At 34.8% G+C, this 60,948-nt stretch overlaps 2 protein-coding genes and 2 non-coding genes across 4 annotated transcripts; 2 read left to right on the top strand and 2 right to left on the bottom strand.

The window, feature by feature from the left end:
* Positions 1-30,161: 30,161 nt before the first annotated feature.
* LOC139888126 (uncharacterized mitochondrial protein AtMg00810-like) lies at positions 30,162-31,550 on the top strand. Its single transcript, XM_071871159.1, has 2 exons — positions 30,162-30,479; positions 30,570-31,550. The coding sequence occupies exons 1-2, from the start codon at positions 30,162-30,164 to the stop codon at positions 31,548-31,550; spliced, it is 1,299 nt and encodes a 432-aa protein (XP_071727260.1).
* Positions 31,551-39,768: 8,218 nt separating this feature from the next.
* On the bottom strand, positions 39,769-50,210 carry LOC139894364 (DNA mismatch repair protein MSH5-like). The gene is made up of 34 exons (XM_071877609.1): positions 50,184-50,210; positions 49,379-49,410; positions 49,047-49,141; positions 48,719-48,799; positions 48,576-48,648; positions 47,941-48,004; positions 47,220-47,374; positions 47,046-47,147; positions 46,896-46,923; positions 46,788-46,819; positions 46,638-46,695; positions 46,470-46,556; positions 46,042-46,098; positions 45,616-45,717; positions 45,459-45,503; positions 45,185-45,262; positions 45,006-45,056; positions 44,820-44,901; positions 43,527-43,600; positions 43,329-43,428; positions 43,028-43,124; positions 42,842-42,931; positions 42,692-42,756; positions 42,525-42,583; positions 42,336-42,412; positions 42,157-42,243; positions 42,022-42,043; positions 41,850-41,933; positions 40,969-41,022; positions 40,795-40,880; positions 40,661-40,692; positions 40,538-40,561; positions 40,168-40,283; positions 39,769-40,077 (listed from the first exon to the last, which is right to left on the bottom strand). The coding sequence occupies exons 2-34, from the start codon at positions 49,402-49,404 to the stop codon at positions 39,991-39,993; spliced, it is 2,370 nt and encodes a 789-aa protein (XP_071733710.1). The 5' UTR covers positions 49,405-49,410; positions 50,184-50,210; the 3' UTR covers positions 39,769-39,990.
* On the top strand, positions 41,377-41,571 carry LOC139895444 (U2 spliceosomal RNA). The gene has a single exon (XR_011775891.1). It is a non-coding gene; the product is annotated as a U2 spliceosomal RNA (small nuclear RNA).
* Positions 44,219-44,416, bottom strand: LOC139895452 (U2 spliceosomal RNA). Its single transcript, XR_011775899.1, has one exon. It is a non-coding gene; the product is annotated as a U2 spliceosomal RNA (small nuclear RNA).
* Positions 50,211-60,948: the final 10,738 nt, after the last annotated feature.

Consider the following 60,948-nt stretch of genomic DNA (forward strand, 5'->3'; position numbering starts at 1 on the left):
TGTTGCGTACATAAAGTACCGGTGTTGTCAAATGACGTGTTGCGTACAATCATGGGATCTTATGATTAATCTTCTCGTATTGTTTACGGGTGATCCTGAACCATATAAAATTAAATTATGAGTACATATATATAAAATATCATGTTATTTTAAAAAGATGTGATTTATTTAATTTTCTCCAATTATTTTCGTAGCTAAACTAGTCTTAGATATCCGATCTCGTTTTGGTCATAGTTTCTTCGTTACAACTCCGTTTTCGTTGATTTAACTTGGCACTTCCTTGGATCGAGTCCCTCTTTAAGACTATGAACTGTAAATACCTTAGTTTGTATTCGAAATCACAGGTCATAGGTCAAACTTTAGTGAAACTTATGAAGTTGATCATTTTCCATCATGTAAACAACCTTAAATGATTATTTTTCTAAAAATACTTATACTTTGAGTTAAATCATGAAATTTTTATGTGTTAACATATTCATAGTAAATATCAATTTTCCAGAAAATAAGCCTCCAATTCAAAGTTCAAAATAGTTTTTAATTATCCAACCCAAAACAGCCCCCGGTTGCACTCCGACGTCGTAAATTCAGTTTTTAAGGTGTTCTTTGAAAAACCAAGTTTTACCTTGTTAAGTTAGCATATATTTATGATATATTACAGGTCTTGAAGTATTTTAAAAGTTAAGTTAGAAGGATCTATTTAGTTTGCAAACAAGTTTGAAAACATTCAAACTATGTTCTTGTTGTTAAAATTTTATACCATAAAATAAGATAGCTATACATATATGAATCGAATAAGGTTATGAACATAGTTACTACCTCAAGTTACTTGGACAAGATTGCTGTAAAAGAGGAGTAAAGACCTAGAACCAAAAGAGTGATGGAATTGGATGAAAGATTGGAAGTAAACTTGTGTTCTTGAAAGGATTCTTGAAGTGTTTTTGTAAGGTTTTTCTTATGGTGTTTAAGTGATGTTTTTATGGCTAGATCTTCATGGATACTAGCTGAATGGTTATGGAGTTTCTTAAGAGTGTGTTTTAGTTAAAGGAAATGTGTAGTAAAATGAAAATGGAATGGAGTATAAATGGTGGTGTAAAAGGTGTATAAGTTTGTAATTTTGTGAAAAAATCTTTTAATCATGTGAAATTGTCATACTAGATAACAAAAGTAGTTACCTTATACATAAGGCATTGAACAAGGGCTGGTTGGTGGTGATTTGATGTGTATATACCAATAGTAAATACGTATAGAGGTTAGGTATGATACGAGTACATGTACTCTAGATATACGTATAGAAATCTTGTGAAAAATGGAATGAGAATTCAAATATAGCTATCTTTTGTGAATATACTTATATTGTTTTATGTATTTAAGTCCTTAAAAGTGATTAAATACATTACTTATACGATATATGTATAAACATTATAGGTCATAAGTATTTATGTCAAATAACGTTACGTATGGTTATCGTTTTGAAAACTTAGGTTAGTAGTTTCAAAATATACTTGTAACTTATTGTTATTAATACAAAATGAGGTATTAAAACATTCTTAGATCATGTTAAATATGTATATATACATATATATACACAAACGTATAATTATCATATGTTATATAGTTCGTGATATCATCGGTCAAACTAGACGGTCAAACGTTGTGTAAAACTCTTTTCGAAGGCATAAGTCTCAACAATTTGGATTGCTTGTCATGTTGGTAAGGTTTAATTTATGTAAATATTAATCTTATAAGTATAGAATGATCGAAAAAGTGCGGGTCATTACAAGAAAGATGATCAGCGGCGAGATTTTCTGCTCCTCTTTTATCTCGGATTTCAATATCAAACTCTTGTAAGAGTAAGATCCAACGGATTAATCTTGGTTTAGCATCTTGTTTTGAAAATAGGTATCTAAGAGCAGAATGGTCGGTATAGACCACCGTTTTTGCTAGAACGAGATATGATCGAAATTTGTCAAAAGCAAAGACAATAGCAAGGAGTTCTTTTTCAGTAGTTGTATAGTTCGTTTGTGCTCCTTGTAACGTCTTACTAGCATAATATATAGGTTGAAATCGTTTTTCAATCCTTTGTCCTAAAACGGCTCCCATTGCAAAATCACTTGCATCGCACATTAGTTCAAATGGTAGATTCCAATTTGGTGTTATCATGATTGGTGCATTAGTGAGTTTCTCTTTAAAAATATTAAAAGATTTGATACACTCGTCTGAAAAGATGAATGGCGCATCCTTTTCTAGGAGTTTATTCATAGGAGTGGCAATTTTAGAAAAATCTTTTATGAAAAGTCCAAATGGCATGCGTTTGTAAGCAAAAGTACCATAAGGGCACGTGAATGTGGTTTTCTCTTGATCTTCGGGTGCTATTGGAATTTGAAAATATCCGAAAAATCCATCTAGAAAACAATAGTAACTATTTCCGGCTAATCTTTCCAACATTTGATCTATGAAAGGTAAGGGAAAGTGATCTTTTCTGGTGGCGTCATTTAATTTTCTATAATCAATACATACACGCCATCCTGTTACAGTTCTAGTAGGAATAAGCTCATTTTTCTCATTTGTAATGACAGTCATGCCACCCTTCTTAGGCACGCATTGAACTGGGCTTACCCATGGACTATCAGAAATTGGATAAATTAAACCTGCATCTAGCAGTTTAATAATCTCTTTCTTAACTACATCTTGCATATTAGGATTTAGTCTTCGTTGGCGTTGCACATACGTTTTATGACCTTCTTCCATAAGGATTTTATGTGTGCAATACGAAGGACTTATTCCTTTAATATCATGAATCTTCCATGCAATGGCTGGTTTATGAGCTTTCAACACAGAAATGAGTTGTGATTTCTTATTTTCAGTAAGAGAAGACGATATTATTACAGGTAATTCAGATTCACCATGTAAATAAGCGTATTCCAAATGGTTTGGAAGTGGCTTTAACTCTAATTTCGGAGGTTCTTCTATCGATGATTTATATCGATATCTGTCTTCTTCTTTTAGCATTTGAATTTCTTCTGTTGTTGGTTCATATCCATTAGCTATAAGTGTAGCTAACATTTCAGCTTCATCAATTGGTTCATTACTTTCTCCTAAAGAACATTCTCCTGTTCCTTGTAATTCTGGAAATTCTTCTAATAATTCTGCATGTGCATCTATAGTTTGAATATAATAACATGTATCATCTGCAGATTGTGGTTGTTGCATTGCTCTATCAACTGAAAAGGTAACACTCTCATCCTCTATACTTAGGGTCAATTTCTTACCGAACACGTCTATCATTGCTTTAGCCGTGTTTAAGAATGGTCTTCCTAATATGAGAGGAACTTGAGAATCTTCTTCCATGTCCAAAACAACAAAATCTACTGGAAATACTAAAGTACCAACTTTAACTAGCATGTTCTCCATTATCCCTCTAGGATATTTTATTGATCTATCGGCTAGTTGTATGCTTATTCTGGTTGGTTTCAATTCTCCAAGGTCTAGTTTAGCGTATAGTGAATACGGCATTAGATTTATACTAGCACCTAAGTCTGCCAATGCTTCTATTGAACTAAGACTACCCAGAAAACATGGAATTGTGAAACTTCCTGGATCAGATAATTTTTCTGGTATCTTATTTAACAGCACTGCTGAACAATTAGCATTCATGGTAACAGCTGAGAGTTCTTCCATTTTCTTTCTATTTGAGATTAGATCTTTCAAGAATTTAGCATATCTAGGCATTCCTGAAATCACATCAATGAAAGGAAGATTTACATTTATCTGTTTAAACATATCCAAGAATTTGGATTGCTCGGCTTCAAGTTTCTCTTTCTTCATTTTACTCGGGTAAGGAAGTGGTGGTTGGTATGGTTTAACATAAGGTTTACCCTTAGCTGTGTTATCTTCATTAACCTTTTCAACTACCGGTTCTTTTTCCTTATCTTGATCAGGTTGTGGTTCTTGTGGAGTAGGAATAGCTTCATCAGAAGTTACAGGTATTTCAGGTGGTTTAAGTGTTGTACCACTTCTTGTGGTAATGGCTTTAGCTGTTTCATTTCGGGGATTAGCATTTGTATCACTAGGTAGACTTCCTGGTTTTCTTTCACCTATTAACCTTGCTAGGTTACTTACTTCTTGTTCCAAATTTTGAATAGAAGCTTGTTGATTTCTAAATGCTTGAGCATTTTGTTCATTGGTTTGTTTCTGAGATGTGAAAAACTGCGTTTGAGTTTCAACTAGCTTCGTCATCATATCTTCTAAATTCGGCTTTTTATCATCGGTTTGTTGTGGTGGTTTGTTTAGAAAATTAGGTCTTTGCTGATTGTAAGTATTATTGGATACTTGTTGATTGCTAGGACCTTGTTGGTTGTTGTATGGAATATTTCGGTTATAATTCTGGTTTTGATTGTAAATCGGTCTTGGCGGTTGATAATTATTCTGATAATTATTTCCAGGCCTTTGGTTTATGTATGAAATATTCTCTCTTTGTTCCATTGTTAATTCAATACTTAGACAATCTTTTGTCAAATGTGGTCCTCCACACTGCTCACAACTAATTCGTATTGAGTGAATATCTTTAGTCATCTTTTCCATTCGTCTCTCCACAGCATCTATCTTTGCGGAAATGGAATCTAAGTCATGGCTAGAATCGGCTCTAGCTGCTTTAGATGATCTAACGATATCTTTTTCTTGGTGCCACTCATGTGAGTGGGAATCAGTGTTATCAATAATTTTGTAAGCATCAGTTTCGGTTTTCTTCATAATAGAACCACCAGCTGCTATATCTATGTCTTTCCTTGTAGTGATGTCGCATCCTTGGTAGAATATTTGTACTATTTGACAGGTGTCTAAACCATGTTGCGGACATCCTCTTAATAACTTTCCATATCTTGTCCACGCCTCATATAGAGTTTCATTTGGCTTCTGTGTGAACGTAACAATTTCTGCTTGAAGTCTTACGGCTTTAGATGCAGGAAAGAATTGTTTAAGAAATTTTTCAGCTAAAACGTCCCATGTATCGATCGCCCCTTCAGGTAACGATTCCAACCAATCTTTGGCTTCTCCCTTTAAAGTCCAGGGAAATAACATGAGATATATCTGTTCATCCTCCACTTCTCGGATTTTAAATAGTGTGCAGATCCTATTAAAGGTACGTAGATGTTCATTTGGATCTTCCTTCGGCGCACCACTAAATTGGCATTGATTAGTCACCATGTGTAGAATTTGTCCTTTGATTTCATAATCTGGCGCATTAATGTCTGGATGAGTAATTGCGTGACCTTGGCCAGTGCGTTTAGCTCTCATTCGGTCTTCCATACTTAAAGGTTCCAGATTCTCCATAATTGAATTTATTGAATCGGAATCACTAGAGGATTCTGATTTAATGGTTCGTTCCTCAACAATCTCTGTTTGAATGATTGGTGGTTCCAGAGGAAAGTTTAGTGGTTCAGGATCTACGAATCGTTCCTGAATATTCTCCGGATTCTCAATTGTGAGGTCGGGTTCAAAAAATGGATTATCGGAAATTTGAACTGAAGTACTTGGTCGACTGGATGACGATTCTAAAGAAAAATCAACGGCAGTAATATTTGCTAAATGTCTTGATCTAGTTACAGGTGGTGAACGTAAAAAAGGTGGTGAACGTCTTGCTCGGTGCATTCACTGAATATCCTATTAGTTTTTAAAAGGAAAGAAAAATTATAATAAGTTATCCAATCAATAGACTTTTCTGATTTTGCCCACATTTTGAATAGCCAAAAGATGCAGCAGAGGGGCAGGATTCGTTTGGTCTCAATATAATTGAGGACTGTTTGGCTCCAATAACCCGGTCCACGTACAAATCCAACTATTACTACGAACCAGAAAATTTTGATGTCTATTAATTTAACTACTTAAAATAAATTTTCGTAATTTTAAGAAATTTAGATAAGAAGTAGAATAAAAATCTATGTCCTAAAACTAGAATAGCAAGAAATAAGAAAGAAAAAGAGTTCGTCGGAAAAAGGTCGAAAAAGAAAAATGGTTGAAAAATAAAAGGTGACGGAAAAATTAAAAGGAACTTATAAAACTTAAAAACACTTGACTAACCTAACCTTATTACTACAACTAACTTAAAATTATAATCGCAAATTGAGATTACTAATTGGAATGATAATTGATACATAGGTAAAAGGCGTTTAAAAATATTAAAGCTTACAAGTAAAACTATATCCCAAATGGAAATAACTTAAAAAGAAACTAAAACTTAAAAAGGCGTCGCAAAACTCTAAAGCACCTAAATCTTAGTCTAAAGAAAAAGCACTTAAGGAATTCTACGGCAAGGCCTAAAAATCTAGAAGTAAAAATAACTATGGCAAAAACTAAGTTTAAAACTAAATATGAGCTAAAAATACAATTTTTACGCTAAAACGATTATAAAAAAAACAAAATATAAAAATATACAAAAAGTTGTAAAAAGTACAATTTTTATAAAAATATTATTTTTATATTATTTATTTATTAAAACTATTAATTTTATAATTTAATTAAACTAATTTAACTAAATAAAACAAATTAAATAAAAAGTAAAACTTAAAATAAAACTAATTATAATAATAATAATAATTAGGGTTAAATAATAATAATAATAATTAATTACCCGTAATTAATTGCAGTTAGGGTTTCTGTCGGTGTCAGAGTTACTCCGCGAGTCGCGGTATTCCAAGCAACAAACCCCGCGAGTCGCGGGGTTCCAGTTTTCAACTCTGGAACAGTTTAAAACTTTACGCGTTTTTTTTTTATGTAGCGTTGCGCTTCCGGCTTTTAAGAGAGTTCCCCGGCAGCGGCGCCAAAAATACCTGATGTTTGCAGCGGGGTATACGAAATACTATTAAATTTAGCAGGAAAATACTATTAAATACGATACAATTTTACACAAGATATTTATTTATTTAGAGAATGGATATACTTAAACCTTGCTACAACACTTATAGGCAGTGTACCTAATCGTACAGTAGTGTAGTTTTTAGTAAGTCCGGTTCGTTCCACAGGGAATCTTTTTAAACAAAGCTTAACGCTATATTAGTTTACTTTTATAAAAATACAAATATATATATATAAGTAATATTATTATTATAAAGGGGGGTTTTTACCGTTTAATGACCGGTTTGTCGATTTTAAAACTTTAGTCGCAGTTAAAACCAAATGTAAAATAATAAATATAAATACAAGACTTAAATTAAAGCGTAAAGTAAATAACAATAATGAAATTGCGAATAATAAAAGTGCGATAAAATAAACTTGCGATAATTAAAAAATATGATAATTAAAAGTGCAATTAAATACAATAACAATAAAAATGCGATAATTAGAAGTGCAATTAAATATAAAATAAAGGAAATTAAATATGAAATAAAAGAATTATGCTTATTTAAACTTCCGTAATCATGATGTTTGACGTGTTGATTTTAGTTTTATGCCCATGGGTTAATTGTCCTTTGTCCTGGATTATTTAATATGTCCATACGGATTTGTCCATAATAGTCCATCAGTCATAAATATAAAGTGCGAGTGTCCTCGTCAAATTATTCTTATACCCGAAGTCAAATATTCCAACTAATTGGGGATTCGAATTGTAACAAGGTTTTAATACTTTGTTTAATGAATACACCAGGTTATCGACTGCGTGTAAACCAAGGTTTTACTACTTTGTTAACAATTACACCAATTACCCTTGAATGTAATTCACCCCTGTTTCAACAAGTCTATTAACTATTAATCCAGTTCCGTGTCCGGTAAAATGAATAATTATTGGTATTTATAGATATCCCGCCCACCGTACCCAGTCAAGCGTATGTGGTTATATATAAATACGTCGAATTATAAGTTTGTATATTAAATTAACAAGGTATTGTTTAATTAATATAAAACCCATTAATAACCCATAGTCTAATTTCCACAAGTGTCGTTCTTTTATCCAAACCCCAATTATGGTACAAAGCCCAATTACCCAATTTTAGTAATTAGCCCAACATCATGATTACTTCGGATTAAATAAGCATAATAATAACTTAGCTACGAGACATTAAATTAAAAAGGTTGAACATAACTTACAATGATTAAAAATAGCGTAGCGTTACACGGACAGAATTTCGACTTACACCCTTACAACATTTGTTAACATACCCTTATTATTAGGATTAAAATTAAAATTAAAATTAAAATATAAATTATAAATATAAATATTACGATATAGATAGAGAGATGGATGATATATGTTATGAAAAATGATCAGAATTCGGTTGGCTTTATAGGGACTTTCAAAACTTGGGGCTCCGCGACTCGCGGCCCATTTTGCCTTCAAACTCCGCGAGTCGCGGAGTTTGCTTTTACAGCTCACACGAGTTTGGCTCTTTGTTTACCGACGGTTTTAAATATTTATATAATATATAAATAATTATAAGAATTATTTAAATATTATATTATATTTATGTGCATAGTTGACTTGTAATTTTTAGTCCGTTGCGTCGAGCGTTGAGAGTTGACTCTGATCCCGGTTCTGGATTTTCGAACGTCCTTGCGTACAATTTAATATCTTGTACTTTGCGTTTTGAATCTTGTACTCTTGTAATTTCGAGACGTTTCTTATCAATAATTGGAACCTCTTTGATTGTATTTTGTACTTTTGAGCTTTTTGGTCGTTTGCGTCTTCAATTCGTCGAATCTGTCTTTTGTCTTCACCTTTTATTATTTAAACGAATATCACTTGTAAATAGAACAATTGCAACTAAAAGCTTGTCTTTCTTGAGGAATAATGCTATGAAATATATGTTCGTTTTTAGCATTATCAGGCCCCACATAATAATTCACACACATTATTGATACAATAATTGACGATAATTTTTACTCACGTGACCCACATATAATGACTTTTATTTTACACCGTCTAATTTTTAGAAATGTGATCTCCACCACGCTTCGCTATGCGAAGACTCTGTAATTTGCAAGACTATATTATTATGCTAGCTCATGTATTATGTTTGTCGTGTTTAGTCCATTATAGTTTGTTGTTTGTTGGGTTTAGTCCATTATAGTTTGCTAGGGTATTTGACTATATATAGCCTCACTTTATGTACTACTCAAGGGATTATCAATATCAATATATCACGTATATGTTTAACATGGTATTAAGCGCCTCTCTAACCATAATATCAAAACTAACGGCTGTGTTTCTTTTTCTTCAATAACGTATTCAACCATCCATTTTCTTGTTTTCTTTTTTCAGCATACAAATCAATTGATTGGTGTTGATAGAAAAAAAAATAAAAAAAAAAGACTTGTTTAATAGCATAAGACAACACAAATAAAATTAATTGTGTGTGATAATCCCTTAGCCGCAATACACTTCTTTTTCAATCGCTTATGACACCTCCCAGATCAATTAATTAATTTTAATTGATTCTTTATATTGATCAATTACCTATATTCTTCAGCATCGCCTCACAATCAATTAATTTAATTGATTCATTTAGTTGATGCCATACACTTCTTTTTATTTTATTTGCACCATAGCCTCATATAGTTGCCCGTTACCTCACGAAGAGAAAAACAAAAAATAAAAAATAAAACAAAAATAACCCGCCTCATGCACACCTCTTTTTTGTTAAGTATTAGTCACATATCTTCAATTAGTTTATTCTTTGTAATTCATCTTGTAGTGGATTCTTGCAAATTGTCAACCGACACAATACTTTATCATCTTGGAAGCCACAACATCATATCATCATAGATTCTAGAGGTTATATTTTTGTGGGTTGTTCGTGTAACTTGCAACAACCATCGTATTATCTTAGAAGCTAAACGTCAATTTTAATTATGGAATATCTTCAGGCGCAACGCGTAACCAATGTTCAAAAGGTTTCCCATGGAGAGAGAGAGAGAGTGAGTGAGAGAAACTTCAACGGAGTTGCACCCAAAGGGGTTGAGGAAGCTTCACGCACTGCAGGGATCAAGATCAGGGAAAGAAATTCAGATGGTAACTACTCGCACCCGCACACGGGTACAAACGGCAGCATCAAATCCTTCTTCTTTTTCAATTTCCCGGAGGATTGGAATATCACGGACCTGTGGAAGTTCTTCAAGAGCTATGGTACACTTAAGGAAGTCTTTTTTCCTCCAAAGAAAAGAATGAAGGGCGGGAAAAGATTCGATTTTGTAAGATACGAAGGAGTAAGAGATCAAGATATGGAAGGTTTTGTAAGAAAGTTAAGCTCACCATTTGCTGGAGATCTTAACTTGAAGGCATTCATCGCCTGGGAAAGAGGATACAACCAACAACAATCTACGGGCATGAAAAACTACCATCACAATGACAACCTCAAGCATCCTAAGGTTATCGATAACACGTATGTTGATGGCAGAAGCTACAGAAAGGTGGTAGATGCGAGAGAAATAATATAAGGGAGAAGAAAGGCGAAAGAAGATAAAGAGATAAGAATGGTTCATGCTTCTATGGATCTTGATGACTGCAAACTTTTAGAGTGCAATAATCGGCAGTGTTAAAAAATATGATTACATTGAACAATTTGGTGATATTTGCGCATCAGAGGGTTTGCAGGAAGGATTTAATATTAAGTATCTTGGGGGCTATGATATTATGCTCACTTTTGATACACCTCATGTGGCTAATCAGATTATCAAAGACAAGAAACACTTTCTTCACACTTGGCTAAAAAATGTTAGAATCTGGGACCGACAGCAGCAGTTATCAGGTAGATTCACATGGCTAAGTATCACAGGGGTCCCGGTGTCAGTTTGGAATATTAAAACTTCCATGGATATTGCCAACTGGTGGGGTAATCCTATTGACACTATTAACTGTAAGATTGTGGGTCACCAAAGTCTTATCATCGGTAAAGTTCTCATATACACGTTGAATTCTGAAGTGGTGAGAGGTAGAGTTTATCTGATTGTCGATTCTAAACAAGTTCCTGTATACGTTACGGAAGAGCTTAGTGATATTGAGGATGCAGAGATTGATGAAACGTACAAAAATAGGTGGGATGATGAGAACTCAAATGAGGAGCATTCTGATGGTGAATCATTCATGAATGAAGTTAGGAATGTGTTTAATCCGGATGATAATGTATGTGACATCGATCGTAGGTCTAATGATGAGGAGGACGATGACGTTGTTTGCAAATCAGTAGAAGTTCATTTGAATTATTCAAAAGATGGTGAGGACCACCGGAATGTTTCCGGTAAGAAGATGAGGAGACAACAATCAGGCGGAGAGAGAGATAGCCGCCTAGAGTCTGGGAATTCGAAACGTTTTGGAACTCAGGAAAAGTTCTCTGACAATAATAATGGTGCCCCATTTTCCAAAAATATGGGTGATAATATTCTCGGTAACCTAGGTAACCCCCAGATACCCACTCCTGGTAACCCTAACAATCCCAGTGGGCCCAATCACACTTTTGGGCTGATGCCAGCTAATAAACCCATGAACTTAACTAGCCCACCTTCTCCTAAAATGTCCAACTCTAAGATGCACACCCCCATAAATACTCACACTCATTCCCCTACAGCCCAACCCGATATTATTTTAACCCCAGCCCAGCATCACTCTTCAGCCCAAGCATCTGAAACTATAAACTACCAGAAGTTCGATTCATCGATCTCACCTTCATCCCCACCCACACCCACATCAAATCAGCGAAAATCACCTTAACCAATACAAACCCTTAGCCCTAATCGTTCGATCCCAACATCCACTCTTACACCCTCCCCTATTCTCGATACTTTCGAAATTGATGAGACCCAAGACGATGGAACAGACTCACCTTTGGCAGATAACCCTTTTCACATCGACGATATTAGTTCTAATCCACAGATTGTTTCACAGCTCAATGGTAGCATCAAAATGAGTGGTGTTAGGGAAGATGTTTCAAATATGCCCAAATTTAAAAGGGTAGCTCGAAAAACCTCGGTCACTTCAAAAACCCATCAAGAGGATAATGGTAAATCAAAGAAGAATGATCACATGACAAATTGGACAGGTACGTCTAAATTCCTTCACATCAAACATCTGGCGAGAAGTGCTCAAAAAGGTAATCTTTCGCAATTCAAGATCAAGAGAAGCAAATCCACAACGGTGAAAAGTGTTAGCAAGAAATCCAGATCAAAAGATTCATCTAAGGTTAACAATTCATCAACTAGTGTCGAAATTAAAGAATTGGGGGAAATAATTGGAGTTCGCTGGCAGGCCAGACAATAGGCTGGTTACTCCAATTCGTTTATTTATTTCTTAATGATTGTTATGTCACTGAATGTTCGAGGAGTGGGGCAAGACGGTAAGCTCAATTGGTTACGAAATTTATTTGGAAAGGAAAAACCTATTGTGTTATGTCTACAGGAAACAAAATGTGGATAAATTGAGGATCACTGGATTGAAGGATTTTGGGGATCGGATAATTTCAAATACATTCAAAAGTTTGCTCAAGGCTTCTCTGGAGGTATGCTTATGGACTTATGGTTTGGGACCATTCTATTTTCAAAGCTAACCAAGCAATTGAAGGCGAATTCGACCTTGCGGCTAAAGGTCTAGTCGAAGGTATTGACTCGGAGGTTGCCATAGTCAATGTCTACGAACCCCATACTACGGCTAAAAAGACTCGATTCTTAAGCGAGCTTGAAAAGTTGCTGCAATTTAAAGACATGCCATGGATTTTGTGTGGAGATTTCAACGAGGTTAGGAGTCAAGGGGAACGTTTGAACACTGTTTTCAACCAAAATCGGGTAGACATTTTCAACCTTTTCATCAACAACAATCGACTTATTGAAGTCCCACTAGGAGGTAAAAAGTTTACTCGTATCTGTGATAATGGAATTAAATTTAGCAAGTTAGACAGGTTTTTGGTATCCGAGGAATTATGCCAATTATGGCCCAATCTTTCAGCCACCACGCTTGATAAGCATATTTCTGATCACTGCCCCATAATACTTCGTAATGGTTTCAAGGATTTCGGCCCCAAACCCACCCGAGTTTTTAACAAATGGTTGTTTCTTGATGGGGCAGAGGATGTTGTTACTAATGCATGGAATTTGCCTGTCTCGGGATCTAGGCCTGACTGCATTCTCCGTAATAAAATGAAGAATGTAAGGGCTGAACTGAAATAACATAGCCAGTCTCTAAACAATCTCAGCGAGAAAATCCTAAACCATTCGAAAGCAGTAGATAATTGGGAATTAATTGCTGAATCGAGGGATCTATCTGAGCAAGAACGACATTTGTTGATGTATGATGTTCGGTTCGTGGAATTCTTGTGAATTTCGCAAAGTACGAATGATGTTATCTGAAAAGTTTCGGGTACATCGATGATGAAAGTGTAAAATCAAATATATACTTGATTTATTATGAATTGGAATTTGTTGAATTGCGACAGAGATTGTAGTTAACGCTGGTTAAGTTGCGGCCGAAGGACGTACATTATTGCATATTTGTAATATGAATTAACCGAGTAGTTAAGATTCACACACAATAGTTTAGTACGGAAAGATTTATTTCAAAATATATATATATATATATATATATATATATATATATATATATATATATATATATATAAAATATACATATAATTTCTTGAGAGGGAATGAGTTAATTCTTCATAACTCGTTGATATAATATACACGTTATTGATTCGTAATGATGTCCACAGTGATTCTTGAACTGACGGAGTTTGTGATGTTATCGGTGTTGTTAATTCGGATGTTGACTGTACTGACGATGCTGGTAACTCTGACGGTACTGCTGATGCTGTTGGTAAAGAAAGTTTAGCTTGTTAATCACACATCATTTTTGTCAGGGTTTCTACTCTTCCTTCTATCATTTTTGGTTCGTTTAACTGATTTATGGTTAGGGCTAGATTAGATAATCTCTAAGACTTTAGAGATTACATAATCGCCGCAGAATGTTTCTCCAATGAAGTTATGAATTAATACTTCGTCAGTTATTGTTGTTGGTACTCCTTGGTATCTACGGTGCGTATGACGTTGATGCTCGTGGGACAGATTGTGAAGTTAAGGTTTACGACGCGGTTGTGGTTGGAGGTGGTAATGGTACTGTTGGCGTTGATGATGGTGGTACTGGTTATGCTGCTGATGCTGCTGCTGGTGTTTGTAATCTCTGCACCATATTCTCCAAAGCCACTACCCGAGCGCGAAGCTCGTTGACTTCTTCTATTACACCGGGGTGATTGTCGGTTCGGACGAGCGAATAAATAAAATCTAAAATTTGATGTAATATATAATCGTGACGAGATACTCTGGAAATGAGCGAGAACATGGTGTTTCGGACAGGTTCGCCGGTAAGTGCTTCAGGTTCTTCGTCAAGAGGGCAATGTGGTGAATGGAAGGGATCACCTTCTTCTTGTCTCCAGTGATTGAGGAGGCTACGAACCCATCCCCAATTCATCCAGAATAGGTGATGACTGATTGGTTGATCTATTCCGGTCACACTGCTTTCGGAGCTTGAATGGGATTCCATTTCGGAATCTGAGTGACTTGAACTGATGACGAATTCCATTTCGTACGATTGGATAAAGAATTTTTTTTTTTTTTTTATGAAATGATTTTGGCTAACGGATGGTATTCTAATTACATAGAATATATATATATATATATATATATATATATATATATATATATATATATATATATATATATATATATATATATATATATATATATATATATATATATATATATATATATATATATATATATATATATATATATATATATATATATATATATATATATATATATATATATATATATATATAGATCAAAAGATTTCGTAGATTACGGAGGACTTTGTGGGATATGTCAGGCAAAGTTTAAAGTAACAGATACGATAAGATATGATTTAGCAGATATGCTAAGATATGAATTTTTGTCTATACACTATTCATGCAATCAATGCAGCAAGACGTGTCTTAGACTAAAAATGATAAGAAGGTAATTTCCTGAGGATGATAAGTAATTAATTTTTGACACAAAATGATAAGCAAAACTTTTGACATGCAGACACGGTCGAAGGCCAGACTCACTAATGCATCCTATCGACTTATCAGTTAGACACACTAATGCAGACCTGGTTCGCTAAGACCACCGCTCTGATACCAACAGAAAGGACCCGTTCATATACATTATAAACGATTCATAATAGTTGATTACATTGCGAGGTATTTGACCTCTATATGATACATTTTACAAACATTGCATTCGTTTTTAAAAGACAATCTTTCTTTACATCGAAAATTGACAGGCATGCATACCATTTCATAATATCCACTATCCAACTATAAATTGATTTAATAATAATCTTTGATGAACTCAATGACTCGAATGCAACGTTCTTCGAAATATGCTATGAAAGACTCCAAGTAATATCTTTAAAATGAGCAAATGCACAGCGGAAGATTTCTTTAACACCTGAGAATAAACATGCTTTAAAGTGTCAACCAAAAGGTTGGTGAGTTCATTAGTTTATCATAATCATTTATTTCCATCATTTTAATAGACCACAAGAATTTCATTTCCAGTTCTCATAAATATACGTCCCATGCATAGAGACAAAAATAATCATTCATATGGTGAACACCTGGTAACCGACATTAACTAGATACATATAAGAATATCCCCTATCATTCCGGGATCCTCCTTCGGACATGATATAAATTTCGAAGTACTAAAGCATCCGGTACTTTGGATGGGGTTTGTTAGGCCCAATAGATCTATCTTTAGGATTCGCATCAATTAGGGTGTCTGTTCCCTAATTCTTAGATTACCAGACTTTAATAAAAAGGGACATATTCGATTTCGATAATTCAACCATAGAATGTAGTTTCAATTACTTGTGTCTATTTCATCAAACATTTATAAAAGCGCATGTATTCTCAGTCCCAAAAATATAAAGGGTAAAAAGGCAAATGAAACTCACCATACTGTATTTCGTAGTAAAAATACATATAACGTCATTGAACAAGTGCAAGGTTGGCCTCGGATTCACGAACCTAAATTAATTATATATATTTATGTGTTGGTCAATATTTGTCTAACAAATTAGGTCAAGTCATAGTGTACCACAATCCTAATGCTCGAGACTAATATGCAAAAGTCAACAAAAGTAAATTTGACTCAAAATAATTTCCAAAAATCTATACATGATTAATATATAGTTTAAATATCGTTGTTTTATATTTTTAAATATTTTTAAAAGATTTATTGGAGTAAATAATATAATTTATTTATTAATAAATAAAATTTTATATTAAATTTATATAATAAAATATACTTTTATATATATTAAGTAATAAAATTTATAGGGTTCATTTAATATCATAAAGATAATATGATAGGTATTATTAAAGTAAGTTATTACACGTAGTAAAATATGTTTGTATCACATATTTATTTGATAAAATAATATCTATAATGATAGTAAGTAAAAGTTGTATTATTTTGTAATAATAATTATTATTATAAAAATATCAATATTTATAATTACTAAGATGACATTAGATAAAACGATAATTCTAATTATGATAACTTTAATATTTACGATAATTTTTAATATTATCTTTAAAATAATAATTCTATTTAAAATAATAATAATAATGATATTTTATAGTAACAATGACATTTATATTAAAATGATAATTTTTGTTAAAATGATAGTTTTAATACTAACGATACTTTTAATAATAATAGTAATGATAAAAATAATAAGAACGATAATTTTATCTAAATCAATATCTTATAATATTTTAATTTCATCATGATACTCTTACCCATTATTTCCTAATCGTTTCGTTTAATAGCTTTTAATCGTCTTTTATATTGTGTTCATAATAATGATAATAATAGTAATCAAAATAATTAGGTGTTACAAATATTTGTTTTAATTACACTAATATTAATAATGATAGTTACTATAACATTATTAACGATAATACTAATAATTATCTTAATGAAAATATAGTAATAATAATAATAACAATAACAATAACCATTTTTAAATAATGATATATATATTAATAATGATAATAATAATAATAATAATACCAATAATAATAATAATAATAATTGGATAATAATAATAATACTAATTATAACTTTAACGATAATAACTATAGTAATAATAAAAAAAAATAATTTTTAATGATAAATCCCTTTTATTGATAAAGATAATAATAAAGATAATAATAAGATAAAACTAGAACGACGATAAAAACGACGATAATAATAATCATTTTTTATAAAAATATCGAAAATTCAATTGATTATAACTTCTAATCCGTTCATCGAAACCATTCGATATCTAAAGGAAAAGTTCTTAATTTTTCGCTAGCTTTCCAAGGACATGCATATCTTATACCTTATCTCAACCGCAAGTGTAACTAATTCAACATTCAACCTAACCTGTCTAAGGGCAATATCAAAAGTACAAGCATGCATAATCCTAAATACTCGAGCACTAGTAAGGGATACACTATTAGTATGTAAAAGTTAAATTATGAGTACTCACGTATCAATATTGAGATTCAATATTGCAGAAAAGGTATGTAGACGCAACAGAAATGATAAACACTATATTGACCTCACGAGCATACCCATGAACCATACTCAATCACCTCCATAGCTATAACCCATAATTTCCTTAATCCTATCCCACTCGAAAAATAATTTCGAAATCACTCGAACAGCACTCCGTCGTAATATTTTATGTATATTAATAATATCTTGAAATAATACGGTGTAAATATATATATATGTAAATCGATTGAGAGAGTTTAGAGAAAAATATTTTCAAGTTTCTATGAAATAATGAAACCTATTGAATTCTATTTATAATAGATTTTTGAATTATTAAAGTGAATTATTAAAGTATGAATTATTAAAGTGAATTATTAAAGTATGAATTATTAAAGTGAATTATTAAAGTATGAATTATTAAAGTGAATTATTAAAGTATGAATTATTAAAGTGAATTATTAAAGTATGAATTATTAAAGTGAATTATTAAAGTTAAAGTAAAGTAAAAATAAAGTAAAGGTAAAGTTTAAGTATAGTAAAAGTATAAAACTATGTACGTATAATACGCGTATAAATATATATAATATTAATTTAAATCGTTATATATATAAAATAAAATATAAATATCGTTATCTTTATCATACTAGTTAAGTAATGAGTTGTCAAAAGTGGTTTTAGATATTTATAAAAGTTATATACGTTTTAATAATAAAGTTCTTTTTAAACTGAAAACGTTTTTGTACGTTTGAAACTAAATAGATCAATCGAGTCTTTGTGAGATTCAATCTTCCACTATCCTTTGTCTAGTTCTCAATGATTGACAACTTGTTTTTATTTATAAATCACTTTACCATTTTCCGAATATTGTTAAAATGGAAAGATTTCTCAAATCAACGTGGGCCTTTCAACAGAGACTTGTAATCATAATTCAATATATCTGATAATTCAATCATTTGATCTTATCTTCTAATTCCATTGATAAACATTTTGAAACAGATACAATCATATAAAGTATTTAATCTAATATTTTGTTTACGTTTCAAGTTATAATATATATACACATATACATATATAATCATATTCGTTTAATGGTTCGTGAATCGTTGGAACTTGGTCGAGGTTGAATGAATGTATGAACATAGTTTAAAATTCTTGAAATTTAACTTAACAAATATTGCTTATCGTGTCGGAAACATATAAAGATTAAAGTTTAAATTTGGTTGGAAATTTCCGGGTTGTCACAGTACCTACCCGTTAAAGAAATTTCGTCCCGAAATTTGAGTGGAAAGGTCGTGAATGATAATAAGTATGTTTTCATGATGCAAACGGGCTAAAAATTAGAGTTTTATCATCAGCGAATAATTTGGATAAACAATCCATTTATATGAAGAGTACGAATGAAGCTAACATAGAAGAGTGAAATGAGTAAGTGTAGATTCATCTTATCATTTGACGTAGATATGATTGATTCCCATATTTCAAGGGATTTGAAGAAAATCTTCTTAATAAGATTTGACTCTCCGGTAATCAAGGGAATTAGGATCCGCTTTAAATGCGATCGTCCATTTTAATTGTTCTGTCGGAGATTTTCTTATAAATTCACCTCCTTCGTTTCCTTACAACTCACACCTCCTGTTGATGCATTTTATGCAAGTCCTTAGACATCTACCCACGTCCATTGCAGGTACAACAGTTTACAGGCCACCATGATTGCTCGTTATTATCCTATACGTGTTTGTATGTGGTTACAGGAACTGCAGGAACGAGATTTAGATGTTTGACTATGTTAGACTTAGTTAGACGTACGAGTGAAGCCTCACTAGTACGGCTGACAGGCTCATACGCACGGTTGATGCTGAGCTAAGTCACAATTACAACCTAAATGAGAAGACACGAGTGAGTGATCACCCGTACGGCTGATGAAGCCAACTCGTACGTGTGATGAATGAATCGTATGGGTGAGTCAACATCAGGGGTATATAAAGTCTTATGTTCTTCATTTTAGGTTAAGCCTCTTATTTGTTACACACACTCAGATCTAGTGAGCTCCTCCAATTTTCTCTCAGTCCAAATCACCCAGGTGGTGAATAATAGCTCTAGGTGTTGATCTAATCACACTTGATTTAGTTGTGGTTTGACTAAATTAATCAAAAAAAATTAACCTATTCACTAGAGGGTTTGATTCACTTATTCCGCCATTGTGTGAGTTAAATCTGTTGATTTCTAAGTTCCTAGTCATGTTTCATCACCTTCTATTCTTTCCCCCTCAACTCATATTTTAAAGTATTCATCAATATGCTCCATCCAGTTCTGATTCTCGATATACTTCTAACTTTCATATCGGTCATTCTTCTTTTTCATCTACCGCCGGAAGAATCTATTTACTTCTACTATACACCTGTTTCTAGTTCTCCCGTGTCTTTATATTGCTATATGCATCGATATATATGGTTTATAATTTCTGGTTTATCGTTGGGCTTTATATGTTCCCTTATATTTCAAAGTCTCTGCTTCTGTCTTCTATAATCATTATCATTAACAGTTAATGCTCTCTTTTATTTGCTGCAATTTATACCCCAATTTTTATTTCGGAGTTTTGTCCTTTTGTTTCTTCTTCTTGCGATTAAGCACCGCTTGTAATGGTCCAGAATTCACAGATATGAATTTCAGAATGAACATTGTTAATGTTCTAGGAAGGAAATTGTGATGGCACGATCTTAACTTGTCAAATTACTAGAATACCTTGGAAAAGGCCGAATCATCAAGAAATATTTTCTTGATATTTTAGAGGTTAAATAGAATACAAGAGTCGTATAACATGGCACATGATGATATTATGATCTGTGAATCATCACGTTCCATTTAGAAACTCAGCATGACTTACTGTAATATAATCACATTGATCAAGTGTCATTATATTATACTAATTCATGCTTCAGTTCCCAACACTACTTCAAAATATTCCTATTTTAAACTTGAATGTTTCAGAATTTAGAAACTAAAATACTTTCTTTTATGATGTAATACAGATAGTGCGAAGAGGTAAATGATTTCAAATAAGAAAAATTAAGAAAATATCTTCAGAAATATGGAGGATATTTATAATGAAAGATACGATGATATTTTAGAATTTATAATATCAGAGGATGATGAAGAATATTGTTCGCAGGGGTTTAGAGTCAGGAGCAAGGTATTCGTTAATGACTTCAGCAGGTACTGAATCATTTGGGTCCTTTGAAGTCAGGTTCAGTCTTTGTAATTTGTCCAAAGCCTCCTTCCTACTTTGCTCAATCCGTTTACCAGTTCCAAAACTTCTCTTTTTCTGCGCTTTGCCAGCACACTTCATCATTATCATTCAGCTTTTACCGTTTAAAGTCGTTTTTAGTTTTTGTTGCTTCATCAGTATTTTTTCCATTTTCGGAGAACCAATTCTTAGTTCGGAGTGTTTTTCAGAAACTTCACATTCAAAATAAGTCCAGAAGATAGACGTTATATATACACATATAACTGTTGGCGTAGACATGCTGCGAGATTTCAAAATACTGATTGCTAATTCCCAATGATTCGTATGGCAATTCTCATTACAAGATGCGAATGAGTAAATGATGGGGTTTCAATAAATAATTATAATGACTTTTTGGAGAGGCTAAAGTCAAAGGGTAATGAAGTTGTTGGTACATCTGCTAATAATGTGGTGGAATGTAAAAGGTTCCCTGGTAACGATGGTGTATATCTCAAGGTTATAATAAGGTTAGTCTGACTGAAAAGTCGAAGTTGACTTGCTGGAGCTGTGACAAAACTGGCTACTTTGAATAGGAGTCGCAAAGTTATTTTTGCTAATAAATGCCAAAGAATCTGACGCGGATACATTGTTTAAACTTTTACTTTGGTTTCAAGAGTTTTTCGGGTACATAACTGTGGGTAACATGTGGTTGGATCATCATCTCAATTGCTCATCATTCGAAGTGTCTTCAGAAATTTTCGAAGGGTTTGAACACAGATTGTAATCGTTAACATACATTTGATGTTCTAACACAGTTTTGAAGTCAAAATATAGCTTGTGAAAGATGTAAGGATCTAAGAGTGATGATTTTGGTCATATCTCGAGTTGAATTTTGAGATTTCAAAATCAGAATATGTAATTAAATTTTGAATGAGTATGGTTGTTTTGATTTCTATAAAAGAATGTATATTGTTGTGAAAGTAGAGAGTATAATGGATAATTTGCTAAATCAGATTCGAAGAATGTAATATATTATTTGTGAATTTATATATCTCTCGGGTATTACCTACCCGTTAAAAAAAAATTTCACAATTAATATTTTGTACAAAAGAATTTTATTACAGTCTTTATGAAAATATATATATGTATATTTTCTTCAGATGTAACATAGATTTAATGAGTTAATGTTAAATTAAACTCATTTGATTTACGGTTGAAACTAGAATTTAATAATCCCTAAAGGCTTTAAAAAGTACATAACTTTTACGCAATATTTCTTTAATGACATTGAAATTATGAATCAATACTTCGTTATTTGTTGATGTATGATGTTCGGTTCGTGGAATTCTTGTGAATTTCGCAAAGTACGAATGATTATCTGAAAAGTTTCGGGTACATCGATGATGAAAGTGTAAAATCAAATATATACTTGATTTATTATGAATTGGAATTTGTTGAATTGCGACAGAGATTGTAGTTAACGCTGGTTAAGTTGCGGCCGAAGGACGTACATTATTGCATATTTGTAATATGAATTAACCGAGTAGTTAAGATTCACACACAATAGTTTAGTACAGAAAGATTTATTTCGAAATATATATATATATATATATATATATATATATATATATATATATATATATATATATATATATATATATATATATATATATAAAATATACATATAATTTCTTGAGAGGGAATGAGTTAATTCTTCATAACTCGTTGATATAATATACACGTTATTGATTCGTAATGATGTCCACAGTGATTCTTGAACTGACGGAGTTTGTGATGTTATCGGTGTTGTTGATTCGGATGTTGACTGTACTGACGATGCTGGTAACTCTGACGGTACTGCTGATGCTGTTGGTAAAGCAAGTTTAGCTTGTTAATCACACATCATTTTTGTCAGGGTTTCTACTCTTCCTTCTATCATTTTTGGTTCGCTTAACTGATTTATGGTTAGGGCTAGATTAGATAATCTCTAAGAATTTAGAGATTACATAATCGCCGCAGAATGTTTCTCCAATGAAGTTATGAATTAATACTTCGTCAGTTATTGTTGTTGGTACTCCTTGGTATCTATGGTGCGTATGACGTTGATGCTCGTGGGACAGATTGTGAAGTTGAGGTTTACGACGCGGTTGTGGTTGGAGGTGGTAATGGTACTGTTGGCGTTGATGATGGTGGTACTGGTTATGCTGTTGATGCTGTTGCTGGTGTTTGTAATCTCTGCACCATATTCTCCAAAGCCACTACCCGAGCGCGAAGCTCGTTGACTTCTTCTATTACACCGGGGTGATTGTCGGTTCGGACGAGCGGATAAATAAAATCTAAAATTTGATGTAATATATAATCGTGACGAGATACTCTGGAAATGAGAGAGAACATGGTGTTTCGGACAGGTTCGCCGGTAAGTGCTTCAGGTTCTTCGTCAAGAGGGCAATGTGGTGAATGGAAGGGATCACCTTCTTCTTGTCTCCAATGATTGAGGAGGCTACGAACCCATCCCCAATTCATCCAGAATAGGTGATGACTGATTGGTTGATCTATTCCGGTCACACTGCTTTCGGAGCTTGAATGGGATTCCATTTCGGAATCTGAGTGACTTGAACTGATGACGAATTCCATTTCGTACGATTGGATAAAGAATTTTTTTTTTTTTTATGAAATGATTTTGGCTAACGGATGGTATTCTAATTACATAGAATATATATATATATATATATATATATATAGATCAAAAGATTTCGTAGATTACGGAGGACTTTGTGGGATATGTCAGGCAAAGTTTAAAGTAACAGATACGATAAGATATGATTTAGCAGATATGCTAAGATATGAATTTTTGTCTATACACTATTCATGTAATCAATGCAGCAAGACGTGTCTTAGACTAAAAATGATAAGCAGGTAATTTCCTGAGGATGATAAGTAATTAATTTTCGACACAAAATGATAAGCAAAACTTTTGACATGCAGACACGGTCGAAGTCCAGACTCACTAATGCATCCTATCGACTTATCAGTTAGACACACTAATGCAGACCTGGTTCGCTAAGACCACCGTTCTGATAACAACTGAAAGGACCCGTTCATATACATTATAAACGATTCACAATAGTTGATTACATTGCGAGGTATTTGACCTCTATATGATACATTTTACAAACATTGCATTCGTTTTTAAAAGACAATCTTTCTTTACATCGAAAATTGACAGGCATGCATACCATTTCATAATATCCACTATCCAACTATAAATTGATTTAATAATAATCTTTGATGAACTCAATGACTCGAATGCAACGTTCTTCGAAATATGCTATGAAAGACTCCAAGTAATATCTTTAAAATGAGCAAATGTACAGCGGAAGATTTCTTTAACACCTGAGAATAAACATGCTTTAAAGTGTCAACCAAAATGTTGGTGAGTTCATTAGTTTATCATAATCATTTATTTCCATCATTTTAATAGACCACAAGAATTTCATTTCCAGTTCTCATAAATATACGTCCCATGCATAGAGACAAAAATAATCATTCATATGGTGAACACCTGGTAACCGACATTAACTAGATACATATAAGAATATCCACTATCATTCCGGGATCCTCCTTCGGACATGATATAAATTTCGAAGTACTAAAGCATCCGGTACTTTGGATGGGGTTTGTTAGGCCCAATAGATCTATCTTTAGGATTCGCGTCAATTAGGGTGTCTGTTCCCTAATTCTTAGATTACCAGACTTTAATAAAAAGGGACATATTCGATTTCGATAATTCAACCATAGAATGTAGTTTCAATTACTTGTGTCTATTTCGTCAAACATTTATAAAAGCGCATGTATTCTCAGTCCCAAAAATATAAAGGGTAAAAAGGCAAATGAAACTCACCATACTGTATTTCGTAGTAAAAATACATATAACGTCATTGAACAAGTGCAAGGTTGGCCTCGGATTCACGAACCTAAATTAATTATATATATTTATGTGTTGGTCAATATTTGTCTAACAAATTAGGTCAAGTCATAGTGTACCACAATCCTAATGCTCGAGACTAATATGCAAAAGTCAACAAAAGTAAATTTGACTCAAAATAATTTCCAAAAATCTATACATGATTAATATATAGTTTAAATATCGTTGTTTTATATTTTTAAATATTTTTAAAAGATTTATTGGAGTAAATAATATAATTTATTTATTAATAAATAAAATTTTATATTAAATTTATATAATAAAATATACTTTTATATATATTAAGTAATAAAATTTATAGGGTTCATTTAATATCATAAAGATAATATGATAGGTATTATTAAAGTAAGTTATTACACGTAGTAAAATATGTTTGTATCACATATTTATTTGATAAAATAATATCTATAATGATAGTAAGTAAAAGTTGTATTATTTTGTAATAATAATTATTATTATAAAAATATCAATATTTATAATTACTAAGATGACATTAGATAAAACGATAATTCTAATTATGATAACTTTAATATTTACGATAATTTTTAATATTATCTTTAAAATAATAATTCTATTTAAAATAATAATAATAATGATATTTTATAGTAACAATGACATTTCTATTAAAATGATAATTTTTGTTAAAATGATAGTTTTAATACTAACGATACTTTTAATAATAATAGTAATGATAAAAATAATAAGAACGATAATTTTATCTAAATCAATATCTTATAATATTTTAATTTCATCATGATACTCTTACCCATTATTTCCTAATCGTTTCGTTTAATAGCTTTTAATCGTCTTTTATATCGTGTTCACAATAATGATAATAATAGTAATCAAAATAATTAGGTGTTACAAATATTTGTTTTAATTACACTAATATTAATAATGATAGTTACTATAACATTATTAATGATAATACTAATAATTATCTTAATGATAATATAGTAATAATAGTAATAACAATAACAATAACCATTTTTAAATAATGATATATATATTAATAATGATAATAATAATAATAATACCAATAATAATAATAATAATAATTGGATAATAATAATAATACTAATTATAACTTTAACGATAATAACTATAGTAATAATAAAAAAATAATAATTTTTAATGATAAATCCCTTTTATTGATAAAGATAATAATAATGATAATAATAAGATAAAACTAGAACGACGATAAAAACGACGATAATAATAATCATTTTTAATAAAAATATCGAAAATTCAATTGATTATAACTTCTAATCCGTTCATCGAAACCATTCGATATCTAAAGGAAAAGTTCTTAATTTTTCGCTAGCTTTCCAAGGACATGCATATCTTATACCTTATCTCAACCGCAAGTGTAACTAATTCAACATTCAACCTAACCTGTCTAAGGGCAATATCAAAAGTACAAGCATGCATAATCCTAAATACTCGAGCACTAGTCAGGGATACACTATTAGTATGTAAAAGTTAAATTATGAGTACTCACGTATCAATATTGAGATTCAATATTGCAGGAAAGGTACGTAGACGCAACGGAAATGATAAACACTATATTGACCTCACGAGCATACCCATGAACCATACTCAATCACCTCCATAGCTATAACCCATAATTTCCTTAATCCTATCCCACTCGAAAAACAATTTCGAAATCACTCGAACAGCACTCCGTCGTAATATTTTATGTATATTAATAATATCTTGAAATAATACGGAGTAAATATATATATATGTAAATCGATTGAGAGAGTTTAGAGAAAAATATTTTCAAGTTTCTATGAAATAATGAAACCTATTGAATTCTATTTATAATAGATTTTTGAATTATTAAAGTGAATTATTAAAGTATGAATTATTAAAGTGAATTATTAAAGTATGAATTATTAAAGTGAATTATTAAAGTATGAATTATTAAAGTAAATTATTAAAGTATGAATTATTAAAGTGAATTATTAAAGTATGAATTATTAAAGTGAATTATTAAAGTTAAAGTAAAGTAAAAATAAAGTAAAGGTAAAGTTTAAGTATAGTAAAAGTATAAAACTATGTACGTATAATACGCGTATAAATATATATAATATTAATTTAAATCGTTATATATATAAAATAAAATATAAATATCGTTATCTTTATCATACTAGTTAAGTAATGAGTTGTCAAAAGTGGTTCTAGATATTTATAAAAGTTATATACGTTTTAATAATAAAGTTCTTTTTAAACTGAAAACGTTTTTGTACGTTTGAAACTAAATAGATCAATCGAGTCTTTGTGAGATTCAATCTTCCACTATCCTTTGTCTAGTTCTCAATGATTGACAATTTGTTTTTATTTATAAATCACTTTACCATTTTCCGAATATTGTTAAAATGGAAAGATTTCTCAAATCAACGTGGGCCTTTCAACAGAGACTTGTAATCATAATTCAATATATCTGATAATTCAATCATTTGATCTTATCTTCTAATTCCATTGATAAACATTTTGAAACAGATACAATCATATAAAGTATTTAATCTAATATTTTGTTTACGTTTCAAGTTATAATATATATACACATATACATATATAATCATATTCGTTTAATGGTTCGTGAATCGTTGGAACTTGGTCGAGGTTGAATGAATGTATGAACATAGTTTAAAATTCTTGAAATTTAACTTAACAAATATTGCTTATCGTGTCGGAAACATATAAAGATTAAATTTTAAATTTGGTTGGAAATTTCCGGGTTGTCACACATATTGGCATCAATCTCAGTCCTTGTAAACGGCTCTCCAACGCGAGAATTCAAGCCTGAAAGAGGTGTGAGGCAGGGAGATCCAATCTCCCCGTTTCTATACATTATAGCCGCTGAGGGACTCAACATACTAACTCAAAAGGCAGTGGAGAACGGATTCATAAGAGGAGTAAAAGTTGGCCGAGAAAATGTTACTTTTTCACACCTTCAATATGCAGACGATATGATCTTTTTTGGCGAGTGGAGTAGGAGCAATATTTCAAACATAATGAAGCTCCTAAGCTGTTTTGAAAGCCTCTCGGGACTAAAAGTGAATTATCAGAAAAGTATGCTTTTTGGAATTGGGGTTGGAAAAGATGAGCTTGACTTGATGGCTGCACGATTTAATTGTTCCTCAGGCATCTTCCCTATGACCTACCTTGGTATACCATTGGGAATAAAGATGAACAAAGTTAGTTCTGGGTACCAGGTCTTAGAAAAATTCAAGAAGAGACTCTCGGAATGGAAAGCAAAAGCAATCTCCTTTGGTGGTCGGTTGACTCTTGTGAAATCGGTGCTTAGTAGTTTGCCATTATATTTCTTTTCCCTGTTTCGAGCTCCAGCAAGTGTGATCAAGCTACTTGAATCCATAAGGTGCAATTTTTTTTGGGGCGGGTCGGGTTCCGGGAGGAAACTCTCATGGGTTAAATGGGATAGGGTTCTTCTTCCCTATGAGTCGGGGGGTCTAAATATTGGGTCACTTACTTCAAAAAATCTCGCTTTACTTGGCAAATGGTGGTGGCGATTTAAAACAAATCCTAACTCGTTTTGGGTCAAAGTTATTTCTAGTATTTATGGTTCGGGTGGGGGGTTGGGTGACACTAATGGTTCACGTTGTTTCTATGGAGGTACTACTTGGGCCAACATAATTAAAGCAGGTTACGCCATCGATGGACTGGGGATTGCTTTTACTTCTTCTTTCGTTAAAGATATTGGGAACGGTGGCTCTACAAAATTCTGGACGGACACATGGTTCGGGGGTCTGCCCTTCATGGTGACTTTCAACAGGTTATTTGCGTTAGAAAGGAATAAAGAAGCATCGGTGCAAGACAGAGTTAGAATGGAAAATGGAGGGGCTCTATTACAATGGCAATGGGTTCGAGAGTTAAGGGGTAGAGCAACCAATGATCTAACCGAGCTCTCAAACCTGTTATATACTATCCAACTACAGTCCAACTCGAGTGATAAATGGAGATGGTTGCTTGGTGATGATGATTTATTCACTACGAAGCAGCTTACAACAATCATTGACAAAAAGCGGCTAGAAAGTTTAGCAGGAGTAGAAACAAATCGAAATTCGTCCATTCCGCAAAAGGTGGCAATTTTTGTATGGCGAGCAAAACAAAAAAGGATCCCGGTACGCACCGAACTTGATAAGCGAGGTATGGATCTAGATTCTATTTTGTGTCCCTTATGTGATGAAGAAGTGGAGACGGTAGAACATTCATTGGTAAAGTGCAGTAGAGTAAAGGAGTTTTGGAAAAGCTTTCTTATGTGGTGGAACATCCCGGGTAATAGTTTAAACATACTTGATCCGTTGGGAAATGACTCGATATTTACCTCCTTCTCTAAGTTCGGAAATAAAATATAGGAGGCAGTTAAGTGGGTTGGTTGTTATATGCTATGGAAAGCTAGGAACAATAAAATTTTCAGGAAAAAGGAGTGGAATGGTATGCATATACTAACCGAGGTGCAAACGGTTAGTTTCGGGTGGATCTCAAAGAGGTTGAAGATGTCCTCCCTGGAGTGGCACCAATGGATGCTCAATCCGGGTTTCTACGTCGCTAGAACAGGTGTTGGCTAGGATTATATTCTCTTTATGTATATAGTCGATCAATCCTTGTTAGCTTTGTTCCCAGAGCATTTACTTGTATAGTTTGTTTTTTCGCACCGAGGCAACTTCTCATTTTGGTTCTCGGGTTGTATTGTTTTGTTTGTATATATAAAACTTGCTTGCTTTTAAAAAAAAAATCTTCAGGCGCAACTTTCCTGTCTCAAATTATGTAAATTTTATTTTGAGATGTCTCAGAGTCACATATAAATCTTTCTTTGTCATATGTTGTCGTATTATGTAAAAGCATGTGCGTAAATTTTTTTGTACATAATTATTAGTTAGCCGTTCTGTCAATACAGTTCCACCAACTCATACGAACACTCTCACTTCTCCTATAGCCCAAACACCAATCACAGGCTCCTCTACTTCTTCTCCCACATCTACGGCCCACCAGGCCCAACCATCCATTACACCTAAATCTCCTATTCTGTCAACTTCTATTTCATCCCATACATACCCCATGCCAACATCCACTGTTACTCCACCACCTTTCTCTCCTAATCACACTCACTCCTCATCTCAGCCTCCTGTGCATACTACTACGACACCTACACCTTCCCACTCACCACCTATATCCCCCCAGGCTACTGTCACACCACCACCACCACCACCACCGCCTACCCGTACCATCCACACTCGTGCCATTTCAGGTATTCGCAAACCCAACCCGAAATACAACTTATCTGCCACATCCTCTACATCTCCCTCTCCTATTCCACGAAATCCATTCGAGGCTCTTAATGATCCTCACTGAAAGCGTGCCATGACAGAAGAGTTTCGTGCTCTTATTAAAAACGGGACTTGGGAATTAGTCCCTCGTACACCTGACATGAATATTATTCGTTCTATGTGGATTTTTAAACATAAATTTCGTGCTAACGGTTTATTTGAGCGATATAAAGCTCGTTTGGTTGGTGATGGCAGGTCAAAACAGGTTGGTATTGATTGCACGGAGACATTTAGCCCGGTTGTCAAACCGGCTACGATACGCACGGTTCTCAGTTTAGCACTTCAGAACTCTTGGTCCATTCATCAATTAGATGTCAAGAATGCCTTTTTACATGGCACACTATCTGAGACAGTTTACATGCACCAGCCCGTGGGTTTCCGTGACCCACAATATCCGAATCATGTGTGTTATTTGAAGAAATAACTTTATGGCTTGAAACAGGCTCCTCGAGCTTGGTATCAACGTTTTACCGAATACGTTTCTCGGCTCGGATTCATTCACAGCAAATGCGATCATTCTTTATTTATCTACAAACATGGTACTGACACGGCATATATTGTGTTATACGTGGACGATATCATATTAACAGCCTCTTCTAAGTCCCTAAAAGACATGATCATGCGACATCTAGACGCTGAATTTTCTATGATGGATCTCGGACAACTTAGTTCTTTTCTCGGTATATCTGTCACGCACACGCCTACTGGACTGTTTCTTAATCAGGCTACTTACGCTCGTGACATCCTTGAACGAGCTGACATGTTACATTGTAAACCAGCGAAAACACCGGTTGATACAAAATCCAAGCTCAGTGCACGCGCCGGTCCTGTGTTCCATGACCCGTCATTTTTTCGTAGCATGGCCGGTGCACTACAGTATTTAACATTTACTCGTCCCGATATCTCTTACGCGGTGCAACAAATTTGCCTTCACATGCACGCGCCACACGACGGACACATGGGTGCCTTGAAACGCATCTTGCGATACATTCACGGGACAATTGATCATGGTATTTATCTTAGCAAATCTCCTTCACGTAGTCTTGTTGCATATACGGATGCCGATTGGGCTGGATGCCCCGATACACGACGTTCTACATCCGGCTATTGTGTATATTTAGGTGACAACTTGATCTCTTGGTCGTCCAAACGACAACCCACTCTCTCCCGCTCCAGCGCCGAAGCCGAATATCGTGGAGTCGCGAATGTTGTTTCCGAATCATGTTGGCTACGTAACCTTTTATTAGAACTACATCAACCGGTCCGCAAAGCCACAATTGTTTATTGTGATAATGTTAGTGCCATCTTTCTCTCGAGTAACCCCGTGCAACATCAACGCACTAAACACATTGAGCTCGATATTCACTTTGTCCGAGAGTATGTTGCCCGTGGTCAAGTTCGCGTGTTTCATGTCCCATCTTGATATCAAATAGCCGACATTTTTACCAAAGGACTTCCGCCAGTTCTGTTCAATGATTTTAGGGACACTCTCAACGTTCGTCCACCTCCCGCTTCGAGTGCGGGGGCGTATTAGTTAGCCGTATATGTTATATGTTAGTCAACAGATAAATATGTAGTTGACCTTGTATTTAGGAAAAGCATGTGTAGTCCTAGTTTACAGCATAGTTGGTTAGTCACTTTGGATATATATACAGCAGTATACACGATGTAAAACACACAGAGAAATTATCAATCAATATCAGTATTTCACACTCTTATAATAATGATTTTTATAACTGAGTAATGAGCTAAACCGGTCTAAATTAAACTGGCCATCCTAATTCCCAATTCAAAGTTATTTCTAAAACACGACAGTGTGTTATATTTGTTCAAATAGGAGAAGTTTAATATGTATACAAAAGTTATTCCTAAATTTCGATGTATATCAATTATTAAGTCAAAATTCAATTGTTGGTGCCATACTCTTTGTAACGACCCGACCAAAACCGTTATTGACGGCGTCGTTAACTTAGGTCCCGTTGCGTGGTCGTAGTCCCTATATGAGACTCGTTTGACCAAAATTATGTCGCATTCATTTGAAAGGTACAAGACTTGCAAGTTTAGTTTACAAAACCGTTCGACAACAAGTCTAAGTTTACAAAAGTCATAAAGTATAAATGAAATAACTTGCGACATAATATAAGTTGAAAAACACCGTTGCTATAAATAGCGTAAGTATGTAACCAAAAGTTTGAATCCAAAAGTGCTATCCCTAGCGTATGTATGTATGTATGCTTGACCCCAAGCAAGAAATCAGAGTGTATGCATGTATGCTCGACTCCAAGCAAGTATGAGTGTACGCGGAAGCATGAATCAAATAGCCAAGTATGAACCTGAGAAACATATAGAAAACTGTCAACGAAAAACGTTGGTGAAATCATAGATGTATTTGTAAACGTTGTTTTTGAACCACAAGATTTAGTATTCCCATAGTTGATTATCAAAATCGTTTGCATTCCAAAAGTATTGTTCGCGAGCACCCAATTATCAAGACTTAACGTTCCGTCCGTTGAATACCCCATCACAATAGTGTTAGAACATACACTGTTTCTCGAAAATATATTTCATCCGTAGACGGTAGCGAACCGTCCGTAATGAGGGTTTGTCAAACCCGTATGGCCACACAATATAAGTTCTCGCTTACACCCTGCAAGTGTAACTAATGATAATCGAATTGAGGATTTTTGTTCTAACTCGCTGTGGAATGTTTGTTTTCCTTGTACTTGTGTTCAAAGTATAAAAGTAAGTAGTACAAAATGTAACAAGGTATATGTTTCTCAGCCCACAATTTAAAAGTATAAAAAGTTGTTGAAAAGGTGGGACTATGATCTCACCTCGAGTGCACGAGTATAAAAGTACTTCACAAAGTAACGTATGCATGAAAGTTGCTTAGCCTTGACCTAAACAAGTAAGTTGTATCAATTAACCGGTTACGACACAAGGTCGGGTGAAATGTGTTCAATTAGTCCTATGGCTCGTTACGACTCGATTAAGTATAGCATGTGAATCACGTTGTCAAGTTTCATACAAGAAACAAGTATAAAAGCATGTTAGAATGATTGTATAAAAGTTTGGTTAAGTTTGACTAAAAGTCAAACTTGGTCAAAGTCAACGAAAAAGTCAACGTGTTCGGGTCGGGTCCCGAACTATTTTTCTATGCTAAATATTCATATACAAGTATATTAAAACAAGTTTCATGTGAATCGGAGGTCGATAGCTAGTCAAACATTTCGCGTGAAATGGGACAAAGTGGGCAGAATCTGGCCAGGCCAGATTGCGCGCCGCGCGGGGAAGGGGCGCGCCGCGCCACCCTCTGTGCAGGCATTTTTCTGTTTTTCAAAGTATGCACGAGCTAAAACCAAATAACCACATCTTATGATCCGCAAACAATTAGAACATGTATCTTATATCATCGGAAAGGTATTTTGACGAGGAATACAACTAACCACATATCATCAATCAAAAACATCATTTACAATAACCGAAAACTCGTCAATTGATCAAGAAAGGTTTATTTTCAAAGTTTCAAGTTCGTAAAACGTATTTTATGATTCGGGAATCCAATTTACACATACGACATGCCGTTTTGAAGGTAATAACGCATACATTACAACTAAACACTAACAACTAACATTCCATGGCATTCAAGCATCCAAAAATTCATGTCAAGAACTATCAAACCCTAGTCAAACATCTCAAAATCAATAATCATGCTTTTGAAGTTTTCTTAATCAACCTACACATCAAATTGAAGCTAATGATGCTAGTAACACATTTAATACATGAACTTTAACAATTAAACAACATTTAATCATCCAAAATCAAAGATTAAGCACACCCATTTCAAAGTTCATACTAGTTACTCTAAATCAACAAATCGAGCAAACAAAACATATATTCATATTATACACGAGCCATAGACACTAACTAACACAATTTCAAGTCGAAAACACGAATTTAGAGAAATCTAGAGTTTTAGAAATGTTACCCAAACGAGATGAAGTTGGTATCAAATTGTAGAGGATGAAGAGAGGATTCCAAATATGTAATTTGTTTTGTTGCTAGCTCCCTAAACCGAATTTAGATGATGATTTTGTGTTTGAGGTTTTGAGAGAATAAAAATGGAAGAAATGAAATGGGGATGTTGAAATGAATGGAGGAGGGTGAAGGTTGACTAGTTGACCTAGTCATCTCTTTGCCCTCTTGGCAAGTTTAGTCCCTCAAGTTTCAAAGCGGGTGCGGAAATTAACCAAACGAATATTTTTAAAACGCAAGTTAACGAGAGATGTTATAATTAAATGACGGAATTATTATGAACGTTAGTCAACGGAAACTACGAAGTTAAATAACGAAAGGTATTATTTAAAAGAAAAAGACGGTGTTAAAAATAAATTTAACGGAAAAAGGCGGGATGTTACATTACCTACACCTTAAAAGAAATTTCGTCCCGAAATTTAGTTGGAAGTAGTAGTTGTTGAATCTTCCTCGAGATTTTGTGTTGCCAATTCTACGAATGAGGGAGAAGTACGTTCTAGGGTATTTCAACGAATTTTGACGGTCGGGATCATATGTTGTTTTAAGGTTTGGCTTCACGATTTATGGTTTCAACCGGTCCTCCTAGGAAGTGAGGGTTATCGTCGATAGTGAGTTCATCAAAGGAGATAACAAGTTCTCGTTTCGCAAAACACGTCTTTGAGTTGATACATCGAATGTAGGATAAACGGAGACCCAAAATGAGTCGGAAAAGTCTAAATGGCTAGCGACGGGTCCAAAACACCCCAAGAATTTAAAGGATCAAAATATCGCGGATTTAGCTTCCTACGTTTTCCCGAAACGGATTGCACTTTTCCAAGGTGCGACTCTTAACGTGACGCGGTTTCCCACGTGGAATTTGAAATGTTTACGTCTAACATCGGCGTAGCTCTTGGTGATTACGAGTCGCGTAGGGTTTTACCTGAATATGAATAAATTTTCTCGGTTGCTCATGAATAACCTCGGCCCCGGTGAATTGATCATCGTTTACTTGGTTCGACAAAGGAGAATGACGTTTCCGGTCACATGTGGTTTCAAAAGGAGTGACGTTAAAACTCGAATGAAATCATTGTAGTACGAGGATTCGGTTAAAGGAAAATACTTTTCTCAAGTAAATTTGAAGTTGGTAATACAAACTTGTATTATGGTTTCCAAGGTTTAAATCGCATGTTTGTTCGGTCCGTCGGGTTGTGGATGGTACGCGGTACTCATGTCTAAACGCGGTCCCGAGACTTTTTGTGAGGCACTCCAAAAATCTAGAAGTGAAACGAGGATCTCGATCTGAAACGGGGTACATTTCCCTAAGGCACATTGAACAAGTTTGCTAGGAATTGAAAACATTAGCTAGGACAAGTTTCTCAAGAAAATTCGCGTCGCGGAAGATTTATCGGTTTCCAAAAACGTTCGTCGGGGCAAGTTCTTATCGGGTTTTGAAAACGATTGTTAGGACTATCCACCCTCGCGGCGAATACTTGTATGACGTGAAGAGTCGCTCTCCTTTGAGAATTTAGAATAAGGACCTCCTGAACCGGAAGTACGAGGGTGATGCAAAAGAAGTTCCCGCCCCGATGTGAGCATAACGAGTAAATTTGTAGTTAGTCAATAAGACTGCGCGAGGACGAGCTAGTATACCCGTGTGACATACGGTTGAAGTCGAATGGAATCGGTAATTCATGCATAAATATAATTTGACAAAAATTGAAGGTGTGTCCCCGGTATGGTTGTTATAAATATTCTCGGAGTTTTCGGATGTCCAAACATGAAAGGATGAAGTCATGTACATGGCACATGGTGGTGTTTAGGTTGATCGAGTCTAACCACCATCACGCGTCACTAGAACTTTGGTATGTCTTACCGTAATATAACCACGTTGATCGAGTGTCGTTATATTACGCTAACTCATACTTCCATTCCCACATCACTCTATAGATTCAAGTTCGTGTAATCGTGAAAATTTAAAATAAACAAAGTGTAACGACGTCTCTAACGTGACTCGTATTAAATCGAAAGAATTGGTGCAACTCTGAAGATGCGTTCCCCGAGGGAAGTGTATAGTTGATTGTTCACGTCAATGTGGTTCGAGTCGGACAACATTGTATTTAGGTATGAAAAGAGTAACGAGTCATGATAACAAGTAATACGCAACCGTAGCGGTAAATGGTGATGACGATACTCATCTAGAGTAGTGACAGTGACTTTACAATATTCATGGATAGTAAGATGAGACGGGAGGAAAAACAACCAAGGAGTCAGAGTTCCCGAACTAAAGTGGCAGGATACGAGTTCGTATAATGAAAGTTTGGGTACCATTAAAAAGTTTGCCTAAGAATGATTCAAGTATAATGCACAAGTAGTCAAGTAAGTGCTATCTATAGCAAATGTATGTCAGAATGCAAATGCTAACTATCCGGTTGTAGTCTAGACTCACTAATGCGTCCTAACGACTCTGTTAGACACACTAATGCACGTCCTAGTTCCCTACAACCAACGCTCTGATACCACTTGTAACGACCCGACCAAAACCGTTATTGACGGCGTCGTTAACTTAGGTCCCGTTGCGTGGTCGTAGTCCCTATATGAGACTCGTTTGACCAAAATTATGTCGCATTCATTTGAAAGGTACAAGACTTGCAAGTTTAGTTTACAAAACCGTTCGACAACAAGTCTAAGTTTACAAAAGTCATAAAGTATAAATGAAATAACTTGCGACATAATATAAGTTGAAAAACACCGTTGCTATAAATAGCGTAAGTATGTAACCAAAAGTTTGAATCCAAACCCGACCAAAACCGTTATTGACGGCGTCGTTAACTTAGGTCCCGTTGTGTGGTCGTAGTCCCTATATGAGACTCGTTTGACCAAAATTATGTCGCATTCATTTGAAAGGTACAAGACTTGCAAGTTTAGTTTACAAAACCGTTCGACAACAAGTCTAAGTTTACAAAAGTCATAAAGTATAAATGAAATAACTTGCGACATAATATAAGTTGAAAAACACCGTTGCTATAAATAGCGTAAGCATGTAACCAAAAGTTTGAATCCAAAAGTGCTATCCCTAGCGTATGTATGTATGTATGCTTGACCCCAAGCAAGAAATCAGAGTGTATGCATGTATGCTCGACTCCAAGCAAGTATGAGTGTACGCGGAAGCATGAATCAAATAGCCAAGTATGAACCTGAGAAACATATAGAAAACTGTCAACGAAAAACGTTGGTGAAATCATAGATGTATTTGTAAACGTTGTTTTTGAACCACAAGATTTAGTATTCCCATAGTTGATTATCAAAATCGTTTGCATTCCAAAAGTATTGTTCGCGAGCACCCAATTATCAAGACTTAACGTTCCGTCCGTTGAATACCCCATCACAATAGTGTTAGAACATACACTGTTTCTCGAAAATATATTTCATCCGTAGACGGTAGCGAACCGTCCGTAATGAGGGTTTGTCAAACCCGTATGGCCACACAATATAAGTTCTCGCTTACACCCTGCAAGTGTAACTAATGATAATCGAATTGAGGATTTTTGTTCTAACTCGCTGTGGAATGTTTGTTTTCCTTGTACTTGTGTTCAAAGTATAAAAGTAAGTAGTACAAAATGTAACAAGGTATATGTTTCTCAGCCCACAATTTAAAAGTATAAAAAGTTGTTGAAAAGGTGGGACTATGATCTCACCTCGAGTGCACGAGTATAAAAGTACTTCACAAAGTAACGTATGCATGAAAGTTGCTTAGCCTTGACCTAAACAAGTAAGTTGTATCAATTAACCGGTTACGACACAAGGTCGGGTGAAATGTGTTCAATTAGTCCTATGGCTCGTTACGACTCGATTAAGTATAGCATGTGAATCACGTTGTCAAGTTTCATACAAGAAACAAGTATAAAAGCATGTTAGAATGATTGTATAAAAGTTTGGTTAAGTTTGACTAAAAGTCAAACTTGGTCAAAGTCAACGAAAAAGTCAACGCGTTCGGGTCGGGTCCCGAACTATTTTTCTATGCTAAATATTCATATACAAGTATATTAAAACAAGTTTCATGTGAATCGGAGGTCGATAGCTAGTCAAACATTTCGCGTGAAATGGGACAAAGTGGGCAGAATCTGGCCAGGCCAGATTGCGCGCCGCGCGGGGAAGGGGCGCGCCGCGCCACCCTCTGTGCAGGCATTTTTCTGTTTTTCAAAGTATGCACGAGCTAAAACCAAATAACCACATCTTATGATCCGCAAACAATTAGAACATGTATCTTATATCATCGGAAAGGTATTTTGACGAGGAATACAACTAACCACATATCATCAATCAAAAACATCATTTACAATAACCGAAAACTCGTCAATTGATCAAGAAAGGTTTATTTTCAAAGTTTCAAGTTCGTAAAACGTATTTTATGATTCGGGAATCCAATTTACACATACGACATGCCGTTTTGAAGGTAATAACGCATACATTACAACTAAACACTAACAACTAACATTCCATGGCATTCAAGCATCCAAAAATTCATGTCAAGAACTATCAAACCCTAGTCAAACATCTCAAAATCAATAATCATGCTTTTGAAGTTTTCTTAATCAACCTACACATCAAATTGAAGCTAATGATGCTAGTAACACATTTAATACATGAACTTTAACAATTAAACAACATTTAATCATCCAAAATCAAAGATTAAGCACACCCATTTCAAAGTTCATACTAGTTACTCTAAATCAACAAATCGAGCAAACAAAACATATATTCATATTATACACGAGCCATAGACACTAACTAACACAATTTCAAGTCGAAAACACGAATTTAGAGAAATCTAGAGTTTTAGAAATGTTACCCAAACGAGATGAAGTTGGTATCAAATTGTAGAGGATGAAGAGAGGATTCCAAATATGTAATTTGTTTTGTTGCTAGCTCCCTAAACCGAATTTAGATGATGATTTTGTGTTTGAGGTTTTGAGAGAATAAAAATGGAAGAAATGAAATGGGGAGGTTGAAATGAATGGAGGAGGGTGAAGGTTGACTAGTTGACCTAGTCATCTCTTTGCCCTCTTGGCAAGTTTAGTCCCTCAAGTTTCAAAGCGGGTGCGGAAATTAAACAAACGAATATTTTTAAAACGCAAGTTAACGAGAGATGTTATAATTAAATGACGGAATTATTATGAACGTTAGTCAACGGAAACTACGAAGTTAAATAACGAAAGGTATTATTTAAAAGAAAAAGACGGTGTTAAAAATAAATTTAACGGAAAAAGGCGGGATGTTACACTCTTCATATAATAATAAGACAAGATTGCCAATCCAGATAACATGCCTATAATAAAACTATAGAAAACGTCCCAACCTCTAAAACACGGGTCTTCATTTTATACCTTAATCCTCTAAGAAATATCTATAGCATAAAATTTGTGGCTTAATTACAACCATGAACCACAAGTAAAGTTGCAACTGTAGCTAGACATACAACCACCAGTATTCCACAATAGTTGCTTCTTGCTACTAACTTTAATGACCCGAATACCCCGAAGAGTTTTTAACCACTAAATTTGCTTCTAGAAAATGATTTCAAAAGTAACAATTAAGGCTGCTTCTAGAAATAACGATGATAAGGTGTGATTAAGCTAGAAAAGATTTAAAATTTGAATATTCACATGTTCTAAGTTACGAGTTTAAAGATACAAACTACACAATATGTTGCATCATATCGTTTCAAAACTGAATTTGTGGTAACATTTCAACTAAACAAGAAGAGAGTTAGAAGGCATAATCAATATTCTATAAAAGGCAAACTTTAATGAGCATTTGAAGCTGACCCTCTTGCAACCAACATACAAAATTTAAGGTGGTCCAGGGAAAAGATCTTGAAAAAAGAGGGCCAGATCACCATTAATAGCATCAAAAGCTACCATCTTCTCCACAGCATTCTGCCAATTGTTTCACATTTTTAGTTATAGTTATTGTGAAAAACAAACTGTCTCCAATAGAATGCTATATAATCATGATGATTACAGCACCTTATACTGGTCATCTTGAGCTGTTATCATTTCATTACAAAGTCGGTCGATATGAATGCCTTCGATGGTATAATCCAATATTGATGCTGATCTCCTAATAACTTCTTGAGGAACACCTGAAAGGTAATATAATACTGAAGGCCTATGAAACCATATATGAATTAAAAAATTAATTAACAATGGGCAGGTTCTGCTGGTATTACACTAGTTGTAGACTTGTAGTACACATTTAGTTTTGGTTTTATATAAGACAGGATGCATTTAATTTCCTTAGGTGCTAAACATGTCTAGGCAAAGTATCATAATCTTAATCGTCGAAACTATAAAATGATAAAACAGAGTTTATATAAGTGACATGGTTGAAACATACCAGCAAGAAGGGCACAATGGTGTCCTGCAAAAAGAAAATTAAAGTGACATTTTAATTTTTTTTTTCCTTCTTTTTACTCGCATTGAATTGAATTGAATAGCTAATACCATTATACCAACTCACCATAGCTGAGAAGTGCATGTCCAGGAACCAGCCTGACATATACAAACTGACAGATGATATTAATAGTGGAGCAAGAAAACTTAAACAAGGACTTAGACTTTGAATGTTACTTAAGGCCTTGTTGCTTTTTTTACCTATATAGAAATACAATTTCATCAATGTTTTCACTATTGTCGTCGGGTCTTAATATGCTCATCGTGTAGTATTTGACTTTATCCGACTGATATTCATCAACGATTTTAATTAGTAACTCATAGTACATGGATATGAATAGAAGCTTTCATGCTTTAAAATTATTAACTTGTTACCTGAGATAAATCACTATCAACAAATATCTGGGTCAAGTGAGTGCAAATTAGAACCTGCAGCGTATGTTTACGAGTTTGGCAGTTAGTCAACAACCTCACCTAGTTTAACCTCGGAAGTTGTAGATGCTTCACAATATGCACCCATCTATATCCAAAAAAATAATCTATATCTTATTTATTAACATTAGAAGATTTTTTTATATCTGGGCACTAGTTGAAGTATATATGTAATGTATGGACTTTGAAGTATATATGCAATTAGCAGGTGATGGGTGATTGAGAGTTGAGATCAGTTTTATTTTTTCTGATAGGAATTTTTGAAAGGCAATTAATCCCACATCGGATGACTGAAATATACAAAGGTGAAGGGAGTGGCTATAAAAGCAGAGGCCCAAGAAAGGAGTAAGCATACCTTTCTCGGCCTTTTGGCTAAGATCAAGTGTAGTATCTGTTCTTATCAGTTTAATATCTGATATGTGGGCCATTGGCTCACTCGATATTAATCTTATTTTTTATGGGGAAAGGCCCATCACAATAGCTTGCTATTGGGGTCTTTGAGTGTCGCCTTGGTGTTGCACTACAACCTTGGCTGGCGCACCCCTCCAATTTTTAGTCAAAATTTTGCATGTTCAGCTTATTTTAAGCTTTTAATAATTTTTTTTTGAATTTATATTTCAAAGGCCAATTGTTTGCTCAGAAAGCTTACAAGCTTTTCAAAATGGAAACTTTTAAAAGCCTGTTTCAAATATAAATGAAGTTTACTGAACTTTAAAAGGGCAATTTACTCGGGAAGTTTTTCAAAAAGGCAGCATTTTAAGCTGTATCAAATATACATCAAGTTTACTTTTTAATGATTTTCAGCCAGGGCAAGAGAAACAAACCTTTGGAGGAGAATACATTGAGATAAAATGTTCAATTGTTCCACCAAGGAGTCCAACACCATCTAAGAATGGAAGAGGTGAATGCTTAGCATATCATAAAAAGAGTAAATATATAATTAGGTCATAAAAAGAGAATAAATATATAATTAGTGTCATCTTTACATTTTCAAACTAATGATCGAGAAGTAGCATGCCTTAAAATATTATAATATCATTATGAATATCAATAAATCAACTTCGACTGGTTACAGCTTCTAACATTTCATCGTTGCCTGCTAAGAATTCACGTAGTTACACCAATAAATACCTTAGCATCATTCCAACTTGGTGCAGATCAATCATAAATGTCGATTGTTCAGCTGTCATAAGCTTGCTTCCCATAGCGCAGAAAATCCTGTACTTGCATTAATCATTGATAAATATGATAAGAATATAAGCGATCCGAAAATCATTATGATTGCATATTAGAAGGGGGTTAAAGCTAACCTATCAGTTAAACCCACTATCGCAGCATCTGCTGGTACAAAACTTCCAATGTGGGCAAGAAAAACAATCAATGCTACCTGCAATGTTAAATGGCATTCAATCTGGGTTTTTTTTCATGAGGCTTTGTTGGACCCTATATGCAAGTTTATGACGAGAATATTCTGAGAACGTACAGAAAATAGGAACCACCTGCTTTATGTAAATGCTTTTTCCGGAATAATTAGGCCCTGTGATGATATGAATACTCCCTGAGAAACGTAATTCAGAGAACCAACAAATGAATAAACATGATGTTTGTGAATTCTTAGAAGCTAAGTAAACAAAGAAACATTCAATAAAGATGACATGCCATATACCATGATCAATAATCTTGGTATCATTTGGAATAAATGTGCCAACTGTCATTTCCTGCAAAACATGTCTGATAACAGATTGCACTGAATATTATTGCCTAAATATTGAATTGGGTAGTCCATTCTGAGAAGAAGAAAAAAAGATATTCTGACCTTCCATTCCTAATATCAAGCACAGGTTCAGCACTCAATGTGGGTCTTACATAATTATTTTGACGAGCGACCAGTGCCAATGACAAAAGGCTATCGAGCAATGAGCAACATTAGTCAATAAATACTAAAAAACAGGTTATAAAAGGTCGAGAAGCTAAGGATCAGCTAGCTAAAAATGTATCTGACCAGTCAAGTTCAGCTGCAAAATTGACCCCCTTGAGTAGATGCATTGAGAACTCAAGAATATGCGACACTAAGTCCCTTGTAATGGCTCTCTCCGTATCTTTGAAAGGATATGAGTAAATACAAGAAAGAAACAAAAAATTGATTAATACAATGCATATATTAACTTAAATCCTGAGAGTTGAATTTTTTATGCCCAGGCGAATGAAAATCTCTTGGTATGTGTTAAGAAAACTGAACGGTTCCCCAGCCTGTTACGATTTCATTAGCAGCTGAAAGAGAGTTTATTATTAAGATCACATACCCAGAATTTTATGATAGATGTCTCCTAAAAGACTGTCCAATTCTCGTGGTTTTGCATTGCGGTAGTAGAACTTTCTAGCGTCACTGTCTTCATCAGAGAACTGGAAAACGAAACTCGGGCTTAATGAATTAGAGTTGATTAAATGCATCTAAATATATGGAAATGTTATATATTAAGATTAACAAGTAATCATCTTACTGCAAATTCGTAGTCTTCAAGGTTGTCTAGAACTCTTTCCTCTAGCCTTTGTTCAAATATGCACATCAGGTACCCTATTCGGAAACAGAAATATAACTAAAGCATATGAAGATACACACTCAATTTCAACACTAAAGAAACAACAGTTTAGTTACACATCCTTCAACATATGAATTTTTTAAATTGGAGAGTGGCAACAATGTTTATTTACTTATATTGTTACGGCGATAAAAAGTAGCTCCTAAACTGCAAGAGATTTTAGGGATAAACTAGGAGTTGTGGTATCATCAATGTTTTTTTACTTATGTTCTTACACTATTCCTATATCTATAATTATATTTACTTGGTTACAGTTATTTTCTATTTGTACTATTTATTCGTATATCTATACTATAGTCATAGATCATAGTTTTAGTTTCAAGCTGTGTAGGAAAACCAGAAGAGCAAGTAACTAAGTAACTCCAATAAAAGTTGAAATACAGCTATCGTTGATGAAGGTAATGGAAAGATCTTTGCTTTGAGGCTCACTATGGGGCCTATATGTAGGCTAGTAATTGGAGCCTAGCCTGGACCAACATCAAATCTTTAGAAGAAACAGGTTGGGGGTAACCATGAGACATTAAATAGATTTACTAATTTTACATTATATAGTTATAACCACATTTATTTACAAAATTTAAGACTAAAAATTGGAGGGGTGCACCAGCCAAGGTAGTAGTGCAACACCAAGGCGACGCTCAAAGACCCCCAATAGCAAGCTATTGAGATGGACCTTTCCCCATAAAAAAAATAAGATTAATATCAAGTGGGCCGATGGCTCACATATCAGATATTAAACTGATAAGAACAGATACTACACTTGATCTTAGCCAAAAGGCCGAGAAAGGTATGCTTAATCCTTTGTTGGGCCGCTGCTTTTATAGCCACTCCCTTCACCCTTGTATTTTTTACTCAACCGATGTGGGATTGTGAGCTACTTTTTCCTTTTGGTTCCACCACAAAAAGCTACCCTTTTAATATCAGTTTTCACCAATAATTCTACTCTAAACTAAAACTTCAGACCCTTTTCTAATTGTACCTGATTGAGTAAAATTTATTTCAAACTTAAAGAGCACAGTACTTAAGTTTAGATAGAATATATAAACATATGGGTAAGAAGACTAGCATTATATACAATATGTCAGCCATGTATCATACTCCAGTAAAAGTCTATGATGATTAACTTCAGCCCAATTGAAGTACATACATTTAGGTGTTAGATACTATCAAACATGGCAAAGAAGAATGACAAACCTATTTGATTAATATAAACAACTTGTGGGAGCAATCGATCTCTCGACATGTAAGGAAGACGTGCGAGTTCTAATGATGATACCTGCCCAAGGAATGGTGTAATCATTACTGGCAGCGTATATTGATAAACACATATTTACTTCCAATATCGACGCCATTACAGCATTTGTAAAGTTAAGATTAAACCTCCTCCAAAAATTCTGGCAATTCTTCATATATTTGCCTCAGTTCATCCAACTGCATTTGATTATGAATGAAAGGTTTGTCAAAAAAGGAACATGCACTTGAAAGGTAAAATAGATGGAAAGAGAGAGGGAGAGATATATAATGTGTGCTTAAGAAAACCCAAATATAAAGTCCTTGACCTCTTCACAAAAACCATCTTTCACAGATGTCTCGTAACCTTTGTCTTTACTTCTATTTACATCAATAACACCAATTATCTACAAAAGAAAAACCAAATCAATTTTTTTTTTGTGAAAGTTCAATATAAGTCAGTAACCCATATCATCTAAGATAGCACCTAGAGGAGGAGGAAGTAAACATTATATTTCACAGCAATGAAATTTTAATTAAAGAAGCATGGTCTTACATATTGTGAAATGAATAATCAGTAAAGTGAAATAAAAGGTAACTAACCAGTTCATATACATAAGCCAGATCCATTGAAATGCAAGAAGCCGCCTATTAAAAAGTCACAATCCAATTAATTGCCTTCCAGCTACAACAACGATACATAAAAACAAATGACAACAAAATTGCAGCATTACCAATTTTCTAGAGAATAATTCAATACCTTCTCAACAATATGTACATTAAAGTAGTTAGCATGGTCCTGAAGATTTTCAGAAACTCCTAGTTCAAATATCTTGTTGATATGCAGGAGTGCAGCAAGGCTCTACATGATATAAGAAACATAAGTTAAAACAAGTTGATGACAAGGTCCTTATATGCATACGACTATACGCAACATATGTTGTCATTAAACATGCATGTAAATAATCAACTGCTACAGATGTGTAGAGGTCTTATTTATCGTCTGCGTACGGAGTAATTCTTATCTGAAGACAGGGTTAGCATGCAACGCATGTCTTCTAAATTTTAGAATTAAAGTTTAGACTAAAAACATCAGTTTCAGGCACCACAGCGAAATGTATATTTTAAAATTATGCATGCTTTCAGATAGATACAAGGATGTCATGAAATGAAGAACAAATATTACCTTCAAAAAGGATGTCCAATCACCACAGGAACATACAGAACTGGGGGAGTTGAATTTCTACCATGCAAAAAACTTAAATAATGAGTGAGAACATTACAGATAAAAAAATATACTAAAAAAGTAATTATTCTGGAGTTGTAACATATAAATAGACTTGATGACACCGACTATAGTGGACCACAATGGCAAAATAGTAAAGCTTCTTATGGGCTGCAGTAATTCAGTATGAATACCAGGCAAAACTCGAAATATTGAATCACCCATTAGTATAAAAATATTTCAATGCTTTAGAATTTGGGATTGTAGTCTGATATTATATCGGTCAGCATGAGTATAACCAGATTGTACAGCAAACCACTTCCATATCCGATAAAAAGTTAATATGTAATTTAAAATAAATAAATATAAGATATAAGATAGTATTGTACCTTCAGTATGTGGGGAACATCCTTAACAGATTTCAATGTATTACGTAAAGCAGTCAACAATTCTTCAGATGCAACGAAGAACGATATCTGAATCTATCAAAGAACACAAACATTTTTGTAGATACTGAATAAAGCACAGAAAGACGAATACAAGTTTAAAAAGGATACAACATCCAGACGACTATTCAAATTGTCGATGTCTAGTATGGGCCTGAGAAACCATGTCCTATTACAGAGAAAACAAACCATCGTATGAAACTGTAGGCTGCAGGAATATTTCTACACTTACAGAACATATAGCAGCAAATCCTTGTTTACCTGAAAAGACGTTTGCCCATAGGTGTCACACACTAAAAATATAGAACATCGATTAGATACTAATTTCAAAATCAAATAAGATAAAAAAGAAGAGAGCAATCTCCACACCTTATTCATCATTCCAAAGACAGAAAACCTGCATGTAATCAAATATTACCATCAGTCATATTGATAATGATTTCATTGGAACTAAATCATTGATCTCTCAACTATAGTTACTTTTGATATGTACATAAACAGAAAAGAACAATTGATTACCCTTCTTTTGATCTACCAATACCCATGTAGCTTGGATGCTTGTCTGTTTGGAATATCTGCAATGCCTCGTGAGCTGCGGAGTCAACTTTAAGAAATTTGTTCCTGCATTTCAAAAAGAGGACTTATAGGCAACCATTAGATGGTAATATGAACACAAAAAGTATGATTGCATACAGTGAGATTTGCATGATAGAATTGATCACAATAGACACACTCCCACACTCATTTTGTTCAATGGTATCCACGACTCTTTCATTCTCCAATATGGCAAGAAGTCCTCCACTAGCACGAACTTGAACTTCACTCTCTATGTCCATCATAGAGCTTAGCTATAGTCAAAAAACAATAAAATGTTGACTCAGACTAAAGTACAACTTTGGAAACGGAACCGATCAAACTAAAATTATATTAAAACTGCAGCACGAGTATCTAAAACATGACCATTTTGTTCAACAATATTAGATCCAATAGTGTGGTGGTAGAAGAGTGGCAGGAGAAGAAAACAATATAGCAACAATAAGTACAAAACTCAAAAGCAAGGCACACAATGGAGGATATATACACAGTGTCCACTCTTATTTTAGTCAGTTAACAGAAGATTTTACCAAAGACCAAACAAAAAATTGTAACCGCAGAGGAAGATATACTTGATTCAACACTCGTAAGATTACACATTTAATTTTTATAAGCTGAATTCAGAAAAAGTACAATGCACGTGATTTCATCAGCTTTTTAGAGATATAACTAGCAAGAAGAAGAGATAGAATATGCTGGAATTCGTTTAATAAACGGATTAACTATGTGAGAGTCTTCAACGTAATTGGCATGAAACACTGTGTTAGACAAACAGTAACTAGGGAGGAGTGATAACTTGGGAAAAAAATCGTGAACTTACAAAGGAGATTCTTTCTTTAATGTTTAACCCATCATCCATTCCTGCTACTCGGAGATATATTAATCTGTCTTATGAAACCAAGAGATAAAACAGCAAGGCCGGAATATTAGGAATGGAGAACTTTATAAGCCGAATGACAACATGTCTATGGAATCCTATCATATGATATGAGAGATATAAAGATACAAAAAAGTAGAAGCATATTCATATTAATTCATCACTACAAACTTCTGGTGCTACCATCGGCCAGAACATAGATAAGTTTCTCAATGCTTTTGTCTCAGTTATATTAGAATAATAAACCATTCATGTTAAAATCATAGCTTACTACACAGAAAAGGTATCATATGATAATGGATTAAGTTTGTAAATGACAGATCATAACAGTGTTCACTATATACGAAGAATATAGCAAAACAAGTATTCAATGAAACCCATAAAATTTTATTTGATTGAGAAATCCAAATTTTCTGAAAGGCAAAAAGATTACTGGCGATATACTTGAGAAATATGTTTATTATTGCACAGTGTTACAACCAAAGACATTTAAAAGCAGTCATCATTAACTAACTTTTATACGGAAAGCAAAAATAGGCGGAATTGCATAATTGAAAATCTTTTTAAAGTTACTACACCTGTGCCATGCTTGTTCATAACTAAATATTGAACTCTTCATCTGCTTTACAGAAGGCACCTCGCTTTCACCATCTGTATCACTAGCGAGAATGAATACACAATCCACAAGCTCAGGGTGCATAAAGAATACAAGAAAACCTACCATTTTGTTGTAAAGCAGTTAAGAGAAATTCATCACTCTTGGTACTTGTGTATATGATCAATGGCTTAACCTGATACTTCACTGGGACAAGACAAAGTAAGAAAAAAGAGTTGTTAAGCTGCAGTAAAATTTCTAATGAACCAAACTTAAAAGCTGTATAGCTGATGATATGAAATAGAGGTAATCAAATATCAGAGGGAAGAGGAAAGGAAATCACACCATCTAAATGATTGGAAATCCAAATACTATTTTATTGATGAGCTAATGAAATTCCCTTCACCTTGGAATATATATCTTATGTAAGAGGGAAAGCAAAAGTATCTGTTACCCATATCAATCAAGGGAAACTCTCCAGTTCCGTCTTCCCATAGTTCCAGCACATGAAGTTCACGGGTAAGAGTATCATAATAGGAAACTCCAATTCTAATTACAAAATTTTAGTACTGTGTTAACTCTACTACACATATCTTCATCTTCATATCATATTAAAAGGGAAGACTTAGTCTGCAGGATACTGTAAATATAAGATTATTATGTACATTATTCCTGGTAAACAAATAAATGTGATAATGATTATCGTATATCAGTGAGGATAACGTCAATATGAGTTTGATTCCGCATACACAAAATACTGATGTTTGTTTACGAAAGAAGCTTAACCTATGACCCTGCATGAGGCATGCCATGTACACCTGCATAGACAAACCATATTAAATTATTAGCGCCAAATAAGTTTAGGGAAACATTACGCAATGAAATTTTATATTAATATAAGCAAAAATAATATTCGCAGATCCCTTAAGACAAATTAGCCTGTGCTTCCAAATACTTTCCATTTCTATTCCTTCGTGACAATGAAGAAAGGAATAGTTTCTCAAAGTAAAACAGTTTTTAGACGGAAAAGCCTGGATTACTTACAAGATATCATTTTGGTTCTAGAAAACTTAATTAACTAATTTCTGTTATTTCATTAGTTATCATGAAATTTATTATAGCTATAGTATATTAGTGATGATGTCCACGTGGCATTGCATTAAGGAACGAAAACTGAACTTTGCTGTCGATGACTATTTCTATGTTACTGAATTGCTAAAATATTGTTTCCTTTAACTTAACTATTAACATTAATTGCTAAAGTAAGTTCGAATTAGCTAGATACGAACTTGCAACAATTCTTCAAATCATATATTCATATCAAATATCAAATAAAGTTACAAAACGCGATCGATAAATCAAACATTAGTACCGTTAACGCCTAATAAATCGAAGTAATTATTGCTAATACATGATAAATGAAAGGATTGAGATATTATACGAGTACGATGACGAAGAAAACGTGAACAGGTAAAATTAGGTTACAAAAATGAAAATGAATGGAAGCAATTAACTGATCCGATAAATAATAGTAAGTGATATGATGATATACAAGTTACAGAGAATGTATTAATGGCGTTGATTAACGCACCTGAGGCGCAGCTTCTGTTTCATCTACCTCCTCCTCCATAGCACAATTCGAGCGTGTGTGTTTTCGCGCGAAAGTGAATCGGTGTATTTGTGCATAGTTTTCGACAATGGTTAAACTAATTAATACGGATTAACTATGAAATTTGGGATTCGTTTAACTGTATCTTTTAACCGACAATATTTATTGGATTTATAAGAGAATACTCTCACTTAGACCATTCCCATTCATGACGCCGTCATGGGCATTTCCTCACCGCCACATCAGCTTTCTCTCTCATTCTTCCTCACCACTTCCTCCCATAACACTCTCATAACACACCATTGCCAACCATGACATACTCCTTCACCATTACATACCCCACAAAATAAATTAATAAATTAAGATACAAGTTGTATATGTTATGTGTACAAATAATTAATGCACAAAACTAGGAGAGAGATTATGCAATTCGTCCTCAGTCATGCGTAAATATGATTTGGTGCAGGGCGAAGATGGAGGGAAGAGTGAGGGCGGACATGAGGGCAAGGGAATGCCATTGGTGTCCTCGGAGGGCGGATGTGAGGGCGGCCTCATGACAGCACCGATGGGAATGGTCTTATACAGAGTATGACTTAACCTTTCTTTTTTCTTCTTTTTTTTTTTTTTTTTTTGCTAAGATAACGATGATCACATTAAAACAAAACAAAACATTTTTTTTCATTAATAAAAAAGACAACAATAACACAAACGAATTAAAAAGACGAACACTGCAAGGCTCCGGAGCACACACAAACCCTCAAAACAAATAGCAAAAGCTATCTAGCCCAAAAAAAAATAAGAACTATTAGAAAACCCAAAACTATTCAACATACGAGATATAGAGTTGTACGAAGTACTCGAGTACTTAACATATAAGATGTGTATTAGTAAATATTTTAAGAATTTTGGAAAGGTGTCCTTATGTGGTACATGCTAGAGTTGTACGAAGTAGTTGAGTGTTTGATTAGGTCGAAATTTCATGATCTCGTTCCTAATTTATTTATTGTTCAGTATTTTTTTAGAATGTCACAAATTAATTATCTACTTTCATAAATAAATAAGAATAAAAGTGTAAAGTTCTTTTTTTTTTTTTTTTTTTTGTAATCTTCTTGTAGTTCTACTGTTGTTTACTACATTACCTAGTAGAAAGTTAACTTGCATTCAAGTCCAACAACCACATTAAACAAACTTCACAACAATCGTATACTGCATTAACAACATCAACATAAATACATGATTTCATTACAATAAAAAAAAATTTATAAGCAAGGAAACCCTCTTATGAACGAGAACATTGGCTCACCAATAAAAGGTAAAACCTCGGGTAATCAAGCCTCCCGAGCGCGAATAAACTTCACAACAATGTCTACAACATCATTGTTCCAAATTATTCAAATAAAACGAATGCTTATCAGAAAACAAACATTAAAATCAAAATCAAAATTGCAAAAATTCACACAAACAATTTAACCCCCATCTTCATCCTTGCAACTACTGCTTCAAGTCGTTCTTTATCAGCAATCACTTGAAAATACTTTCTATTATACAATTCATTGGGAAGTTTTGGATTGATTTACTTGAAGTAGTTGCATCGTTGTTCAAGAGAAAGACTATAACTTGGGCAACTCTTAAATCGACACACAGGGTTTGTTCGTGTCTAAGATGTCCAAATACGTGCAACATCGCCACAAAAGCATCTTTCCGTTCCAGAGTTGTTCATCTTCGTGTAAGTTGAGAAAACATAACGAAAGATATGGAGAGATAAGCGGGCGAATGTTACTAATTTAACTATCATCTTCGTGTAAGTTGAGAAAACATAACGAACGAGATATGGAGAGATAAACGGGCGAAGGTTACTAATTTAACTATAATTTTGGGATTCAAGGTTATCAATATGAAGGATCTACGTGTATCTTGAGGTAATAGAAGATATATATACAGCATAGTGTGGCATTTTTACAACAAAAAGTTCACGTGGCCAAATGTTACCTTAATTTTACATTCATTAAAATCACATTCCTTTTCTATTTAAAATTAAAGTACAAAGTCTTTTTCTTGCATCGGTAAAACCAATATTACATTTTATATATTGTCAAATTGTAAATTGTAACTTATGTTGCCTTTCGATTCATTGACCGACTAAATCACCACTCCACTGTTCTAACTTTTTTCAGGCGAGTCACTAAGTTACAACTTCCTTTTTTTTTTGGTAAGCGAGGAAACCCTTGTTGAGTCCCCAAAATAATTAAGGATTTAATTATGACAAAACAATATTTATTTGCACTAAAGTGTTATGTGCAGCCAGCACACGTTTGTTTATGTATAGTCAGCTAATATAGCTGTGTCGAGTGTTTAGTATGCTGCCTAGTCTATCAGCACAAGGTAGAAATGTATTCTTCGAATCAGCACAGGATGTGCACCCAGCAAATCAAGAATATCAAGTGACTCAGCATATGAAGGACCAGTAAGTCTGGATATTAGCATACAACACAAGACAGCCATGCTCCATTACAAGCATGGTAGTTTCCCAGAGTGGTCTACATCAACGCACTATTCAACAGAAGTCGAAGACAAAGTTGAACAGAAAAGGACAGGAGTCGGCGGCTGACAAGTGACCTTACAAGACCACGTGGGAATGCAGAAGTGGAATGCATGTGCAGACATGTGTTATACTTTATTCATACCTAGGGAACACAACATTCCATTTGTTTAAATCAAATGGTAGTGCCAAACCGAATGGGTGTGTTCCAGCAAATAGCTACCTAAGAGGAAAGAAGGAAAGCACGCCTTCTGACACAATTGTCCCCACAAGTACAAGGCATCCAATGTACTAGTGGACAATAGATTAATTACACAGTTAATAGAACTATTATATATATTGTTGTATCCACTATTGTAAAAAGTAGTGGTGTGGGTTTATCTGTTAGAGTCAAAACCGTGTAATAGCTTTAGTTTATCTCTTAGCTATAATCTAGGTAATCTGTATCAACCAACTATCATTTCCGCCAAGGATAGTTGTGATTCTTTCTGATTTAATCAATAAAGAATAACAGTTGAAAATTACCTGTGACTCTATCTTATTTACTACAGAATACTAAACGTGATTAACTGACTAGTTAATTAAGAAAAGAATTGTATTCACCCCCCCCCCCTCTACAATACTCCTGTTGTTATTAAGGGACCAACAACTGGTATCAGAGCTTCAGTCTTGATAATTAATATCTTGGATCTGAATTCTCTTATGGCTTCGTATTCAAACTCAGCTTACCTTGAGAATGGCTCGTCTAACAGACCACCTAAGTTTGATGAAGATGAGTATGAAACCTGGAAGGCAAGGTTCATGCTCCATCTTGAGTCTGTGGATTCACTCATGCCTGGAATTGCCAAAGATGGCCCTTTTGTTCCCACTGAGACAGTTGGTAGTGCACCAGCAACAGCTGACACTCCTGCCATCCCTGGCAGAGAGGTTATTCTCACTCCCTCTAGATGGGATGATGAGGATAAACGTCGAGTTGGTCTTGACCCTAAAATCAGAACCCTGTTAGCCATAACTTTGCCTAACCCACTGTTCAAACTGATCAAGGGAAAAGAAAATGCTAAGCTTATGCTTGACTACCTAGATGTCACCTATGAGGGTATGGGAGAAGTTAGGCAGAACAGGATGATTGCTCTTAAAAGAGAATATGAAATGTTTTTTGCCTATAAGAATGAAACCCTTAAGCAAACCTTCATTAGGTTTAACTCTTTGATAGCAGACCTGACCACTTTAAATGTAACCTACACTGAATTTGAACAAGTGAACAAATTCATTGATGCACTGCCATGTAAATGGAAACCTGTTACTGACCCATTAAGAACCACACAGACCCTAAAAAACTTTAACCTGTCTTCTCTCTACAGTTCCCTTTGGAATCATGAGAAGGCAGAAGCCAAGTTTGAACTTAACATGAAAGAAAACTTTAGGTCTGCCCCCACCACTTCAAAATCATCTAAAAATGATGATGCTGCTCTTATTGCTGCTGCTAAATGGAAGAAAGCTCAAAAAGCTTTACTGGTTCAAAAGTTACTGGCAGAACAAGAGTCAGCTGATAGTGTTGAGGAAAATGGTACTGGGTCTGAAGAAAGCAGTACAGATGAAAGTGATGTAGAAGGGTTTGCTGAAGGTATGGCTCTGCTGGCTAGGCAGTTCAAAAGGTTCAATCGTAGTAGAACCAGCAAGTCATACAAAGGGAGCAAAAAGCCAAATGCTAGGTACAACAGCAAGTCAGTCAAGGGTCCTAAATCTGAGTGCTTTAATTGTGGGAAGGTTGGACATTTTGCTGCTGAATGCATGTCCAAGAAACCTTCCACGTCACATGCTAACTCTTTCTCAAAAGCTGATAAGTACAAAAACAAGTACAAAGCTATGAAAGCTCAGATGAAGGAAAGTGCAAAGACTGACAAGAAGGGTAAACAGCCAGAAAAGGTTCTAGTTGCTGAACATCATGACTGGGATGAAGCCAGCACGTCCTCATCTTCTGATAGTGATACTGATGATGATGGTGCTGGTTATGCTACTGGTAAAAAGCTGTGTTTGATGGCCAAAGAGGTCGAGGAGTCTGATGAGGATGATGGTGGTAGTACGTTTTTGGCTGATATGAGAGAAGCTGATCAAAACAGAGATTCTCCTCAATGGAAAACTGAAATGATGTATAAGGTTGATAATTTTCGAACTTATACTGATGATGAAAAAGCTGAAATGTTTGACTACCTAAGAATTGATTTATGCAGAAGCTGCAAACGTGAAGAGAGTTTGAAATCTAATAACAAATCTTTAAATGAAAAACTCAAAGGCAAAAATGATGAAATTAAGATCTTAAAAGATACAATTTCCAAACTTGAAAAACAAAACTTTGCTTTAGAAACTCTTCACGTTGAGGCAGCAGAAGTCAAGACCCAGCTGGACAATCTCAAAAGAGTTGTTGCTTCATGGTGCACATCTGCTCAACGCACAGCTAAATGTGTTAACGAGCAGGTGCCTGCCCAAGTTCAAGCCTTCTTTGCTGGTGACTATGCTGCTGCTGCTGCTATTGCAGAAGTTACTTTCATGGACCCGATTCTTGAAACTGATCCTGAAGCTGTCTTGCCAAATACTTTTGCCAAGATAGTTGAAGGTAAAAAGGTTGTGACAAACAAATTTGTTAGACCTACTGTGTCCCCACCACCTGCCATGAAAGAAATTTTGGAGGATGAAGTTAAAGCAAGAGAAGCCAGTAACTCAATTGATGAGACTACTGACCCCTCAAGCATCCACTACATGACTCCGAAAGAAAGACGTATTAAAAGGGAAATCACTGAAAACAATTTGAGTAAAGTTAAACCAACTGATTCCCCTTCGTGTTCGAGTTCTACCAGTGCTAAGCCAGCTGATGACCAATCTACTGGTCACCCAGTAGCTGCAGACAAGCCAGTGAAACGAAATACTGGCAAATCTAAGGCAGCAGTTAAGATACCTACTGGTTCATCAGCATCAGAAGACAAGCCAGCAACTTCCCACGCTAACTTGTCAAATGATAAAGAAAAGACAGTTCGCCATGGTCATGGTACTGGTTCCAAAAGGAAAGCTGCCCATAAGGGAAAAGCAAAAATTGACTCGACTGATGAGCTGTCTATCACTGAGATAATGACAGCCAAGCTTGACCAGCTAATTGAGGCAGTAATTAAAAGTCGACCCGATCCTACTGCCCTTATTAGATCTGTGCATGACCAGCCACAAAAGCCAAAAGTGAGAAAATGCTACAAATGTGGCAGCAAAGCTCACCTGGCTAACCAGTGTACTCAAACCCAAACCCCATTTGCTGCTTCTTCTAGCAAGCCAGTAGAAAAGAAGAAGTCATCAAAGGTGACTCCTTCAGAACCCATCCTTGGATGGGTTCCCAAAAAGAACTAATCTCTAAGTTATTGTGCAGGGCATTCAAAACAAGCAAATCTGGTATCTCGACAGTGGATGTTCGAGACATATGACCGGAAGTAAGTCCCTGCTGATGGACTATCAGGAAAAGGATGGTCCAGTTGTTTCGTATGGAGATAATTCGTTGGGTTACACAAAGGGTTTTGGTACTTTGACAAATGGGAATGTCACGTTCTCAAATGTTGCATATGTAGTTGGGCTTAAACATAACTTACTCAGCATAAGCCAACTGACAAGCAAGAATAAGATAGTCCAATTCAGAAAGAAAATTGGTACTATTTTTGATAAGACAGGGAAGCCACTGCTGACTGCAAAACGTCATGAAAACATGTATCAAATTGACATGAACACAGCAGTCACAACAACTGATACTTGTTTCTATTCGAAGGCAGCAGACAACCTGAAGTGGTTATGGCACAAGAGACTCTCACATCTCAACTTCAAAGATATTCACAAATTATCCAGTAGAAGTTTGGTGTCTGGGCTACCCACAATGTCTTATGTGAAGGACAGATTGTGTCCTGGTTGTGAAAAGGGGAAACATCACCATGCCTCGTTCAAATCAAAGCAAATCTCATCTGTTGAGAAACCATTTCACTTACTTCATATGGATCTATTTGGTCCAGTGAATGTGGCCAGCTGTAGTGGGAAGAAGTATACACTGGTTATTGTTGATGAATACTCGAGATACACTTGGGTGTTCTTTCTAAGGCAAAAGAATGAAGCTGCTGATGAAATCATCAATTTTATCAAAAGAATGGAGCTTTTGAATGGGCAACTGGTGAAGCAACTAAGAAGTGATCATGGTACAGAATTCAGAAATGCTACATTAGAAGAATTTTGTGCTGACAAAGGTCTTTCCCAAAATTTCTCTGCTGTGAGAACACCTCAGCAAAATGGTGTTGCAGAAAGAAGAAACAGAACTCTCATTGAAGCAGCAAGATCTATGTTGGCTGAGTCTGGGTTGAAGAATTCCTACTGGGCAGAAGCTGTGAATACTGCCTGTTTTACCCAGAATAGATCTCTTATTGTGAAAAGACATCAGAAAACTGCTTATGAAGTTCTCAAAGGAAGAAGACCCTCAATTTCATTTCTTCATGTATTTGGCACTCCCTGTTACATTCTAAATAATAGGGATCAGCTGGGCAAATTCGATGCTAAAGCTGATGAAGGTATATTCCTTGGATATTCCAACATGTCAAAGGCATATAGGGTCTACAACAAAAGAAGAGGTTGTTTTGAAGAATCCATTAATGTTACATTCGATGAAACTGCCTCTGCTTCATCTACTGATCGTGAAGATGAAGTGTTACTGTTTGAAGAGCCTACTCAGCAAGCTCTTGATGATGAAGAGCCAGCAGCACAACCCTCACCAATCCATGCTGCTGGGTTCTCTGATGATGAAATGGAACATTCTGTTCCATCTGTGTCTAAACCAAGTGGACCTACTGGCTCTACTGAAGTGCTGCAACTTGAGCCTAAGTCTGCTGGTTCTGAGAGATCACAAGCTGGTACTGATTCTACTGATATTGATCAGCAACCTTCTGTTGCTGCTCACTCATCTGAACCAGCTGATGATCAAGATGCTGTGTGTTCTACAACCAGCTCACATGTTCATAACACCAAATGGACAAGGGAGCATCCGATTGAGCAGATTATTGGTAATCTTGCGAGTGGTGTTAAAACACGGAGGCATGCTACCAGTAACTTTTGTATGCATGTTAATTTTGTGTCTACCATTGAGCCCACGTGTCCTGAGGAAGCACTTCAAGATCCTAGCTGGGTTGGTTCAATGCAAGAAGAAATTACTCAGTTTGATAGGAACAAAGTGTGGACATTGGTACCTGAACCTGAGGATAAGACAAAGAAGATCATTGGTACTAAGTGGGTATTTAAAAACAAGATGGATGAAGATGGTGTCGTTATCAGAAACAAAGCAAGATTGGTTGCTCAAGGGTTTAGACAGGAAGAAGGATTGGATTATGGGGAAACTTATGCACCAGTGGCTAGGATGGAAGCTATCAGATTGTTCTTAGCATATGCTGCTAGGATGAACTTTAGAGTATTTCAGATGGATGTTAAATCTGCTTTTCTGAATGGGAAGCTGCAAGAAGAAGTTTATGTCAAACAGCCTCCTGGTTTTGTAAGCAGTAAATATCCAGACCATGTCTACAAGTTAGACAAAGCTCTTTATGGCCTTAAACAGGCTCCAAGAGCATGGTATGAGACACTTCATGTGTATCTCACTGGTATAGGTTTTAAAGTTGGAACAATTGATACCACTCTATTTTCAAAAGAGATAGATGGTGATCTCTTGTTGGTACAGATATATGTGGATGATATTATTTATGGTTCTAAAAATGAAAAACATTGTCAAGATTTTTCAAAACGTATGTCAAAGGCATATGAAATGAGTTTACAAAGAGATCTGCAATACTTTTTAGGATTGCAGATCAAACAACTTGATGATGGAATATTCATAAGTCAAGATAAATATATCAAAGATATGTTAAAGAAATTTGGTCTGACCTGTTTAAAAGACATAGGGACTCCAATGGCAGCATCCATTAAAATAGATGCTGATCCAAATGGTGAACCAGTCAATATCACTGAATATAGAGGTATGATTGGATCCCTACTTTATCTCACAGCCAGCAGACCAGATATTATGTTCGCCACATGTCTCTGTGCCAGATATCAAGCTGATCCTAAAGAGTCACACTTGCTGGCAGTAAAAAGAATATTCAGATACCTAAAAGGTACTGCTAAACGTGGTCTTTGGTATCCCAAAGACCAGGATTTTGAACTAATTGGGTATTCAGATGCTGACTTTGCAGGGTGTAAAATAGACAGGAAAAGTACTACTGGTGGGTGCCAGTTACTGGGTAGTAGGCTAGTCAGCTGGACAAGCAAAAAGCAAAATACTGTGTCCACATCCACTGCTGAAGCAGAATATGTCTCTGCTGGTAGTTGTACTGCTCAAGTACTGTGGATGCAAAGCCAGCTAAAGGACTATGGTGTTCATGTTACAAAAACTCCAATCTACTGTGACAACACCAGTGCAATTGCTATCACCAACAATCCTGTGATGCACTCAAGGACTAAGCACATCGATGTTCGGTATCATTTCATAAGGGATCATGTTCAAAAGGGTGATGTTGAGTTACATTTTATTTCTACAGACCAGCAATTAGCAGACCTATTTACAAAGCCATTAGATGAGAAACGTTTTAACTATCTCATCTCTGAGCTGGGTATGCTTGAGCTTTAAATAAAAGACAACTTTTGTTGGTGTGCTGGCTCTACAACGTGTAGGGCAAACCAGTAAGTCACATTTATTTACTTACTGCCTACATGTCAAACAACCAGCACAGCAAGGTCTTTTATATTTTGGTTACTTAAATGTTTTAAATGAAATAATAAATAGCTCTCCAAATTTAATGATTCCTTAAAACTGGAAACTCATTTACTTCCAATGATTTAAATTAAATTCATGACATATTAAATGTAACAAAAGTATTTTGTATTTAATACAAAAAAAAAAAAATTATTTTTGAGGTTTTAAATCAATTTGTTTGAAATAAAATCTGATGCATTTAATGCTGTATGGGAGTAATGAGTGTTTAAGCCGTATAAATGTCATGTCAACCGTCTGTATCCCTTTGAAAACGTGCCAATCTGTCACATCTGCCCACGCGCCTGCAGATGACAGTAATTTTCTCTCTCCTGCACTTTTTCACCCACTCACAACGGATAAAAGTGTGTTTCATCTTACAAAATAACCTTCAGTTATTCATTTTTCAAAATACACACACTTTTACTCTCAAAATCTTTTCAATCTTCAAATCTTCATCCTACACTCATCAATGGCAGAACAACAACAGCAATCACCACGTGCTGCAAGCCAGCAAGAGGAACAACAGCAACAACAACCTCAAACAATCGAACCACAACCGCAACCACAACCTGCCCCACAACCGGCACCGGCACCGGAGGAACCGGTGGTTCAAGAACACGTCGTTCAAGGACCACTGTTCAATCTCCACCCCAACCTGATTAGGGCTCCAAATGCACCTGATCACTCACTGATTCGCCTATCTAGAGGCAATGCTGCACATGCCCTCTCTATTCCCAAATCGAAGGTTAACAAAGGGTATGAGGCCCTCATCGAATACATCCGTCAATCACCTTTGGCAAGAGCCATCACCGGTGTACCTTCCCGATTCTATGCTGCCTGTTTGGCACGATTTTGGTATACTGCCACTGTTGCCACCACTCCCGGCAACGTTCCATGTATTCGTGGCATGGTGACTGAAACCCTAAATTGCTCTGTCACCGTCGAAGCTATTAGACGTGCTCTTCAATTGCCCGGTGGACCATTTGTTGCTTCACCTACTAGTGACGAATTAAGAAGGGAGGTGTTGGAGACCATTGGGTTTGCTGGACCAGTGGCACATACACCGTTGAGAAAGCATATGCCACCTCTGTGGTACTACTTCTTTGGGTTGATGACTCAGTGCATGAGTCAAAAGTCAGGAAGCTTTGACCAATGCTCAGATTTTGAGCTCAAGCTTGGTCATGGGTTGTTGTTCAACAGGAACATCGATTACGCCCTTGAAATTTATTTGAGGCTAAGGGAAATGGTGACTGCTAGAGTAAGAACCAACTTGATTCCATTTCCACGATTCTTAAGCCTGGTATTTGAAAGTGAACTGGGTGAAGCTTATCAGCAAATTGCTGATCAATCATTTGAGGTCCCAGTAAAACAAGGGGGTATGCCAAAGGATGTACCTGCTG

The sequence above is a fragment of the Rutidosis leptorrhynchoides genome, chromosome 2 (genome assembly GCF_046630445.1).
Source record: "Rutidosis leptorrhynchoides isolate AG116_Rl617_1_P2 chromosome 2, CSIRO_AGI_Rlap_v1, whole genome shotgun sequence".
NCBI lineage: Eukaryota > Viridiplantae > Streptophyta > Magnoliopsida > Asterales > Asteraceae > Rutidosis > Rutidosis leptorrhynchoides.

Coding starts and splice junctions, on each gene's coding strand:
- LOC139894364 (XM_071877609.1), bottom strand. CDS start 49,404: ATGGCATGCCTCATGCAGGGTCATAG. Junction 45,057..45,184: donor AAGATGGTTTTTGTGAAGAG/GTCAAGGACTTT, acceptor AATCAAATGCAG/TTGGATGAACTGAGGCAAAT. Junction 43,429..43,526: donor TTGAAGACTACGAATTTGCA/GTAAGATGATTA, acceptor TTCGTTTTCCAG/TTCTCTGATGAAGACAGTGA.
- LOC139888126 (XM_071871159.1), top strand. CDS start 30,162: ATGACAGAAGAGTTTCGTGCTCTTATTAAAAACGGGACTTGGGAATTA. Junction 30,480..30,569: donor ATGGCACACTATCTGAGACA/GTTTACATGCAC, acceptor GGCTTGAAACAG/GCTCCTCGAGCTTGGTATCA.